Consider the following 72,089-nt stretch of genomic DNA (forward strand, 5'->3'; position numbering starts at 1 on the left):
GGGTACCAGGTACTCCGGGGATCACTTACGACATCATATTCGTTTTCAGCGACCCCAAAAACCCCCGAGTAACAAAATTCAACTCATTTCCGCCGATAATTGACGTGTTCTGAATTTTTTTATTGTCTGTTTGAGATGCACTTTAAGAATGCATTTTTTGTATGCAGTTTTTCAATAATATATCATGCCTCCGGTTCACAAAGTTTCCTGACGCATTCACGAATCGAATGCAAAAAGAATAATTATTAAGATCCGTCTTGTCGTTTTTTTTTTCGGAGGTAAGGCCGATTTTGGTGATTTATTGCTTCGTCTATATATTTTAGATTCTAAATGTATGTGTGGATTATGTATAAATAGTATAAAATGTTTGATCAAAAGTTCGTTATTTTAATATTTTAGTCTGGGGTCCGCGGAGACCCCATTAAAAAATTTACGTAACTTTATTTTACCGTATTTTTTAAGGGTTAAATAACGTTTTAAAATAGATTTTTAGCATTTAAACGTCAAATAAAATCTCTGTTGTTGATCATTTATACTTTTACTAATTACATGAATTTTTACAGGTTTTCCAACCCGCCACTGGATTCGGTGAGTATCACGTAGGTTCCTAATAAATTACAAATTATTAATCACATGTTACATTAGTTACGGTCTGAAAATGTTACGTATTTGACCACACCAGGTTCAAAAACACCGGTACACCTCCCACACTTACCGATCTTAAATCTAAATTATGGCTCCTAATTAGATCCGTATTAATATTGACAATTGCCAGTTTCCGCGACCCGACGTGTAGCTGGTACAAAAAAAAACTGATCCTGGCTATTAGTTTTGTTTTGTCGGTCAGGATAAAAAATATCTTCTTGTGGTTCCGTCTTGTGTGATTCACAAATAATGTTTGGCTACATTTCGGTAAATCGGTTAATCTTTAATCCATTATTTAGAAATTCGTAGTTTGTACACTAACTTCGTATTCGACATCTTCTTCCAATCCTCCCCCTTCAGTTACCTTTCTCCAACCATTGAACTTCTCCTCCAACATTTCTTTATTCTCCTCTACTAACACGGTATCATCAGCAAAGAGCAATGGCCAAGGAACCTCCTTCCTTACATTGTCTATCATCATTGTACCCGTACACGTCCACTGCTGGACATATTTCTCCCTCAGCTTTTCCATCTGCCTCTGTTTTTTGTATGGCTTGCATCCAGTTACCGATAACATGCTCCAGATCATCGGCCCATCTGGTTGGTGGGCGTCCTTTGCTCCGTAGTGATGCTTCATTTGGCCTCCAGTCGACAATACGTTTTGTCCATCGGTTGTCTGACAATCTGGTGACGTGTCCTGTCCAATTCCACTGTCGCGACGCGATTTTTTGACAGTATTTTTTTTTTATTCTACGACGCGACGTATTTCTCAATTTTTTTGGACTGTTTTTTTCAAAAAAAAATGTGCCATTATCCCTATGCGGGTTCGGGTTCCTTAACTGCATTTCTCCATAAGTTTCTATCTTAGGTCATATCAACATCCCAGGCAACCAAATAACGTTTACAAAACGTTGAAAAGACGTCATAATTATCACCAAACCACGTCAGTTTTTCACGATTTTTCGACGTCGAAAGTCACGTGAATATGTCACTATAACTGACGTGATTTTATCACGTTTTAGATACGTGATATCAAAAACGTAGTTTTTATGTCGTTTTTTTTTAGATAATTTTTCATTTTATGGTTTTAAAAATACACAATAATAATAATTATTCGTATGGGCATTGTTGGTATTGCAATTTTTTATTTAACTGTTTTAAATTTAGCTTATAGGCTAAAAGTAAAACCAAATGGAAGACGTTATAAAAAAATGCATAGAAATACAATCAAATTACAATATAGGTACCTTCAATGCAACATTATAGAATTTTCACTTTTTTATAGGTATACTTACGCTCGGTTTTATAATCAGTTAAAGTGGACTTTAAATTTTAAGTTGGTACCTTTATCAATGCAATTCATATGGGTAAATGTCAACTTTAAAGTGAATTTTAGTTAATGTTCACTTTAAGTTGATTATGAAACCGGGCGTTACTGTGTCAAAGCTGAAACAACATATAAACTAATAAATAATCTATTAACAAATTATCCAGCATAGTATCTTAATTTAACGTAACGGTGTTCATTAAATCAAAAAGAATCGTGAACAACACATAATAATTAGTTCATTAACAGAAAATAAACACCAAAACACCAAGTATTATTTTACCACAAAAAGCACGTAAACAATAAATGAAGGAGTCAATGTCATGTCAATATACAACATCAACATTATAAACATTAACTCCTCCCATTTTTGTGACGTCAGACTTGGGCTGTCTGAAATGAAAACGTATTTTTAAACGTATTTTAACGTCATTAATCTTGCGTATTTAAAATCACCTACAAAAGACGTTTATACGACGTAATGTTCAGAGACGTGTATATATTCAACCAAAAACTGACATTTCCTCGACATTATTGACGTCACTTGGTTGCCTGGGATCAATCCCCTTTACCGACATGTCCTGTCTAAGCGTCTGCCCACAGGTCTTCTTTGCTCTTCCTCTTCCGCTTCTTCCAGATACTCACACTTTAGCAATTCTTCGTATTGGGTGATTCACGTCTCGACGTTGACCATGTCCAAACCATCTTAACCTATGCTTCCCCATTTTGGCATCAAAAGATATGTCATTTCCCCATCCAAAGATATCATTTTATTTGTAGTAACTCCATCTTTAAATGAACATTCCAAATACTCTATTTTTGTCCTATTAAGTTTTAAACCTTCTTCCTCAAGAGCTTGTGTCCATTGTTGTAGTTTGAGTTATAATTCGCCTTCACTATTTCCCACCAACACCACAGCATCAGCAGAAATTAAGCACCAGAGGATGTTACCCTGTAGTTTCGCAGTAATCTGATCTAAAAATAATGAGAATAAATAAAAACTAAGCCCCGAACCTTGGTGCAATCCTACTTTCACACGAAATTTATCAGTCTCTCCCACACCTGTCCTTTCACTAGTTGCTAATCCCTCATACATATCCCTCACAATCTTTACATATTCACCAGGGACTCCTTTCTTATTGAGCGCCCATCACAGAATCTCTCTAGGAACTCTATCATACGTTTTCTCAAGATCAGTTTCAGCAGATACAGGAATAAAGAAACAACTTTTGAGTAACTTACATCATTCAATGTATTAGAAACAAGATAAAATCAAAATTAAACTATGCAACAAACTACAATAAAACTTACAAACGCTTAACATTTTATTATTTATAACTAAGCAGTTATCTTTTGTTACAAATCCGTTCTCTCATTTGTCAGTTTCACATTTAGTCAAAGATTCGCTCAGGTAGTTGTCCTGTCACTTTTAGATCACTCATTGTCAGCATTTGTGCCATGGGCGTCTCGATATGTATCAACAAACTCTTAATAGTGTTTTTTCTACGGTTATCTAAAAATATAAGCAGTGTCTAGCTTTTATAATGATCGCTTAAACGTGGCGCCTCAGGCTCAAGTTTCGTATAACGCGTTAATTGTGACAAGTGTGTTGTTTTCTTTTAAACGATATTTAAAATTATTATTCACTCAATTTGGACATTATACAGGGTGGTTCATCTTATTCGCCTCGGTCTCTGTACGGAAAACCACTTGATATTTAAAAAAAATTTCTTCATAGAAATATACAGGGCCTTTAATACTACAACCTAAAAATAATGTAAATTATACAGGGTGTTCCAAAAAAGAGTGGTATATCAAAGTTATATTTTTTCTTATGGAATCCTATATCTGATGACATTATTGAATTGACCTTAAAAAATAAGCTATACTTTCATAAGGGTTCCCTATACCTAAATACAGGGTGTTTTGATTTATTTCGATTTTTATAAAAATGTAAGGTTTTAGAAAAAAATAAATATCTACGAATCTAAGAAGCAGTAACAAATTCTTTCTTGGATCTTAATAATAGACTATTTAGCATACTTAAACAGATGCTTATTGCAACAGAATTTCTTACAGGGTGGTCAAAATATGAGATTGTTCTATTAACAAGCTCAAGCTGTAATAACTTACTTATTTTAAATGGAACATCCTGTATCTTACTAGTCTATCGCGTAGAAAATTTACTTAGCTTTCAATTTGTATTAGGGTTTCCTATACCTATCTTTTTACAGGGTGGTCAAAATATTAGATTGTTCTATTAACAAATTCAAGCTGTAATAACTTACTTATTTTAAATGGAACACCCTGTATCTTACTAGTCTATCGAGTAGAAAATTTACTTAGCTTTCAATTCTTTTTAGGGTTTCCTATACCTATCTAGCTTCATTTTTTAAATATTTAAAGATATCCTAATTTGTAAGCTTTAAAAATTAGAATTAAGTACCTATGTCGTGGTTATGTACAACACATCACCAACACCGGCAATATACTTAAATGTCTTAGTCAAGATAGTTTCATTAATAAAATTCACATTTTTATCATTTAATCACACAGAGTGTTCTTATTTTAAATGACATACTCGATATTCTATTCTTTATAATGGAAGATATTTAAAATCTCTTCAATTCCATGTTAACATTCTCAATACACATGTTATTCTGTAAATATAAATTCCCATGTTATTCTGTAAATACCCATTTTTACATATTTTTGTACAATAGGCTCGTTTTCGTCAAAGTAGCCATTGCATTTAATTGTTTGTAATTGCGATTTAAAGATTCAAACCAAAAGTGACGTTCTCAAATTTACTTAATAACCGTTGGGTTAAGATATGGAAAATACTTATACGGAATGAAATATAATTTAAATATCTTCCAGAATACGGCATCTATAATAGGGTATGCAGTTTAAAATAAACATTTTATTCAATTTCACATGTAGGCCAAAATCAACTAAAATAATACCACACTCTGTGTGATTACATGATAACAATGAAAATTTTATTATTAATGACAGTATCTCGTCTAAGTATATTGCCGGTGTTGGTGATGTGTTGTACATAAACACGACATAGGTACTTATGTAATTCTAATTTTTAAAGCTTACAAATTAGGAAATCTTTAAATATTTAAAAAATGAAGGGAGATAGGTATAGGAAACTCTAATAAGAATTGAAAGCTAAGTAAATTTTCTACTCGATAGACTAATAAGCTACATGGTGTTCCATTTAAAATAAGTAAGTTATTACAGCTTGAATTTGTTAATAGAACAATCTAATATTTTGACCACCCTGTAAAAAGATAGGTATAGGAAACCCTAATACAAATTGAAAGCTAAGCAAATTTTCTACGCGATAGACTAGTAAGATACAGGATGTTCCATTTAAAATAAGTAAGTTATTACAGCTTGAATTTGTTAATAGAACAATCTCATATTTTGACCACCCTGTAAGAAATTTTGTTGCAATAAGCATCTGTTTAAGTATGCTAAATAGTCTATTATTAAGATCCAAGAAAGAATTTGTTACTGCTTCTTAGATTCGTAGATATTTATTTTTTTCTAAAACCTTACATTTTTATAAAAATCGAAATAAATCAAAACACCCTGTATTTAGGTATAGAGAACCCTTATGAAAGTATAGCTTATTTTTTAAGGTCAATTCAATAATGTCATCAGATATAGGGCATTCCATAAGAAAAAATATAGCTTTGATATACCACTCTTTTTTGGAACAACCTGTATAATTCACATTATTTTTAGGTTGTAGTATTAAAGGCCGTGTATATTTCTGTGAAGAAATTTTTTTAAAATATCAAGTGGTTTTCCGTACAGAGACCGAGGCGAATAAGATGAACCACCCTGTATAAATACAAATATATTCTAATATTGTTCTGAACCTATTTCCTTGTGACATAATTATATACTGTTTTCTTTGGGGAATAAAGCCACAATTCTAGTTTAAAATTATGTAATTTATTAACTTCAAAAGTCGAAAGTCGGAAGTCGGGTGTCGAAACGTCAATAAATTAATTTCAAGTTAGAATGGTGGCTTTATTTCCCAAAGAAAAGAGTAAATATAGTCCAAGATATGATAATAAGGTCGATCTGCAGCTGCACTGTTATATTTAATGGATAAAAACTATTGGTATATTGGATATGTACTTTATTATGTTGACGATTATAAAAACAAGGGGTGCCAGATCTAATTTTTTTCTGACTATAATAATTAATTAATAATAATTTAAAAATTACTTTTTATATATTTAAAAAAAATCAAACCAGTTAGATATTATTTCAGATTTTTTGGATCATTCTACACAAAAAAGATCTTTTGTAATTTTTCCCTTAAGTTAATCATTTTCGAGTTTTAAATAATTTAAAACTGAAAAAAGAACGAAAGATGACGATTTTCAAGTGTCAAAAACACAAGTAAAAATATTATTTTTGTAATTATCAAGTACATAGATTCAAGTTCAAACCTTTTTCTACCAGGTGTCGATAAGAATTTTTGCCATGTTTTATTCTAAATATATTTGTATAATTGTTATAGGCCTGGATACCGCGTACGAAAAAAAATGATTAATAGCAAGCTGAAAATTTGTTAATAGCTTAACGGTGTCTAGTCGGACAAACTTTGATGTACGGGAACACTGGGACAGGGGAAGTTTTAATTGTGGAACAGGTTAAAAATTTGGAACGTCATACTACGAAAACGTCCCATGTATTTTGTCGGACAGAACTTCCAATTGATTTGTTACCGTTTCATTAAACTCTCATGCAAAAATCAGACTGGTATTTATCACCAACTGACATTTTAATAAGTCCGACACGTGATGAGGCGGTCTGATTTTTGCATGAGAGTTTAAGAAAAGGGTAACAAATCAATTGGAAGTTCTGTCCGACAAAATACATGGGACGTTTTCGTAGTCTGACGCTCCAAATTTTTAACCTGTTCCAAAATTAAAACCTCCCCTGTTTCAGTGTTCCCGTACATCAAAGTTTGTCCGACTAGAAACCGTTAAGCTATTAACAAATTGTCAGCTTGTTATTAATTAACTTTTTTTAGTACACGGGATCCGGACCTATTAATGAGAAACGTTCCTTATGGGAAGACGGGCGATCGGGATGCCTTAACAACCAAAAAACAATGTTTTAGAATGAAATATAAGTCCAAAATACTTATCAATAGCTGATAAAATGAGGTTTCAACTTGAATTTAGGTATGTACCTACTTTGTAATTGCAAAAATGATAGGTATTGTTTACTTATGTTTTTGAACCTTGAGAATCGTCATCTTTCGTTCTTTTTTCAGTTTTAAATTGTTTATAACTAGAAAACGGTCAACTTAAGAGAAAAATTACACAAGACTTTTTTGTTTAGAATGATTTAAAAAATCTAAAAAAAGAATGTGTGTGTACTTTGTACGCACGTAAGAAGTTATACTCCTAATTTATGATTTCAACAAAATAAATATACTTTAAACAGTTTATTTTAATTTTATTTAAATATTAAACTACTTTTAATACTTACCACTTTCCAAAAATAAAAAAAGGATAGGAATGGTCCGGATTTGAACCCAAGACCTCTCGATCTGTCCTAATGCTATACCAATAACACTACGAGGTCTCTGTTTTTGTAGTCTCGGACATAATGACAATTCACATAATAACAAACAGACGAAGTGAAGTATAATAAATCATCATCATCATATATCATACATCTCCAAGTGGAGCAAAGGGCACCTTGCGGTGTTTCAAGTAGCATGAGGAATGATGGTGAGGTTGCTAGTCCCACGCATCATCTGTTGAGTTCCGTCCAATTTTGTTTACTAGTTTTCTCCATTCTCTTCTGTTTTTTGCTATCTTTTTTGCATCGTTCCATGTTAAATTATTTTCTTTGAGTTCTTTCTCTATTTTTCTTTTCCACGTATAAGATGGTCTACCCATTCTTCTTTTGCCTTGAGCATTGTAATGTAGAGCTTGTCCAGCAATATTTGTTGCTGGTTTTCTTAAGGTGTGTCCTATCCACTTCCATTTCCGTTTTTTTATTGTATGTTCTATCCTTTCTTCATTTGTTATTCTCCACAATTCGTCATTAGCAATTTTGTTTGGCCAAAATATTCTCAGTATAATACGTAGGCACCTGTTAATGAAGGATTGTATTTTCTGAAAGAATTTTTTATGGTGTTTCCATGTTTCTGCTCCATATAACAGGACAGACTTTACATTAGTTTCAAATAATCGTAACTTTGTTCTTCTGCTGATGTTTGTCGAGGCCCATATCGTGCGCAAAGAGTTGAAAGCGTTTTGTGCGAAGCTTATTCTTTGTGTTATGTCCTTTTCTGTGGCTCCTGTTGTGTTTAGCAGACTGCCCAAATAACAGAAATCTTTTACTTCTTCTATTTGTTTCCCTTCCAAATAGATATTGTTTCCGTTCGTTTCCCCATTTGATAGTATTTTCGTTTTTTTCGGATTTATTTTTAAGCCGGTTGTTTTTGCTATGTTGTTCAATCTGGTGATTTTGTTTTGCATGTGTTGTCTGTTTGATGTTATGAGACATATGTCGTCAGCGAACTCTAGATCCTCTAGTTTTGTAAATGGTGACCATTGTATACCTGTTTTTTTATCTTCAGTTTGTTTCATTATCCAATCTATGACTATTATAAACAATGTCGGTGACAAGACACAGCCCTGTCTTACTCCTTTTTTGATGCTTATTTGTTGGGATAGTTCCCCTTCATGTTCAACTCTGGCAAAACATTCGTCGTAGAAAAGCCTTATTACTCTTATATATTTGTCTGGTATTCCATAGAGTTTTAATATCCTCCACATCATATTACGATTTATTGAATCAAACGCTTTTTCGAAGTCTACAAAGTTGATATAAACTTCCTGATTCATTTCTGCTGATTGTTCCAGGATGATTCTTAGGGTATTTATATGGTCAATACAGGAACTGTTCGGTCTGAATCCTATTTGGTTAATTCTTAATTTTTCATTTATGGGATCTTTAATTCTCTCCAATATTATTCTGGCCATTATTTTGGTAGCTACAGTGAGAAGAGTGATTGGTCTCCAGTTTTCGCATAGTGTGAGATTTCCTTTCTTTGGTAGCTTTATTATAACTCCTTCACCCCAATCTTTTGGTATCTTTTCCTCGATCCAAATTTTTTTAAATAGTAAGTACATATCCACTGAGAAGTTTAAGTGTGATTTTATCAGTTCTGCGGGAATTCCATCAACACCAGCCGCTTTGTCGTTTTTTAAAAGGTTTATAGCATACCTTATTTCATCCTTCGTAAATTCGTCGTTTCTTATGATTAATGTTTCGTTTCTCTCAGTTTCTTCCATCTCTATTTGTGATTCAATTCCTTCTTCATAGAGTTCTGCGAAGAATTGTGTCCATCTTTGGGCAATTTCTTTTTGACTTGTGAGTGTTTCTCCTTCTTTCCCCATTAGTTTCGTTCTTTGCTGGCTCTTGCCCCCTTTAATTTCTTTGGTTATTGCGTAAAGTGTCCTTGTGTCATGCATTATCGCTGCTTCCTCTGCTTTTTCTGTCATTTGTTCCATATACAGCCTTTTATCTGTTCTTGCTTGTTTTTTAACTTCTTTATTTTTTTCTGTGTATTTTTCCTGCATTTCTTTTTGTTTTATCGGGTTTGTTGTTTTGATCAATTCAATTTTGATTGCTCTTCTTTCCTTGATTTTTGTTTTAGTGTCCAGCGTTATCCATGGTCGATCAGCTTTCTCCTTGCACCCTAATATCTCTTTCCCTGCTTCCATGTACGCGTTTTTATATATTTCCCATATACCTTCTATGCTAGATTTTCCTACTTGTTCCAAGTTCCCCACATGCCTCTCCAACGTTTGTTGGTATTTGTTTGTTATGCTAGAGTCTCTTAATTTATTTGTATTGAATTTTCTATGTTTTTTGTTTGATTTATAATTTGCCTTGAGGCTAATTTTTATTTTTGCTCTCACTAATTCGTGGTCTGATGCACAGTCGGCTCCTCTCATTGCTCTCACATCTTGTAAGGAATTTTTCCACTTCTTTTCAATGAGAATGTGGTCAATTTGGTTTTTAAATTTTCCTCCTGGTGACGTCCATGTTGTTTTATGGATATCTTTATGTTGGAATAATGTTCCCCCAATCATCATATTGTTTGTCGAGCAAAGTTCTATTAATCTCGTGCCATTGTCATTCCTTTCTCCCATGCCATGAATCCCCATTACATGTTCCTTTCCATTATTATTAGATCCTACTTTGGCGTTCCAATCCCCCAAAACGATTTTTATAGTATAGAAGTAGTATAGAAGTATAATAAATATAAATGTTTTAATATTACTTATCTTACTCCCGCAGAAGACTAATCCAAAGACTCAAAAATTATAATAAATATATTTACTAAAAACACTAATATATTCTTTTCACACCTTTCTTGCACTGATATAATTATACATAACTTGATTTAGCAACTAACGCCATACTGTCTGTGTGCGCATGCGCGCAGAACAATGAAAATTCACTCCCAATCGCGCCTAAAGAAGTATAACTTCAAAAATACATGTCGGGTCGAAAAATGTGTTTTTAATTAAAAAAAAAGTTATTTTTCAATTATTAATTAATTATAGTCAGAACAAAATTAGATAGGACACCCCTTGTTTTTTGTAATTGTTAGCATACTAAGTTACATATCCAATAATTTTTATCCATTAAAACAGATCGGTGCAGTTCGACCTTACCTATATCGGATCCTCTACTAATAACATCACAGCGTCATAGAGGAGTAGATTTAAGAGTGAAAAGAAAATACAAAATACAGTATTTTATTGTAAAAATACAGTATTGTAATAATATACAAAGTATAAACGAGTGGACACATGTAACAGTGCTCTTCAGATAAAAGTATCCACCTTAAATAACTTTAAAACCACTAATTTTTAGGAAATCCGCAAAAACACGTCGAATAATAATTAAAAGGGAAGATATTTTGCCATATTTAAGCTTGCCGGGAAATGCACCCTCTCATCCCCCGTACCCTCCCTTCAATTTTTTGAAATTACTACCACCTTTTTTATTGGATATTTGGATTCTCCTCGTTGTACTGATTTCAAAAATGTATAACACATGATGCGCTTATAGTGATTACTTTATGAGAAAAGTAAATAAAAAAGCAAGAAAAATGGATTGAAAAAATTATTTTTTTAACAATTTTATTACAAACATTTTAGAAGGAACATTTCACTACCAAAAATGTTTACAATAAAATTGTACAAAATGATTGCCATTCACTTCCATACAATAGTATATAGCTAATAAATGGCAGATATTGTGAACAATAAATTATTATTGTATACATTTTTGAGAATTTTTTCAAATCTATTTCCTATGGGAAAAACGGCTTCTCAAGCACACTAAATCCTATAATACCTTCAGTTATCATATTTGGCCTTAAATGAATCTGCCACTATTTGTCAATACATTTCAAACTCATGTTTAGTGATCAAAATCGGTCAAGCTGTTTAGAAGTTATCGAGCTCCAAAAGTATAATCCATTTAACTATTATCGCCAAAATGGTCTATTTGTAGTAGTTATGACGCCAAATTTGATTGGGCAATCCGAGTTTATTTGTCAGCCATCACAATATTTGTTTTCAAACTAATCCGAATAGAAAAAAAATATAATAGTGTACATTCTATGGATACAAACAATTATATTAAAAAATAGTGTTGGGATGGCTGGGATATTAACTCGCATTTCGCTATATGTATGTATGCTATGTATGTCGTAACCAGTAGATCATTTGGGAGATAAAGCGACAAAGGCGACCATTTAAAACGCTTAACGTGTAATCGAGAAACATTACATTCTAGTTCATCCATTTAATTTATAAAAAAAACTTTGAAAAACTCCAGATACAAGAATAAAAAACCACTAAACGCCTTAAAAATGAGTGGCGCTCATAATATTGCAGCTACAAAAGAGCTGATATAAATATTACGTTGCGCAAAAATGTATTTTCAGTTTAATGGAAAATAAAATTCTAGTTTTATTTTGAAAGATTTTTTCATAATATTTGTTAAATATGAAGTTAAACGCACCACAAAAGAGCTTTAAAATGTAAACTATATCAAAGTTACTCTTTTGTGGCGCGTTTTACATCAAATTTAGAAAATATTATGGAAAAATATGTCAAAATAAAACAACAATTTTATTTTCCATCAAAATGAAAATACATTTTTGCTCCACGTAATATTCATATCAACTCTTTTGTAGCTGGAATATTTGACCCACTCATTTTTTTAAACGCTTTTATTTAGTTCAATAGTTTGCGTCAAATCTTTAGACGTTAATTTGACTGCCTTTTCTTTAATGCAAATGAATGAAAATTTGTAGACATATGCATTCGCGGGAACAATACACGAATAATCAATAAAAAAAAAATTTCATTTTTATTAATTGTTTAAATAAAAAACGATATTAATGGAAAACGCTTAAATTTTCTTGTTTTTTACAATGTAAAAACTTAAAACTTTTACAAAATTATAGTTAATGATATGAACTATACATAATTTGACTTTTTACGTTAATTGTTTACGTTATGCTTCATAAATAAACAATAAAGTTTCAAATTTTTTGCCGATTCCGACTACTTTTCGTGTTAGTACATCATGTTTTATACATATTTTAATAAACATGACGATATACAGGGTGGTTCACCTTATTCGCCTCGGTCTCTGTACGGAAAACCACTTGATATTAAAAAAAATTTCTTCACAGAAATATACCGGGCCTTTAATACTATAACCTAAAAATAATGTGAATTATACAGGGTGCTCCAAAAAAGAGTGGTATATCAAAGTTATATTTTTTCTTATGGAATGCACTATATCTGATGACATTACTGAATTGACCTTAAAAAATAAGCTATACTTTTATAAGGGTTCCCTATACCTAAATACAGGGTGTTTTGATTTATTTCGATTTTTATGAAAATGTAAGGTTCTAGAAAAAAATAAATATCTACGAATCTAAGAATCAGTAACAAATTCCTTTTTGGATCTTAATAATAAACTATTTAGCATACTTAAAAAGATGCTTGCTGCAACAAAATTTCTTACAGGGTGGTCAAAATATGAGATTGTTCTATTAACAAATTCAAGCTGTAATAACTTACTTATTTTAAATAGAACACCCTGTATCTTACTAGTCTATCGCGTAGAAAATTTACTTAGCTTTCAATTTATATTAGGGTTTCCTATACCTATCTTTTACAGGGTGGTCAAAATATTAGATTGTTATATTAACAAATTCAAGCTGTAATAACTTACTTATTTTAAATGGAACACCCTGTATCTTACTAATCTATCGCGTATAAAATTTACTTTGCTTTCAATTCTTATTGGGGTTACCTATGCGTATCTCCCTTCATTTTTGAAATATTTAAAGATGTTCTAATTTGTAAGCTTTAAAAATTAGAATTAAGTACCTATGTCGTGGTTATGTACAACACATCACCAACACCGGCAATATACTTAAATATCTTAGTCAAGATACTTTCGTTAATAAAATTCATATTTTTATCATTTAATCACACAGAGTGTTCTTATTTTAAATGACATACTCGATATTCTATTCTTTATAATGGAAGATATTTAAAATCTCTTCAATTCCATGTAAACATTCTCAATACACATGTTATTCTGTAAATGTTAATTCCCATGTTATTCTGTAAATACCCATTTTTACATATTTTTGTACAATAGGCTCGTTTTCGTCATAGTAGCCATTGCATTTAATTGTCTGTAATTACGATTCAAAGATTCAAACAAAAAGTGGTGTTCTTAAATTTATTTAATAACCATTGGTTTAAGATATGAAAAATACTTATACGGAACGAAATATAATTTAAGTATCTTCCAGAATACGGCATCTAATATAGGGTATGCAGTTTAATATAAACATAATATTCAATGTCACATGTACGCCAAAATCAACTAAAATAATACAACACTCTGTGTGATTACATGATAACAATGAAAATTTTATTATTGACAGTATCATGTCTAAGTATATTGCCGGTGTTGGTGATGTGTTGTACATAATATGTAACCACGACATATTTACTTAATTCTAATTTTTAAAGCTTGCAAATTAGGAAATCTTTAAATATTTAACAAATGAAGGGAGATAGGTATAGGAAACCCTAATAAGAATTGAAAGCTAAATAAATTGTCTACGCGATAGGCTAGTAAGATACAGGGTGTTCTATTTAAAATAAGTAAGTTATTGCAGCTTGAATTTGTTAATAGAACCATCTAATATTTTGGCCACCCTGTAAAAAGATAGGTGTAGGAAACCCTAATACAAATTGAAAGATAAGTATATTTTCTACGCGATAGACTAGTAAGATACAGGGTGTTCCATTTAAATTAAGTAAGTTATTACAGCTTGAATTTGTTAATAGAACAATCTCATATTTTGAACACCCTGTGAGAAATTTTGTTGCAGTAAACATCTGTTTAAGTATGCCAAATAGTCTATTATTAAGATCCAACAAGGAATTTGTTACTGATTCTTAGATTCGTAGATATTTATTTTTTTCTAAAACCTTACATTTTCATAAAAATCGAAATAAATCAAAACACCCTGTATTTAGGTATAGGGAACCCTTATAAAAGTGTAGCTTATTTTTTAAGGTCAATTCAGTAATGCCATCAGATATAGGGCATTCCATAAGAAAAAATATAACTTTGATATACCACTCTTTTTTGGAGCACCCTGTATAATTCACATTATTTTTAGATTGTAGTATTCATGGCCCTGTATATTACTGTGAAGAAATTTTTTTAAAATATCAAGTGGTTTTCCGTACAGACACCGAGGCGAATAAGATGAACCACCCTGTATTTTAATGATTGAAAAGTGTAAGATTAAAAAGTAAAAAATAAAAAACTATGAAAAAAAAATTAAGAAACGCTTTTCTTTAGTTACGAATATATTAAAAATATTATAAAAAAAATTAACTAAAAAGTAAAAAATAATAAATAACACATTCGTTAAAGAAAAGCGTGGGGCGAAAAGCGTTTATTCGATGAACACGCACCACGCTTTTCTTTGAAGGATGTGTTAGATTTTTTAAATTTTTTTTATTTTTTGCTTTTTAGTTGATTTTTTATAATCTTTTTAATTTTAGTCACTCATAACTAAACAAAAGCGTTTCTTAAATAGTACATTGTTTACCGGGTAGGAAAAGCTTAACATTCCTGGACGACTGTGAAGATTGCTAAGTCGAGGCGCAAGCCGAGACTTAGCAACACAGAGTCCAGGAATGTGGCTTTTCCTACGAGGTAAACATACTATTTTTCCGCAAATCGTTTAAAATTCGACAGATATTGATTGATTTAAAAAAAACGCGATAATTTTATTCCCAAATAAATGGTGCTTTGAAATTCCTAATAAAATTACTTGGGTTACTATGGAAACGTATTGAGGTTGAATTGTCAAACTTGACGCTTATAAATTTAATTGCTGGTGTTCTCGAAAGTAAAATGATAAGTGATGATGAAATTTCCATTCCTGGGACTCCTCCAGAGCTGGTTGAGGCAGTGAATACTGCTTCATTAGAATTATTGCCAAAGAAATCAAGAGAAAAGTACGAAAATGCATACAGACGTTTTATGGATTATTAATAATTTTCTATCATTTATGTAGAACACTAACAACTGTACGGAAATATCATTTCCTTACAGTAAGGAAATGACATTTCCTTACAGTAAGGAAGTCCTGGGCCCAGAGCACGCCAAATAGAATTCTATTTTGCTGACGTCACAAAGTAGAATTTCATAATGGGAGAATCGACGGTTGCTAGGCAACGTGACGTCACTAAAATAGAATTCTATTTGGCGTGCTCCCGCACCTGACTTTTTCTTCAAGAAATTTTGACAGGAATGTCAAAATTTCCTGGCGATTTGCGGAAAAAAATTTTTTTCATAGTTTTTTATTAATTTATCATATTACGGCGTTTGGTGGAGTTTTATTCTTGTACTTTTTAATATTCGCCGAATATAAAAAATTCAAATTACGAATTACTAATAATAGTTAATTCTCCTTTACAGTCGTTGTTTCGGCGCTAGTGGAAGATGACGGGCAAAAGAAAAGAAAACCGGATACATCTTCTGATTTCACATCACAAAATTGTGGCGAGGCGTATGAACTTGTTCGGTATTTATCGTCGTTTCAATCTATGAATGGCAATAGCACTGGCTACCTTTTTTATAAATATATTTATGAGTATATCGATCGTCTCGAGCGACAATTTAAATATAAAAGGATAATTTAACGATGATAGAATGAAAAATTACGGTTAAAATATGTCTAGATTTTAGATATGCTAATGTGGAAGATATCTCTTTCTCTTCCAAATCTGTCGCTAAAGGCCACAGCGTGACATAGTTTTTTCGGGATTTTTTCCGTCTGGTCCTCTAGTTTAGAAGTATGTAGACATACTGCCAAAAAAGATTACACATTTTTTTATGTAAAAATACTATTTTATGAATAAATACTAACAGTGGCGTGCTGGGACTTTTCAAGCGGCCCGGTGATTTTGTAGAAAAGCGGCCTCCCATCCTCATTTTACCTTCTATTATCAGGATGTTTTATTCGTTATTTAAAAAAACAAAAAACAAAAACAAAAATATAAATTATTTTTGAATCAAACATAAAACTTCGAATTCAATGATTTTTTTAATTTGCCATATTTTTTCATTTAAGAAAATAATCTTACAAATAATAAATGACATGTATGGCAATATTGTATGCAGTAACGCAGAAACCATAATTTCCTGAATAAATATAATATGAATTTGATGTAATTAAGATAAAAGTAAAATAAAATTTTGAAAATTTTTCAATTATGTATTAAGCTCAATTTTAGTAAATTAATTATACAAGAGAGTACAAATGCAAGTAGAGTGCAAATACTTTAATTTAAAAATATTTTCCTACAAACGTGTTAAAAATGCAATTTTTAGCACTCCATACGAGCGTTAAAAATGCTACTTTAAGGCACTAGTGCTTTAAAAAAATTTTAAGGCACTGCAGTTCAAAAAGAGCAATGTCAGGTTTTGAAACGTCAAAATATTTATATTTCATTTATTAACATTAATATTAATAGTAAAACTTGCCCAATTTGAAAAAGGTGGTTTAAAAGGTTTTTTAAAATTTAATTTAAACTGTAATATTGCATTTTTAACACGTTTGTAGAAAAGAACTATTAAAATTTGTTAGAATATACAACAATAAAAGTAAGATGTTATTCTATAGTTGTTATGATTTACGTATTGACAGTATAGGCGGTTTTGATGTAATGTCAAGGAAAATATGAAAATGGAATGTCAGTCAAGTTCAAGTAAAAGTTTTTGTAGATATTGCCCTGTAATGAATAAATTATAATTGTTGATATATAAGACGTTTGTACAAAAAATATTGTATGATATACGTGTTAAAAAGTACATTTTTAAGGCACTCATGTGAATTGCAGAATTGGCTTCGCTCATTCTGCAAACTTTCACATGCGCAGTGGCGGATCTAGCAGGATCCAGCATCGTCAAGAGAGGGGGCCGATTGGCTAAATTTCTATGAAAAATAAATGAATAATTGAATGTTTTTATAATCTTTATATATAACTTGGTTTGAGAGGGGGGGCCGATTACCCTATCGCCCTCCCCTAGATCCGCCACTACATATGCGTGCCTTAAACGTGTACTTGTAACACTTATATCATAAATAACTATTAAAATATTAATACAACGCAATAATCTAAATATTATTTTGCGATTATTTTATAAAATAATTACTTAACTCTTGATCAATAATTTCCGCATTAAAGTAGATTGTTGAGCAAATACGTCGATTATTCCATCATTTTTAAGCTCAGACAAAGCTTCTTTTTCTATAGCCATTAGCATAAAAGTGATCTTGTGTTAATGTAAGTACTTCTTAACCGATTTTTTATGCATTTCAATGTTGATGCATTTTTGCAAGATACTGGTGTCACTGAAAGAGTTAATAAATGCCTTATATTATACTATTTAAATTTTGATAAGCACACAGCACACTAATATAAGTTGTACTTATACAAAACAGCGTAACAGCAAGCTATACAATCTTTACAATTTTTAGTACCACACGGAGGTGAAGTTTTCACGATATCAACATTGTCATTTGTTACTTCATGTTCATTATCACTTAGATTAATAATATCATATTATCATCCTTCATATCTTCTGTAGACTGAACATATTCATCATTAACTCGATCTTCTACATATAATCTCAGTATGTATTTTGCAAAATCCTATTTTTAATACAATACATTTATCAGAAAAATCCACGAGTTCTTCTCTAATGGCAGTCGCAGATATGGTAGGATAAAAACTTCTTAAATTTCAGTATACCATTTTTTATTGTATCAAAATTTCTAGGATGTAGAGTGCTTAGATCATCATAAAACGGTTTGATTTGTCACAATATAATAATTTGGTCAAAAGTGAGCAAGACGTTTTTCCATTTTTTATTCTGCAGAGTACATACATGTTTGAAGGAAATTGGAAATTCATAAATATACTTGTATGTATGAAAATAAATAATATTATCTGTAGCAATCTATTTATGCATATAGACTATAGAGTCTTATTCATTTACTTAAGCTGTATTTCACAATTAAAAAAAATTAAATTTTTTTTAAATGTTTTATTAATATTATTAGCAAAATTAACATCCGATTAGAAATTAAAAAAAAATATTTTTTTTGTTATATCTAAAAAATTTTGTGAAAATATTTGACCGGCCTCAAGAGGCCGCGGCCTCTCGGTGATTGCACCGATTCATTTATATGGCCAGCACGCCACTGAATACTAATATGAAAAAAAAGTAAAAGGACTGATACTGAGAAGTAATTTATGATTCAGAATTAAGAAAACTAAAAATTAAGAGAACTAAATTATACAATGAGCACGTAAAGGTTAGAATAAATTCATCTTCTCGAGAATGGACGATTTTGGAAAAAAATCCTGAAACAGGTCAATTTTTATTTTTAAATTACGACTTTTTGGCATATATATTATACTAGTGACGTCACCCACTTGGACGTGATGACGTCATCTATGATTTTTTTTAAATGAAAATAGGGACCGTGTGACGGCTCATTTGAAAGTTAATTCAATTCTCTATTGAGTAATATAAACATTAAAGGAGCGTTGAAGTATTACGTAACGCGATTTTTGAATATTTTTAACCCCCCCCCCTTCGTAACGCACTCTTATGGGAGTTTTACTATTGCGTAACGCAATTTTTGAAGATTTTTGACCCCCCCCAACCTGCGTTACGTAATACTTGAACGGTCCCTAACATAATTTAATTATTTATACAGGGTGTCCAAAAGAAATTTTTTTGAATTAAATTTATTGACATAAAAAGAAGAATGTGTGTAATTTATTTAATTCAAAATACATTTTACTGCTATCGGAAAACAGGAAAAAATGTTTATTTGGCAAATAAATATTGTTTTTTGCTTAAATTCAATTTTAAAGCAGCCACCCACCAGCCTCGTGGCCGTTTGAACATTTAATTTAAGAAAAAAAGCCATGATTATTTTTCAAATAAACATTTTTTTCTGTTTTCTGAGAGCAGTAAAATGTATTTTGAATTAAATAAATTACATACATTCTTCTTTTTATGTCAATAAATTTAATCCAATAAAACTTTTTTTGGACACTCTGTATAAATAATTATGTTAATGTTTATATTACTAAATAGAGAATTGAGATACCCTTTAAATGAGCTATCACACGACCCCTATTCTTATTTAAAAAAATCGTCGATGACGTCATCATGCTCAGATGGGTGACGTCACTAGTATGGTATATATGCCAAAAAGTCGTAATTTAAAAATAAAAATGGAGTTGTTTCGGGATTTTTTTCCAAAATCGTCTATTCTCGAGAAAATTAATTTATTCCAACCTTTACGTGCTCACTGTATAATAAAGTTGGTGGACACAAAAAAATAATGTATGTTATTAATTTAATTCAAAATACATTTTACTGCTGTCAGAAAACAGAAAAAATTGTTTATTTCACAAATAAACATTGCTTTTCGCTTAAATTCAATATTCAAACTACCAAGAGGCAGGTGGGTGGCAGCCTAAACATTGAATTTGGGCGAAAAGCAATGTTTATTCTTCAAATAAACATATTTTTATGTTTTCTGACAGCAGTAAAATGTATTATGAATTAAATAAATTGCGTACATTCTTCGCCTATGTCAATTAATTTAATTTAAAAATAATTTGTAATTAAATAAATAAATTATGTTTTTATTTGTATACGTTTAGTGTGATTTATAAATTCTTGTAAATAATAAATAAAACAAATTAAGTGTTTTTATTTAAAATAAAGTGTTAAAATCAAGGGCGCCCCCAGGGAGGGGCCAGGTGGGGCCATCGCCCCCCCTGAGAATTTGGCGAAAGCGTGTAAAAAATATTTAGCTCTCTCTTACTTTATATTATAAAATAAATTCAAGGTAGCAAGGTAGGTATTTTAATCTACAAATTTTAATTAACTTAGATGAATTTTTTACTTCTCTAAAAGGTTTTAAAAATATTTTTCAATGCAACTAAATTATCCATTTGGTCTTATTCTGTCCATTTATCGGCCTACTCCCCGGTTAAATGCGTTAATTTATTTGACACCTAACACTTAGCTGATTGAATGCATCAATTTAATTAGCCTACTGTATTTGTAGAAAAATGGACATAAGGAAGTTTTTTAACAAGCCAAACAAGCGGCTGAAAATTGATGATGGATCTGACATACCGAACAGTACCGAAAACAGTAGTATAGTATGCAGTCAAAATGATTTAGCTGTAGCAGGGCCATCTAGCTTGGAGTCAGCTGTATCCGCCTCTCAAAGAGAAACTAACGTTGTAACGGCCACCGCATCGGATAATTTTGCGATTGTTGAAGACAGTTTAAATTTGGATGTTGGGAACTACCTTGATACTAATAAAATTTGTAGCTTGAACGATCGCTTGAAATTTACTTTGTTAACAAACCCATGGAAGCCAGATAAATGTTACAATTTCAAGTATGATATTGACGATGGCAAACGACCATTTATCCATGAATGGTTAAATACGTACCCCTGGTTAGCTTATTCAAAAGAAGTTAAAGGTGGGCTATGCAAGTTTTGTGTACTGTTTAGGCCCCGCGTAACCCATGGTAGTTATCAAAGCGGCTTTATAAATCGCCCATTCACCAATTTCAGAAAGTTTCATGAAAATGCGAAATCGCATATGAACTCTGAATGGCACAGACAAGCATCTGAAAACTCAAGTAACTTTATATCTGTCATGAAAAATGAAAAGAAAAATGTTGAATGTCTTGCAAATTATGGTTTGGCCAAGCAAATTGAATCGAACAGAGCGAAACTAAAATCCATTGTTTCTTCAATTTTGTTTAGTGCACTACATGACTTACCATTAAGAGGTCATACCAATGAGGATGCTGTGTTTAATAACCTTTTACATTTTAGGAAAGAAGCTGGTGATTCTGTTTTAGAAGACCATCTGAAAAATGCGCCGAAAAATGCAATGTACATTTCCCATAGGACACAAAATGAGATCATTGATTTATGTGCAACGGTTTTAAGAGACGAGTTAGTTACAAAAATCAATGATAATGAAATATTTTCCATTTTAGCAGACGAAACAATGGACATTACTGGTACAGAGCAACTCTCTCTGGGCGTGAGATATTTTGATAAAAGTGAAAATTGCATCAGAGAAGACTTCCTTGGTTTCACCCCATTAAAAAGTTTAGATGCTGAACATATTATATAGTCTATTCGCTAAACTCAGACGCAACTTTCTAGATATTTTAGTCGGTAATTTTGCTAATTTTAGTAAAATTGGCAAAAAATAATTACTAAATAGTTAATAATCACTAAATAGTTAGTAATTTTACCAATTTTTGCAAAATTGTTAAAAAACAAAAAAATTATCGACTAAAATATCTAGCCAGTTGCGTCTGAGTTTAGCGAACCGACTATAGCAAATGCTATTACTTTAACATTAACAAATTGGGGCTTGAACTTGGAAAATGCAGTTGGCCAAGGATATGATGGTTGTAGTACAATGGCTGGGGAAATAACTGGAGTACATAAAAGAATAACTGAGAAATACCCAAAAGCTCTATATTTTCATTGCGCCAGTCATCGGCTAAATTTAGTAGTCAATGATTTAAATGACATACCACAAATCAGGAATACAACTGGCACAGTTAAAGAAGTTATAACATTTTTTCGGCAGAATGGCCAAAGAAGGGCAATAGTGGGAACTCTTCAAAAACTATGTGAAACCAGATGGACCGAAAAATATAAAGCAATTCGAAAGTTTAGTGAGCAGTTTGTTAGCATCGCTGAAGCACTTCAGACTCTATCGACTGAAGGTAACCGTGACACAAGGCAGAAAGCTTTCCAGCTTCATTGCGCAGTTACAAATACAGCATTTGTGATATGTCTACATGTGATTGCCAAATACTCTGCCAAGTTAGAAATCGTTACGCAAATGTTACAAGGTGTCAGTGTAGATATTTTGAAGATATCAAAACACATTCAGAAGGTTACTCAGCTATTCAGTTCAGACCGACAAAATGGAGAAAAAGAGTTTGATAACATTATGGCAAATGTTGAAACAACAGCAAACAAGCTTGGAATCGAGCTCACATGTCCTCGTGTTGCTGCGAGACAGGTTTACAGACCAAATCACTCTACCCAGACTATCAACGACTACTATAGAAAGTCCATTTTCTTGCCTTATTTGGATTCTTTGGTTCAATCGTTGAAAGATAGGTTTTCAGATAGAAACGAACCATCATTTGAAATTTTCAATCTGCACCCTAAAATCATGAAAGATCTTTCTAAGGAAGATTTTGAAAAGTCTATTAACAATATAAACAGCACGTATTGTGAATTGTTAGACAACTTTAAGGAGCAATCAATTCTGTGGTTCGACCTTTGGAAAAACACGGAGATAGATGCCAAAGCCTTGGAAAAACTGAACTTAATAGAGGTTCTTGAGCATGAGCATGCCTGCTTTTTGCCGTCAGTAGCAAAAGCCATCCAAGTAGCTCTTTGTCTGCCACCAACAACTTGCACCATCGAGCGATCATTCAGGTAACTAACTATAATTTTATTACGTTATATTCTTATCCATGTGTTTCAGTTCTTCTAAAACTTACATTACAATATAACAACCTCGATACTTTTTTACAGCACTCTCAAACGTGTGAAGACCTGGATAAGGAATACGATGTCGAACAATCGTCTAAGTGGGCTATGTCTGTTATCTGTACACAGAAGAAAAATAAAAGAAAATATAGAAAACTTCATGCAGAAAGTAATTGATTTATTTGCGATGGACACCAGAAGAATTCAATTATTATTTAAGTAACATTTTACTGACACTAACCGTGTTGCGTTTTAAACAGCAAAACAATTTTTCTTGTATTTTTTGTTTCAATACCCTTTGCCCCCCCTGAGGAAATATCCTGTGGGCGCCCTTGGTTAAAATATAAATAAAACAAGAAAGACGAAAACAATAAATTACCCCTTAACTCATTCCCGTACTCACCGGCGATATTGTACCATATCGCTCAAAAGTTACTTGTGTAATATTTTATACAAAAATTTATACAAAGTGGTATGTTATGTTATACAGCGTGTCTACTTAAGTTGGAAACATATGGGAGGCTTTGTTATTATTAATTTTACGAAAAAAAGTTATTCTTTATAAAAAGTTCTGCATGCCCCAAAACCTAAGATTCAATCATCAGATATCAAATTTTCTCAATATTATACGAGGTATGTCAAAAAATATGAATTTCAGTCAAGGGTAAATTACCTCTATTTCTCTCAATATCGAAAATTTTTATGATAAAAAGTTGTTTGGAATTAAAAACTAAGATTAAATATGCAATTACATGCTTCTAATAGAAAAATAAAAAAATTTCTCAAATTTATGGACACCCAACATCGTTTTTAATTATTACAAATATGATAACTCGTTTATTATTCATTATACGAAAAAAAGTTATTCTTCATAAAAAGCTTTGCATGGTCTAAAATCTAAGACACAACCATGAGATATCAACTTTTATTAATTTTATACGAGGTGTGTCAAAAAATATGAAATTCGCTCAAGATTATAGTACCTTTATATTTCACAATATTTCAATTAGAAAGATGTAATTGCATATTGAAACATAGTTTTTAATTCTAAACAACTTTTTTAATAACCGTTTTCAATATTATGAAAAATAAAGGTACTTTACTCTTGAGTGAAATTCATATTTTTTGACATACCTCGTATAAAATTAATAAAATGTGATATCTGATGGTTGCATCTTCGGTCTTAGGACATACAGAGCTTTTTATAAAGAATAGCTTTTTTTCTTAAAAGTAATAATAAAAGAGTTATCGTATGTGTAATAAATAAAAACGAAGTTCGTATCAATAAATTTGAGAAAAATTTGGAAAATATTTTTTTCCAATTAGAAGCATGTAATTTCATATTTGATCTTAGTTTTTATTTCCAAACAACTTTTCATAATAAGAATTTTCGATATTGAGAGAAATAAAGGTACTTTACTCTTGAACGAAGTTCATATTTTTTGACATACCTCGTATAATATTAACAAAATTTGATATCTGATGATTGAATCTTAGGTTTTAGAGCATGCAGAACTTTTTATAAAGAATAACTTTTTTCGTAAAATGAATAACAAAAAAGTTTCCCATATGTTTCCAACTTAAGTAGACACGCTGTATATTATATAGAAATACCGGGTGTCCACTTATATTTTCCCCCATTTTAACTGCTAAACGGCTCAAGATAAAAATATGCGGTTTTCACTGAAATGTTTTATTTTAGTAAAAGTTTTGTCTGAATGGATTTAATTTTTTATATCGCTTTCAAATACGAAATAAAATATGGCGGATTTTTGAAAAAAAAACGTTTTTGAATTTTTTTAATGGAACATCCAGTATATGCTTTTGCAAATTGAAAGAAAGGTCATTCACCTATCTAGCGATATAATTTTTTTCAAAATCTGTTGTCAAATCACTGAGTAATTAATTTTTAAAATGAGAGGTGCAACGTGGATATCACATAACAAGTTATGTGATTTCCAGATTGCATCTCTCATTTTAAACATTAATTGCTCAGTCATTTGACAACCGATTTTAAAAAATTTTATATCGCTGGATAGATAAATGACCGTTTTTTCAAGTTTTTAGGTAAGTGACCATTTTTTATATCGCTTTTAAATAAAAAATGGCGTATTTTTGAAAAAAAAAAAAACGTTGTTGACTTTTTTTATTAAAACACCCAGTATATTTTTTGTATCTTGAAGAAACAGTCATTTACCTATCCAGCGATATAATTTTTTTAAAATCGGTTGCCAAATGACTTAGCAATTAATTTTTAAAATGAGAGATGCAATGTAGAACTCACATAACATAATATCATTTGGCTCAGTTATACAGGGTGTCCAGAAACTCTACCGACAAACGAAGACAGGAGATTCCTCAGATAATTTTAGGACAATTTAACCCAATTCACCTAGTCCGAAAATGCTTCCTAAGGAAGCTACAGCTCTTTGAAGATGGCGTCATGTAATTAGTTTTTCTTAAATACCTCCAGAACACTTCTATTTAGAAAAACGAAAATTGGTTTACACATTTACTTTCCAGATATAAATCGATTCCATCCATTACGAATTTCAAGTACCGGTCATAGGCGTCCTTTTTGGGTAGGGCAACGGTTATTTTATCGCCTAACTTTTTTGTCTTTAATTTTTAAGCATTTTTGACTCTGAATTATTAAATTGTGAGGTATTTTAAGTCGATAGGAAAGTTGTCTTTCATTATTATGTTCAAACCCTTCCGAGAAGAGAATAGGCAGGGTGATTAGATTAGCTGACGAACGTGTTTATTCCGACAAAACCCATCTTTGCAAATTGAACTAAGGCGCATAAATAAAAAGAATTATTATAAGTTAATACTTTGTCATTTGTTGTGTATTTTTGTTGGGATTAAGCCGTAAAATTCAAATAATTCTTATTATTTTCGCCTTACATTCACTTTGTAAAGATTTTTTTGTTGGCACTGTAATATAATACAGCTTATACATTGCATCCCTCGGTAGACCGCAAGCTGTATAGTAGAAACATAATCATGTTTATAATCTTATATTATTATGTGTAATATAAGTTAAGTTGACCGTAGAATATTATGTTTACTTGTATTACAGCTTCAGTGATGTATACACCTGGTGTACTAATACATAATATATTATGACGATTAGAAGTCTTTCAACTCTTTGAATCGTTGTATCTCAAAAAGAGTGCCTCTTAGGAAAAAACTATTAATATATTTTTTATAGATAATTATCTAATCTACATTTTTTGTTAGAGCTAATTTTACGATAAAACTTACCGTTTCGCTGAAAATCGCTAAAAACCAGATTTGGTGACCTTTGACCCCGCGTAAATTTTTTTAGCAGGGGTCGGATTTATGAGGACTTTTTAGATTTCATTTATGATGGTATTCTGAACAATCCTGCCAATTTTCAGCTTGATGGCAATTATTGTAGCCTCACTCCTATTTTTGAGTCTAACTAGACCGGTCTATAAATTAGATCCGCCCCGTATACTCTTAAGAGGATTAAAGAAATAGCAGCATCTGACTGATAGAGACTGATGAACTTGTAGTTAAAGTAACGTCGTTTCTGCAGAAAACCCATCTCGGTGGGTAATAACAATATTTCTAAGGAAGTTATGTGCGACTTGTAGTGCTCATAGCACCAATACGCATGTATTAGGTCGGTGAGTTTTCGATGAATAATACATACGGCGTTACTGATTTTTTTTTATCTGAATGTTCCTCTAACAAGATCTCTACATGATCGAAAACACTTAAGGCTACTGATCAATCGATATATAGTTCTAGTTATTGCGCAGTTTGTATAAATGGGGATTAGGAAGTTTCAACTGGATTATCGCTAAATTATTAGTATTAAGATATTCATAGTCAAACGTAGGTATCACATAAAATATATCATACCAATTATCGATATATCGATACAACCAAATTATATTAATAATTGATCTAGTTGCCCATACCATGTAAAGAACTGACCATATTACAACGCCAATCAATGAGAACAAAAATGGGATATTACCTCCGAATTCTATCCTACGGCATGGATTTTATTGAAATTTTGGGAATACCTTTTACTTACCCCCAAATTTAAAGTCTACCCTATGACGATGCGTGCTTATTATTTTTTAGGGTGAAAACTACCCCTTATTGACAAAATTGAATAAAACTAGTTGTAACGAAAACTAAAGTACTTTTTAGGCTTTAAAACTTTTGTTTCAATCTTCAATTTTTAAAAGATCTATCTTTATAATATAAAAAAAATTAAAGAATACTTTTAAATATATCATTTATTTATCTCTTTACTTACATGACATTAATTATTTCATTCATAGGAGATTCTGACCAATAGAAAGTTACAGAAATCTAAATTAAACTGATAATTTTTGATAATTTCCCGTCGTCAAGTATATTACGTCAGATGCCCTTGGTTGCTACGAAGAAATACATTCAGTGACATTAATGACAATTAATGTTTTAAAAATTATAAAAGTGATGACTTTCAACCGTCCCAAATATTTATAACAACTGTGTGTTTAATTGTACTAATTTGTACTTACATAAATAAATTACAATAAAATTTTGGTTTTGAACAGTTTTATTCATGAAATAATCGCAACAAATAGCACTCGATTCTAAAATTAATATAGAATTTTAGAGCTCTTGTGCAATTACTACTGATAATTTTTGGTTATTTACAATAAAAATACGTTTTTATAAGTTTACATCCTTTATAGTCCTGTCGTCAGTGGGGGTACAACGGCCTCCTTAATTCAGATGGACTTACCCAAGTTTGCTTTTATGTATTTTGACCCCTAGAACACGAATTTTTTGGGTAACAGTGGATCCGGATGTCGATAAGATTGTTATAAACAAATAACTTGAGGAATCACAGCGATTTTTCGCAAAACAAAACTTTTTTTGCATTTTTTGGCAAAAAATTAAGCAAAAATTAAGCAAAAAATGTTTTAACAAGTTTTTTCGTAGGATGCATAGTTTTCGATATAAACGCGGTTGAACTTTCAAAAAATCGAAAAACTGCAATTTTTGAACCCGAAAAACTTTTGATTGAAAAATAAAATAGCAATTCTGCTTATCGCATTTGAAAGTTCAAGTCAAATTCTATCGGTTTTGATTACTATTTCATTGCTAAAAATTATTTTTTTTTATTATTAAACAAAGCTATAAACACATAGTGATTGAATGATGTTTTCAATGCATTTCCCATTTGATATCGAACTAGGCGCGCATACAGACAATTTCTACGTAGATTACGTACATTAGAACGCATGCTTGGGCACGGGAAACACTATGTGTTTATGGCTTTGTTTAACAAATAAAAACTTAATTTTTAGCAATGCAAATAATCAAAACCCATATACAATTTGACTTGAACTTTCAAATGTAGTAAGCAGAATTGCTATTTTATTTTTTAATCAAAAGTTATTCGGGTTCAAAAATTGCACTTTTTCGATTTTTTGAAAGTTCAACCGCGTTTATCTCGAAAATTATGCATCCTACGAAAAAACTTGTAAGACCATTTTTTGCTGAGAATCACCCAAAAAATACAAAAAAAATGTTTTTGTTTTGCAAAAAATCGCTGTTATGTAATTCCTCAAGTTCTTTGTTTATAACAATCTTATCGACATCCGGATTAACTGTTACCCAAAAAATTCGTGTTCTACGGGTCAAAATACATAAAAAAATTTTGGGTAATCCCATCTGAATTAAGGAGGCCGTTGTACCCTGCCTAGCGACAGGACTATTTAAAATTTCTCCACATGATGAAAAATATCATACAATATTGATAATAAATATCAACAATAATATTGTGAAAAGAAAGGTGAAAAAAGATTTTTTTGTGCATGCTCAAATCGGTGTATTTAATTTGAAATTACAGATAAATGGTCGATTTTAGGGGTATAACATATTATGTTATCCTCTTAAATCCCTAAACAAATTATGTTACCCCTAAAATCGACCATTTATCTGTAATTTCAAATTAAATACACCGATTTGAGCATGCACCAAAAAAAATCTCTTTTCACCTACTATATCGCCTATGCGATGAAATCAGTTATCGTATGGCATTTTTGCCGGGGAAATCCATTCGGATTGTTCTGGTGCCAATTGCATCTTTAACCGTTATTGAAGTAATTAGTGTCGATGTATCACTAGACCAAAGGGGCCGACGGCTTACCGTACCCTCCAAAGCACGGTGAACGGCTCATCAGCTGAACGGATCAGTTTTAGAAATGTGATTATAGTTATTAAGGTACCAAGGGTATTATAAGGATAATAACGCTTGAGGTCAATGGTGTATAGACCGAGGGCCTTCGGCCCGAGGTATATACGTTGACCGAAAGCGTTATTATTAAAATACCCGTGGTGCCTTCAACGTTTAACGTCAGACTTAATTATTCTTTATATGCAAAAAAAATTCGAATGAATTTTGAATTACATAATTAGTTTTCAAATAAGTACATTTACCAGAAATAGTCGTAACGTAATTGTGGTAACCATAGTTTTAAGAGTCTTATTTGTCAACTTGACAGTATTTAACACGTTATTTAAATTTAATAGGCTCTAGGGCGTTATTTTTCAATAACACGCCCTTGGGCGTTATACCGTGCTTAATAGACTTCGAAATAATGTCATTATTTGTCAAATAATAGACCAGTCGGACATTATAATTATTAAGGTACCAACGGTATTATGAGGATATAACGCTTGAGGTCAATGGTGTATAGACCGAGGGCCTTCGGCCCGAGGTATATACGTTAACCGAAAGCGTTACTAATATAATACCCGTGGTGCCTTCAACGTTTAATATCCGACTAAATTATTCTTTATATGCAAAAACTTTGAATGAATTTTGAATTAATTAGTTTTCAAATAAGTACATTTACCAGAAATAGTCGTAACGTAATTGTGGTAACCATAGTTTTACTTAGAGTTTTATTTGTCATCTTCACAGTATTTAACTCGTTATTTAAATTTAATAGGCCCTAGGGCGTTATTTTTCAATAACACGCGCTTGGGCGTTATACCGTACTTAATAGACTTCGAAATAATGTCATTATTTGTCAAATAATAAGGTATTTTATGAATATTATGGGAAGGAATGTTAGTAAAAGCACTTTATTGTTTATGATTATTATTTGATGGTTCGCAAACGTCTTATCTCAATGACAGTCAAAATGTTTTTAATGAAACTTGTCTTAACCATAAAGAAACTGATAAAACACCACATTTTAATACACTATAAAATAAATAGCTAAGTATTATTGGATGGTTTTCTATAAATGTTACTTTTTAGGAGTATCCACAAAAAAATCAGGGAGACACATCCGGTGACAGTGGAGTTAATCTTTATTTAACATACTTAAACATGTACGTAAGATATCTAATAATAAAACACTGAAAACGTTTGTTTTCTATATTTGCACAGAATTTATTATAACTAAGTGACTACAGCTGTTTCGGCAGAGTGCCTTTCTTAAGTGATATAGTTTACAATGTGTTTGCCTTTTTAAGTCTTCAACTGAAGAGGTTGAGGAGTGGGGAGCTGTTTGTCTCGAGTTGGTCATTCAGAATTATATCTGTATTTTTCAGTTTATTAATTTCCATAGATTCTAAAAAAGATAGCTTAAGGCCTTTATTTTGAATATGCAGAATTTGAAACTGTTCATTGAAAGAATGATTATGATCTAGAAGGTGAAGTGCGTATGTAGAAGTGTCTGTTTTTCTATTGTTGAATGCCCTTTTGTGTTCTGCTATCCGTTTGTCAAAAGTTCTGCCAGTTTGGCCGATGTACGTTTTCGGACAGTCACCACAAGTTAGTTTGTACACACCACTCTGTAGTTGCTTTCTCTTTCGGTTTTTATTGTTCTTAATATATTTGCTTAAGTTGTTGTTAGTTCTGAAAGCTAGTGTTATTCCTTTCTTTTTTATGTATCTGGCTATTTTTGTTGTTATCTTGCCAGTATATGTGAGAGAGCAGAAGGTACTGGCTTCTTTCTGTGGTGGTGGATACACTAATTTCAGGGCTTTCTTATGGAGTTTTTGGTTTAAAATTTTGTTAACTGTTTGTTCGTTATAGCCGTTGTTTACTGCTATTTGTTTAATGATGTTTAGTTCTATCTCGAAGTTATTTTTTGTCATAAGAATTTCTGTCAGTCTATGTATCATGCTATGGTAGGCTGCTAATTTGTGTTGTGTAGGATGGGATGATGAATTGTGTATACAGTAGGAAAAATGAAAGAATACCCATGAACGAACATATAAAACACGCTGTATTTTCCTGTCGCCGTGTCACACAAAAAATTTTCCAGCGCAAGTACATGTAAGAATTATTATTACATGTACTTGCGTTGGACAATTTTCTTTGTGACACGGTGACAGGAAAATACAGCGTGTTTTATATGTTCGTTCATGGGTATTCTTTCATTTTTCCGACTGTAGTTGTGTCAGTATGGGTAGGTTTATGATATACGGAGAACTCATGTTTGTTGTGTAGTCTGGAAATCGTTACATCTAAAAAGTTTATGGAGTTATTCTGTTCTGTTTCTATTGTAAACTCAATATTATTATGAAGTGAATTAATATATGATAGAAATTGGTCAAGTTGTCTGTTAGTTCCTGTAAAGCATACTAGTATATCATCCACGTATCTCCACCAATATAAGAACTGTTTAAATACGGGATGTTTAGAAATTGTTGTTTCAAGTTGGTTCATAAATATATCTGATAGCAATGGGCTTAGAGGATTACCCATAATAAGTCCTGCACTGTTGTTTGTGTATATTTGATTATTGAATTCAAAATAGTCTTGATTTATGCAAATTTCAAGAAGGTGTAAAATTTCAGATGCAATGATCGGATTTGTACTATTATGGTCTAAAAGATTCTTAACTAAAACAAAAGTTTCTGTAGGAGGAACATTAGGAAAAAGATTTTTTACGTCAAATGAAATTAGTCTGGAGTTGTTGGGCAATTGAAAATGTTGTATTTTATTAACTAGTTCTAGTGTATTCTTTACGGTGAATTTAGGTGAAAATTTAGTGTATTCTGTAATAATATCTGATAGATTTTTTGAAAGTTTATATGACGGAGCTATATAAAAAGAAACTACAGGTCTTATTGGGTGGTCAGGTTTGTGTAGTTTAATAAAAGAGTATAATTTAGGAGGTTGTGGGTTCATAATGTTGAGGTATTTCTGTTCTGTTGGATTTAGTATTGATTTTGAATTTTCAATGGCTAGTTTAATTTGTTTTCGGTATTTTTCTGTGGGGTCTTTGTTTAGTTTTGTACTGTTTTGGTTAGTTAAAAATTCTATTGTTTTGTTATTATAGTCTCGTTTGTCGATAGCAATAGTAGTGTTACCTTTGTCTGCTTTTGTAAATATTATGTCATGTTTTATTGATTTATTTTTAATTGAAACGGCTATTTGGTTTTCTTTGAAACTGCAATTAAGTAAGATAAATAAGCATAAATCTGCAGTTTTTAATTTTTAGTAAAGAAAGGGTCGTATATGTTTTCACCCCTAAAAAAAGATTACCTATTCCAGTCATATCACTTTTGAATAGAAAGGCAAGATAATAGACCTGGATCACGCTTACCAAAAAAAGTTGATTAATAGCAAGCTAAAATTTTATAAATAGCTTAACGGTGTCTAGTCGGACAAACTTTGATGTATGGGAACACTGGAACAGGGCAAGTTTGAATTGTGGAACAGGTTAAAAATTTGGAACGTCAGACTACGAAAAAGTTCCATGTATTTTGTCGGACAGAATTTCCAATTGATTTGTTACCATTTCATTAAACTCTCATGCAAAAATCAGATTGGTGTTTATCCCCAACTGGGCATTTTAATGAGTGGAACACGAGGAACATATCAAATGACAGGAATTATCTCTAATTAGCCTTCTTCGGTCCATCCTTGGACATAGGCCTCCCCAATCCTTTTCCATTCTTCTCTGTCGCAAGCACTCCCAAAATACTCTTGAAATTATGCATATTGTTCATCCGCTATAACTTTTCCCTTGCGTCACGATCCATTTTCATACAAATTAAGTCAAAACATAAAGTGAAACGTACGTCGATGTGTGTAGTATATAGTATACAGTATACGAAATGTATATACACATCGACGTTCGTTTCACTTTATGTTTTTACTTAATTTGTTTAAAAATTAATCGTGACGCATGGCAAAAGTTATATCGGACGAACAATAACAGAATCTGTTAGATAGATGTTAGATAAAAGATAGAGAAGGGGAGCACTTTATTCTTCTCTCTACTATTTACGACTCTTCCGCAGGACCTTAGAATAACGGCCACCTGTAAGACAGAAATCCAAACAATTAAGAGGCAAAATAGTTTACCTAAACAGTGAGCCCTCAATTAAAGGTCCACACCAGAAGAAAACACTTTCGGAAGAAACAATTATTACTTAAAGTGAAGTGTCAACGTTTTTAAGTATTTCAATATATTGAATTAAAACCGATCCCACTTCATATGTATTCATCGGGCCTTAAGACTTAACAGCGACAACAGCCTGCAGTTGTATCTCTAATTAAGTCATAGCCACCTACCTCTCGTTAATCGTAATGATTAAAGTACTGTTCAATGTTCGGAATGTTCGATGTGTAATGGTAATCGAATGTTCTTTCTCAAATCTTGACAGACGACACTTGAAAGTGGGTGGAACATATCGGCGATTTTCAGAAAAAATATTTCTTGATTTCTTGGGAAACCGACACGCTCAGGTGTGACGCAAGGAAATAAATTCTGCTGGTTTACTTTAATTAATTTCTTTTGTTTTATTGCTGTTGGCGTTGTGTTAATCAAAGGTTGGGTACGGGAAGATTGTGGAGGGGAAGCAACGAAAATAATGGTAATAAATAATCAACGGTACGAGCATTCTGATATTGTGTTTAATGGGTAACATACAGGTTAAAAACAAAGTAAATATATTTCGGATATTTATGTACAGTTCAAAATAAATAAAATAAAATATAATAATTATATCTTCTGCAAAGGAAAAATAACATTATACTTATTAAAATGATACAATACACAACACAATACGTACAATAGCAACCACTCTACACGGAATCAATCTGTCTACACATTCAGACTCGGAGCTATCGCATTTCAACCCAATGCGATAACATCAAACAGCGACACACAGTCGCCCACCCATCGTCACTATCGCTCACTGCGGTAATGGTTCCGGTGAAACGCCACGTCAATACGGAGGCGCCTACCTCGGCAAAGTCCCAACTCAACCCGTCGCATTTCTGTCATTCAGCTCTTCTTGATTCAGTACGTCAAGAAGAACTGATCTTATGATTCTCCTGCCTCGTCTTAAATACGCTCTCGGTGCTATTTCTCCTTCGGTTTCGCCTAGTGGTGGTATGTAGATGGGATGCGCCAACATGAGTACTCCTTCGATCCTCTACGGTTGACCTGCGGAACGCCAGCTTTGGGCATCATATCATTACAACAGGACAACAGATATTTTAATACTTCGACACAATTAATTAAATATGATGCAATCTTAATAGCCGAAAACGAAGATGACTGACAACGCCTACTACAAAAATTCAAAATAACCGCTGAAAAGTATAACCTGACACTATCCACAGAGAAAATCTTCTTCTTTTGGCATGATAACCCTGGATGAGTCTTTGCCTGTCTAACTATGTTCTTCCATTCACATCTCTCTTCTGGATTTCTCCTCCATTGCCTTATATTCATGGTTTTCAGGTCGTCTTCCACGTCATCCAACTATCTAGTTCTTTGCCTTCCTTTTTTGCTTTCCTATCGACTTACATTGTAATATTTTCTTTGCGATCATAATATGCTTATGGAAAGGGTAGAAAGGTGGTATACATCGAAATTATGTTGTAGTCTCATATTTTTTGAACATTTGTTTTTTTTTTATTTTCTCTGATATTTTTACTAACAATGAAACTAGACGGTTTTACTCTTTAATATGTGTTTTAACTGAAGACATGCGATACGTGAGAAGGTGATGCCTGATCATAACACTAAAATAAAATTATTTCCTATAAATATATACCGCGAAAGTAACAAAGTGTTCAAAGAAAGAAAATTTGTGCAATGTACCTCTCGCTATTGAAAGATCCTCCACTTAGACACCGATGCCGTACGTATCTAAACATTCCGTATATGTATTTGGCACCTAGGAGTTTTCTATTGGTTCCTTGCGGCACGCGGTCATATTTCAACCAATAGGCGGCGAGGTGCCAAACGCATATACGGAATGTTATTCGGTGCGAAATTCATATACGGAATGTTAAATATTCGTAGACGGAAAAAGATAACTTTTGTTTAGTCAGTTAAAAGGAGATTGATTTTAAAATATTTTGTTAATGTATTATTAAATAAAAATAAAACAAGTATAGCATATAAAAAAGACGACTATTTTCGTCTGGTAGCACGCAGCCCTAAACTTCAACAGAAATAACAGAATTGAATAGCTGAAACATAAATCTAAACATACTATACAACACGTGCAAGTCATTAAAAATTCTGCGAAAGTGAAATAGTCAAATAAAGAAATAATAAAGTCTCTCAAATCTATACCATACCATTTCATTTATAAATTTCGCATCAAATAACATTCCATATAGGTAATAATTGTTTTATTTTCTTTAATAATATATTAACAAAATATTTTAAAAATAATCTGCTTTTAACTTACTAATAAAAAGTTATCTTTTTCCGTCTACAAATATTTAACATTCCGTACATGAATTTCGTACCGAATAACATTCCGTATATGCGTTTGGCACCTCGCTGCGTATTGGTTGAAATAGGATCGCGTGCTTCAAAGAACCAATAGAAAACTCCTAGGTGCCAAATACATATACGGAATGTTTAGATGCAAATCGTACTTAATCTCAAGGAAATTCCACCCCAAAAATCACGAAGCCTCCATTAAACAATGTCGTCTCTATTATGTTGCGCTGTATATACCACTCCCTTGGTCGACAAATAACTATTAAGGTGTCGACCAGAATTGTTAATGTAATGTGCCTTTCTGTTTTTAGAGGTTTGTTATTTTTTATTATTAATTTAGCTTTGTTTCAGTTAAAACACGTCTTGTTAAAGAATAAAACCGTATATTTCCTTTGTTCTAAAGATGTCAGAGACATTCAAAAAATAAAATGTTCACAATACATAAGACTGCAATACGATTTCGACGTACCTTTTTCATCTACGGCACTACAGCACAAATTGAGCCTGGCTTCCATTATTTTTTGCCTCCACCCTTGCTTGTCTGTGGCTGCTCTTCTCCATATGCGGACTCCTAAAAGGGCCTGTGCTCGCTGTTTACTATGTCTTCCCAGTGCTTTCTTGGCTTTCCAACCGGTCTCTTTCCCTGCATTCTAGCATTCAGTGCTCTTTTTGGTAGCCTATCCTCTCCCATTCTTATCACATGTCCGGCCCATTGCAATCTTTGTATTCTAATGAAGTCTGACAGGGGTGTTTATTTATAAATTTGATAAATCCCGTTGTTGTATCAACTTCTGAAGATTCCGTTTTCCCTCACAGATTCTATTAATCTCCTCAGTACTTTCCTTTCGAGTGTGTCGAGTTTGTTTTTGGATGTTTCTTTCAGGACCCATGCTTCACTGCCACAGCATGCTATTGGTCGAATTAAGGTTTTATAGATTCTTATCTTTGTATTTCGGTGGACATTTTTAGACCGAAATATATGGGAGAGGTCAAACTAAGCTGTTTTTCCTGCGTTATTCTCTTCCGCATTTCTCCATCTTCTGATCCGTCGGTATATAGTTCTACTCCCAGGTATGTAAACTTTCCAACCGCTTCAATGCCATCTTCATGTATAATGTTTTGTGGTACTATATTTTCTCTCGTTTGTATCATTATTTTTGTTTTTTCTGTGTTAATTTCCAGACCTAGCATTTTTGTTTGCGTTTTTAACTCTGCGTATGTTTCCTGTGCTCCTGTTGATATTCTACTCATAATATTAATATCATCGTCATAAGCGGCCAGTTGAACCGTTCGGTTGGTCAGTAGGTTTCCTCGTCCAGTTTGAATTTGCCTAACCGCATACTCCTGTGCCAGGTTAAACAAAGTTGGGGTCATCTCATCTCCCTGCTTTAGTCCCTGCGAAATTTTGAAAAAGTCTGTCCGGTGGTTTTGTATTCGTACACATCCCTGAGTTTCATCCATATTGGCTTGAATGAGTCTAATTAGCTTGTGTCGTATTGCCAATTCAGCCAATATATTGTAGAGTTTGTTCCTTTTGATTGAGTAGTATGCCTGTTAGTCTAGCCTCACTTATATCTGATGTATACCCTCACTTATACCTTGTCCTCCCTACAGAGTGTCTTAAACTTAACATCAGAAAAACATATTTTTTTTTCACTATGTATATGTTCAAAAAATAAGTTTGAGTAAAATTTTGACCAACTATATAAATAGGTATTAAAGAAAAATCTAAAATAACAAAAAAAATACCGGAATTCGTTAAACTTTTCATGAAAAAATTAACTACGAAAATGAGCATAATTTTAGTTGATGCATAACTTTTGAAACTATTTGTATGTATATACAGTGACATAATAGATTTCACAACTAACTGGAAGTTTATGATCATCTAATTTTAGACAATTTTTAAAACTATAGCATCATTTAACGCCATATTGATCCTTATCAGATCGCGCTCAGAACCCGTTTATATAAATCTCAGCCAATAATTAATTTCCAAGCAAAGGTAAGCTACGACTAATTCTGAATTATTTGTTTTCTGCATCGACCATTACCAGCCAGAAACTGGCAATTATATAAACTAGGAAAACATTATTGGATTAGGTGTTTATGGCCAGAAATGGCAAATTCTAGTTTGTCAAGTCATAAAATTGGCTGTTAACGACAGTAGCTGAGGCTGAAAGGAATTCAAAGCTCGAACGCCTCGAAAAACGTTTATCTTGGGGCTTGATAGCTAGTAGTGTGGAAATATTTTCAAAGAGGAGTACTATACCAGTTTTACAGCTTATTGAAAGTTTTTCGTTTTTTCATCAGTTTAAGTATTTAAAAATATATCTATAATCTATTTATACAGAGTGAGTTTTATGTATGGAAAGCCTCAATTATCTCGGAAACGACTTGGACGATTTTTATAAATTTTGGTAGGTAGGCGCAGCACTTATGGTGAAACGAAACTGCAACGAAACCCTTTTGAAATCGTTAATTTGAAACTTGTTTCAATCGTTTACCACACACGCCGCAACCTCAAACCTCACAATCATTTCAGTTTTCTGTGAGAAAAGACGTCTGTAAAATGTCTTGTTCAAGTGCTGAAAGAGTATTATAATAGTGGTTATGTATTTATATCTTCGACAAAGAAAATGGCGCAAAAGAAGAACTGTGTGGATACATCTATACATTGTACATTAAGAATAATATCAGTTGTATGTCTGTGACTGCCAAACAATTACAAGAAACTGATAGAAAATTCATGGATTTTTATCGTATGAGCAAAACTACATATCTAAAACTTGTTGAAATAATGACAACTCAGCTGTAGAAACACAATATTAATGTGAGGGAATGTGTGATTTCTCAAGAACGGCTAATAATAACACTTAGTATTTTAGTCATACTAAGTATTTTAAAATATTTATTTAAGTACATCAATGATTAAAATAAGAATGATGAAATCAAATGTTTATCAAATCAATATAGGTGTCCCAAAAGTAGCGGAACAGTCGAATATTTCGCGAACTAAAAATCGGATCGAAAAACCGAAAAATACGTTTTCAATCATTTTCAAAAATCTATCCATTGACATCAAACACCAACCCCCACTACACCCCCTGGAGGTGGGGTAGGGGGTAACTTTAAAATCTCAAATAGAAACCCCTAGTTTTTCTTGCAGATTTGGATTTGCTACGTAAAAGTAAGCAACTTTTATTCAAGACATTTTTTCGAACTGTGGATAGATGGCGCTATAATTGAGAAAAACGATTTATCCTGATATAATAGGTAAATTATAGAAACGGTCTAATATCTCGAGAAATACACTTCCAAATGAAAAACCAAAAAAAAAAGGTTTTCAATAATTTTCGAAATCTTATCGAATAACACCAAACAAGAGCCTCCAACTTACCCCCTGGAGGTGGGGTGGTGGGTAACTTTAAAATCTTAAATAGCCACCCGCACTTTTTATTACAGATTCGGATTCATCATGAAAAATTAAGCAACATTTATTCAAAACATTTTTTAGAATTTTTGGTAGATGGCGCTTTAATTGGAAAAATACGATTTATTAGCGCCATCTATCGGCAATTTTAAAAAATGTTGCGAATAAATGTTGCTTAATTTTTCATGGCAAATTCGAATCTGCAATAAAAAGTGGAGGTTGCTATTTAAGATTTTAAAGTTACCCCCCACCCCACAACCAGGGGGTGGGTTGAAGGGAAATGTTTGGTGTTTATCGATAGGTTTTCGAAAAATATTAAAAACATGTTTTTTGGTTTCTCATTTTGAAGTATATTTCTCCTGATATTAGACCGTTTCCATAATTTACCTATGCTATCAGGATAAATCGTTTTTTCCAATTATAGCGCCATCTATCCACAGTTCGAAAAAATGTCTTGAATAAAAGTTGCTGACTTTTACGTAACGAATCCAAATCTGCAAGAAAAACTGGGGGTTTCTATTTGAGATTCTAAAGTTACCCCCCACCCCACCTCCAGGGCGTGTAGTGGGGGTTGGTGTTTGGTGTCATTGGATAGATTTTTGAAAATTATTGAATACGTATTTTTCAGTTTTTCGATCCGATGTTTATTTCGCGAAATATTCGACCGTTCCACTACTTTTGGGACACCCTATATAATTAAACAATAAATGAGCTAAGTCATTTTTAGGCATGCAACGCATTCATACTAAGTTTCCAAAATTCATGTATTGGTTCACAGAAGGGTATTCTGTAGAATTATATAGGATTCCTGTTGATATTCCATTTTGTTGTACCCACAAAGACGCGAAATCCGATGAAACGCAAACACGAGTTTCCTGCCCTGCAAGCCGGTTTCAATGCAACTGATCTGTATGCGTTTCAAACCGTCAGTTTGAAACGGTCAAAATAGTTTCATCATGCGTGGTCTCTCATAGGCGTCTACGGCATAATCCCAAATGAAACTTAAAGTAACTAAGGGTTGCAGTTTCGTTACATTTGCGTTTCACCGTAGGGTCTTTTAATCGGGCCGATATTAATAGTCGTAATTATATTGTTGTCAGATCTTCCGTTTTTCTATAAATCTAATGAACTTTCTTACCTATTTACAATGGAACACCCAGGAAATATGTAATATTCCCTATACAGAAATGGCTTAATTTCGGAGTTATTGCTACATTTATTTTTAAAAAAATTTATAAAAAAAATTATAAAAATTAGTTTTATCGACTCTATCTCATATTATGGTAGGGGAGCCCATGCGGAGATTTTTGCAGTTACTCGAGCGCATCAGATTATCATATGGGGAGAAACCTGGTACCCTGCAAATGTACCTCTACCATATATTGGCTCTTAACACAGGGAAGTTCGTTAAGGGGGGCCCGAAAAAAAATCTATCCTTAAAAATATTCAAAATTGTCAGATTAAGATAAGGTAAGTATATGCAAAGAGTGTATATTTCAAAAATTTGACGATTTTAGCGGGACGTAGGGAAATGGGTGAGTCAAAAAGTTTCACAAAAAAAAGCGAATATTTCGCGAAATGAACGTCAGTATCGAATGGTACTAAACATGACCCCCACGGAGAGGGGTGGGGGGTAAATTTAAAATTTTAAATACAAACCCCGCGATATTTCTCAAAATGAACATCCGATCGAAAAACTGCAAAATACACTTTCAAAATGTTTTTAAAAAATCTATCGAATGGTACCACACACGACCCCCCACGGAGGTGGGGTGGGGGGTTACTTTTAAAGTTTTAAATGGGACTCCAAAATTTTTATTGCAGATTTGGATTCTTTACGTAAAAATAAGCAACTTCTATTCGAGACATTTTTTCGAATTATGGATAGATGGCGCTATAATCGGAAAAAACCATTGTTGGAAATGGAAAATTAAATTAAAAAATGGAAAGCGCCCCCCTAAAATGGAAAATTTTACTTAACTTTTTTTGATTTTAAGACCTAATAATCACAACCTAATAGGTCCCCATAACGCTCGAGTGACTGCAAAAACATACTTTGCTCCCCTACCATAAGTTTTTAGTTTGTGAAAACTGGCATTATAGATAGCAGTGCGTGAAGGATTAAAAGTGTGCGTAAAGTAACAATGTATTTTAAATGGGATTTACCTTTTCGCACTGTTTTTAGGCACACTTTCATATAATTATATATACTTATGACATATGAGCAATAAATTACAACAAAACTTTTGATAGTTTTGTGGTTTGAAAGAAGTTAGAATTTTTAAATGTCAAAGTTCTAAAAATTGTAGAATAGAAATGAATTCCAGTGACGATAGTCCTGTCGCCAGGGGGGGTACAACGGCCTCCTTAATTCAGATGGACTTACCCAAGTTTTTTTTATATACTTTGACCCGTAGAATACGAATTTTTTGGGTAACAGTTGATCCGGATGTCGATAAGATTGTTATAGACAAAGAACTTGAGGAATTACATAACAGCGATTTCTCGCAAAACAAAACATCTTTTTGTATTTTTTTGGGTCATTTTAAGCAAAAAATATTCCTACAAGTTTTTTCGTAGAATGCATAGTTTTCGAGATAACCGCGGTTGAATTTTCAAAAAATCGAAAAATTGCAATTTTTGAACCCGAATAACTTTTGATTAAAAAATAAAGTAGCAATTCTGCTTACCGCATTTGAAAGTTTAAGCCAAATTATATCGGTTTTGATTATTTGCATTGCTAAAAATTAATTTTTTTATTGTTAAACTAATCTATAAACACATAGTGTTTCCCGTGCCTAATACATGCGTTTTAACGCATGCTACGTAGAAATTGCCTCGCTTGCACTCGTAGCTACTCTGCCTACTCGTTCGATTTTAAATGAGAAATCATTGAAAACATCACTCACATACTAGGTGTTTATAGCTTTGTTTAACAATAAAATAATAAATTTTTAGCAATGCAAATAATCAAAACCGATATAATTTGACTTAAACTTTCAAATGCGGTAAGCAGAATTGCTACTTTATTTTTTAATCAAAAGTTATTCGGGTTCAAAAATTACAATTTTTCGATTTTTTGAAAGTTCAACCGCGGTTATCTCGAAAACTATGCATTCTACGAAAAAACTTGTAGGAATATTTTTTGCTTAAAATGACCCAAAAAATATAAAAAGATGTTTTGTTTTGCGAGAAATCACTGTTATGTAATTCCTCAAGTTCTTTGTCTGTAACAATCTTATCGACATCCGGATCAACTGTTACCCAAAAAATTCGTATTCTGCGGGTCAAAATATATAAAAAAAACTTGGGTAAGTCCATCTGAATTAAGGAGGCCGTTGTACCCCCCTGGCGACAGGACTACGAAGGGTTACATTTTTTTTTTCATTTATCGTAGATAAAAGATTGTTTGAAACTGTGCGTGAAGTACTTTTTGCGAACGTACGCGATGTATAGCACTCGCTCCGCTGTCGCTCTTGCTCTAAACATAGCGTGTGTTCGCAAAATGTCTGGGCAGACATTATTTTAGGTTCTTTGGATCATTGAGAAAAAAAGAGGTTTTTTGTACTAAAGTTAATCGTTTCCGATTATAAACAATTTAAAACTGAAAAAAAAATCGAAAAATGTCGATTTTCAAGGTTCAAAAACACAAGTAAAAAATATTATTTCTGAAATCACGAAATGCCTAAATTCAAGTTCAAACCTTATTTTATCGGTTCCCGATAAGTAATTTATTTCATTTTAAAACATTGTTTTCTAGTTGTTAATGCAGCCAGATCGCCCGTCCTCTTACAAGTGCCTCATTAACAATTAAAATAACAGAATGTTTTAAAATAAAACATGCCAAAAATTCTCAAGCCTTCAAATTTGCTCAAGCCTATTCATTCTGATTTTTATGTCCTGGAAGTAACCATTTGTGGAGTTAATCATTGTTTCAAGATGTGCATATTTGTCCACTCGTTCGATATTGGTTCCGTATATTAAAACATTTTCGTTATTTCTTTGAATTTTCGATATTCTCATAAATTTTGTCTCCTAGCCCTTCATTGTTAGACCGTATTCTTTTCCATACTCCACTATTCTGGTCACGAGCCTCTGAAGATCTTCAATATTTTCAGCTAAGATAACAGTGTCATCCACATATTAAATGTTGTTGATGGGAACCCCATTTACCTTTATTTCAGCATTTAGGTAATACGCCTGAGCTATAAATTTCGTTCAAGAGTGGTCACTTTGTGATCTAAAAAGGCGTAAAATCCAGAAAATGTAACGCCTCTGTTCAAAGAATCTTTGTATATATTCCGTCGAAATAATTAGAGTGTCGTCATGAGCGCAGTCGGAGCATAATTGCCAACTGTCTACTGTCTCTGTAATGTTGGGAAAGAGAAGTAGTGGCAATTCGACGCAATTACCCGTTTTATTTTATTCCGAATTGTCACTCTGCTTCTTCTTCTTCTGCGCCACGAAGAGTGTTACGTTGAGATTCGAACAAGTCTCCACTCGGTAGCGAGAAGATAACAGCTAACTACTAACTACTATGAGATTAGTAACGGATTCCCGACATTCTTTTGGTACCTAATAAACTACGCCGGGTACTATTCCGGATCGGCTGGCTCGTTCGAGAAGAAATGCAACGATATATTTAACCAACTGGCTTACTTGTTACGTATATAACATATACAAGAAAATGCATAATTTAATAATAACAAGAATCATCGTAAACAAGGAATAGTTCGGAGAAATAATGAAAAAAATATCCTGTTGGTGACACAACCCCCTCCAGGCCGAAACCAAGTTTTTTGAGTAGTATGGACATCTATAATCATAACCTATATGTTTCTTGCAGTCGATTTTGATGATATACATAGATATAGACAAAAATGAAGATCAAGAAACGGTAAATTTTCTCTATTTTCGTCTATTACCAAAAAGTTAAGGGTTTTAAATAAATTTGAGAGTAAGAAACTCATAAATCGTATAAAAACTTCAATATGGCGTTCGTTGAATATGTCTATCCTTATTGGTTGCTTAGAAAATTGCAAAATAAATCATAAATTTTTAGTTTTTATAAATATTCATAATTTATGTAAAAATTAACTTAGAACCTTCTTATTAAACATAATGCTGAAAGTTCTGGTGCTTAAATCATACCCTAAATTTTAAAGCAATTGGTCAAATAGTTTAAAACTTATTTAATTTGTTTATCCCCAATTTATTTTTTTTTTGCAACACTGTAAGTCAGAAAATGATGAAGTTACAGTAATACTTTGGATAGTTTATGAGAGAAGAAGATTTACGCTATTAACCTTCGAATGGTAACGTACGGTCCCTGACACCGACGTAATGGATTTTTCGCGGTAAAACTCAAATGCGCATATTTTTTTGTCCGCGCGGCCAAGTAGCTTTCAAATTTTCATCACATTATATAGTCTTGAAAAATCTGTGGCCAAGTGTGGATAGTTCATATGTTATTTGACCTGACGGTGTGAGAGACCGAGGTTACCATTTATGTTATACTAAATGGTAAGTTTTTGTCGTTTTTGGTCCATTGTCAGTTTAAATAATAGATATTAATTTTAGGAGTTGTATGTGAATATTGATTATGAAAGAGAACAAATCAGGTTGCAACAACTTTTTGACGAAATTGTTGCTTATTCCGAACCAGAACCGTAGAGTGCGGTGCAGTGGCGTGTATAAAAAAATGAGGAAACAAAATCTGTTTGAAATTATACAATTAGGAGTAAATGTAACAATTGCTTGGATTAAGGGTCATTCGGGAATAAAAGGCAATGAAATAGTTGACAATTTTGCTAAATCAGCTTATGTGATCGGAGAAAAAGTAAACAAAAATTTAATTCCAGCTTCAGATATTGATACTTTTAGCAGACAAAAACTTAAAAATAATTGGCAAATGTATTACAGAGAATGTAATACTGGCTCAAATTTTGCTCATTGTAACCCTAGGATATTCTCAAAAAGATGGTTTTACACAGAATATAACAGACATTTTAGAAAGACCATTAATCGGTTGAGAGCCAATCATGCTCTTACGCCATCTTACATGCATAGAATCGGCTTGGCAGATACTCCCAATTGTACTTGTGGCAAAATCGGAGATCTAACACATGTCATATTAGAATGTCATTTAAACATAAATAACATAAACGACCTTTATAAGGAATTAAAAGAATTAAAATGTTTTTCCCAATAAACCTAAATACTTTAATATTTACAAATGATATGGAAATTCTTCATCTCATTTATAAACATGTTAAATTATGTAAATACAAGTTGTAAACGTAATATGTAATAAATAGGCATAATTTGTTAATGTGGTTTGAAAAAATTAAAAAAAAAATAATATTAAAAAAACACAAAATAAAGTAATAACAAAAAAAATAATAAACAAAAAAAAAGAAAAAAAGAGGAACAAAAATAAAAAAGAATAGAAAAAAAAGAAGTAAAAAAGTGTTTCGCTTATATTAAAAAAACACAGTAAAATAATTAAAAAAAAAAACAAAATAAAAAAGCTACACAATGTACCAATGTATCTATAAAAATAAAATTGTAGAATGTACCTATGTTATAAGAAATTTATGACTATGAATCTGCAATCAATCAGAAACAAGTCTGGCTAATTGGCTCTGCCAAAGCCATTTTTCAAAAAAAAAACAAAAAAAAAGAGGAAACAAACGGACAATAATTTCAGTTTGCGTTGGACATTTGTTGAATACTTTTACTTTTTTTTGTGACATTTCAACCCTTGTCGACATGTTTGTTGATATTTTGTATTCAAAAACTTAACATGTTTTTGTGAATTGTTTGTCAATTATGTTAGTATCTAAAAGAAGCCAATTTTTTTAATGTGCAGTTTTTTCCCGAATATAAATAAATATTGATCATTTCTTACTATATTCTTATTTAAATATAGTTATATTAAACATTTAGTCACATCAAAATATTAACAGAAAATCACAACCTAAGATATTCATTATTAAAAAAGTCGGTGTCGTAGACCGACGTTACCAACTATGTTACAAGAATTCACGTTACCGGCGGAAGGTTAATTTAATTAAAAAAATGACAAAAAAATCATTCTAAATATTGCAAAATTATTTTGCAAGGACATGTGAATTAAAAAAGGGGGTATCTAACTTCGTCCCTAATTGTCCTAGGACAATTGTTTTTCTTAATGTGTATAAAAATGCAGTCTTTCTAAATATGAAAAATTAATTTTTCTACGGGTAACGGTTAAAAAGTTATTCTAATTGATTTTAAGTAAGCAAAAAATCGACGTATCTGCAAAATAATTTTACACTGTTTAAAATTACTTGTTGTCATTTTTTTTAATTAAGTTATTAGTATTTATAAATGCTCTTCTTTCATAAACTGTCCGAAGTATTTCTGTAAACTCATAATTTTCTGACTTATAGTGTTGCAAAAAAAATGAAATTCTGAAAAAATTAATGAATTGCTTTGAAATTTAAAATATAATTTAAGCACAAGAAATCTCAGCCTTCCGTGTAATAAATAGGTTCTATGTTAATTTTTACATAAGTTATGAATATTTATAAAAACTCAAAATTTATGATTTATTCTGCAATTTTCTAAGCAACCAATAAGGATAGACATATTCAGCGAACGCCATATTGAAATTTTTTATACGATTTATCAGTTTCTTACTCTCAAATTTGTTTAAAATGCTTAACTTTTTGGTAATAGACGAAAAAAGCGACAATTTACGGTTTTTTGATCTTCGTTTTTTTATAACTATGTATGTCATCAAAATCGGCTGCAGGAAACATATAGGTTGTTAATATAGATGTCCATACTACTCAAAAAAATTTGGTTTCAGCCTAAAGGGGGATGTGTCACGAGAAAATTCTTATTTCTCTGGACTAGAAAGCCGTTTTTTAATAAACGATTTCTCTTACAAATTGTTGATTTCATCCGGCCCTGCTTATTTTCCCAATTTCAACCTTTTCACTGTTCCAGTAAGTTCCCTATATGTGGGAGCATTTTAGCCTCTTTAATGCCATATCCCTACTTCCACATTATTTCTGCTGTGATTGATTTTGTTTACTGATTTTAGGTCTTATTGTTGTTTTATTGTTAACATACTCTTTTTTCTTGCTTTTGTTGTTTGCTTCTATTGCTTTCATTTGCTCTTTAATCCATTCGGTCTTTTTCTTTTTATATCGTTTTGTCCCTTGCTGTTTTTTTCTTTTGTATACACGATAGATACACGAAGACGAAATAAAAAGACGCATAGCAATAGCAAACAGAACTGTTCACGGTCTACAGAAATATTTAAAAAATAAAAATATAAAACGTGCTGTAAAGCTCAATATATATAAGACCTTAATAGGACCAGTTTTGATATATGGGGCTGAAACGTAGACCTTATCTCAAAATGAAGAAAGACTTCTTGGTATTTTTGAGAGAAAATCCTTAGAAAGATTTTTGGTGCCGTAAATGAAAATGGGCTATGGCGGTGAAGATACAACTTTGAACTATATCAGTTATACATCGATCCAGATATTGTGAAATTCGTTAAAGCGCAGATACTTAGATGGGCTGGACACATTGCTAGGATGTCAGATCCCGAATACACGAAGAGATTAACATGTTCACAACCAGAGGACACAAGAAATAGAGGACGACCACGAAGAAGATGTGGAATGAGGTAGAGATGTGGAAGAGGTGGATGATGTGGAAGAAGACCTGAAGATTGTAAGGGTCAGAAGATGGAGGGAAGTTGCCAGGAATCGACAGGAGTGGCGACTTCCCAGCAGGAGCAGGAGAAGATCCACAACGTATTGCCGAGCAAATTGTGATAATGATACACGATCGGACACCGAATAGACACAGAGAAAAGTTTATTAAACGCTTTTCTTTAGTTCAATCGTTTGTGTCAAATCTTAAGACGTTAATTCGACTGCCTTTTTTTCAATGCAACTGAATGAAAATTTGCAGATATATGCATTCGCGGGAACAATACACGAATAGTCAATAATTTTTTTTTATGTTTATTAATTTTTAAATAAAAAAAAACGATTTTAATGAAAAATGCTTAAATTCTCTGTTTTTTTACAATGAAGAAACTTGAAACTTTTACGGATTGTAACTAACTATATGAACTAGACAAAATTTCACTTTTTACATTAATTGTTTACGTTATGCTTCATAAATTAACAATAAAGTTTAAAATGTTTTGCCTATTCCGACTACTTTTCATGTTTTTACATCATGTGTTTTATCCATATATTTTAACAAACGTCATAATATATTTTAATGTTTGAAAAGTGTAAGACTAAAAGTTGAAAAAATAAAAAATATATGAAAACAATTTTTAAGAAACGCTTTTTTAGTTACGAGTGCCTAAAATTAAAAATATTATAAAAAATCAACTAAAAAGCAAAAAATAAAAAAATTGAAAAAATCTAACACATTCGTCAAAGAAAAGCGTGGCGCGTCTTCATCCAATAAACGGTTTTCGCCCCACGCTTTTCTTTAACGAATGTGTTGGATTTTTCATTTTTTTCAATTTTTTAACAAATGTGTGTGACAGTTTATTTCGAATAATCCTTGGAGTTTTTTAATTTTTTGCTTTTTAGTTGATTTTTTTATAATATTTTTAATTTTAGTCACTCGTAACTAAAGAAAAGCGTTTCTTAAAAATTTTATTTCATATTTTTTCTAAATTGGTTTATTATACAGAGAGAGTCTGTAATTTGGAATAAATTCAATATTTCAAATAATAATTGTTTTTTTGAAAAATGCTCAGACCCGTCGATTAGTATTTTTAATTGTCATTTTTGACATACAATAATAATGTATACAGGGTGTCCCAATTTAGGGATATGACGTCATCGTTGATTTTCTTAAATGGCAACATTGTCATTTTGATAGCTATTTTGATAGAATCTGTAAAGTTATACACATCTGCAAAATATCAAATTTTTATACCATTTACAAGATAATAGAAAATAACAAAGTTTAGTACCCTATTTTGATAGGGTGTGCAAAGTTATACACAACTGCAAAATTTCTAATTTTTATTCCGTACCATTTACAAAATAATAAAAAATAACAAAGTTATGAAAAACAAGTAATCAAATAATAATTGAATTTAATTATTTCAAAAGACTAAATTGAAAATGGTTATTCATTTTTAATTATTTCAATTAAGCAAATGCTCGTAACGTTGCCCATTGACAATTTGACAATAATTGAGGGCAACATTATGAGTATTTGCTTAATTGAAATAATTAAATTCAATTATTATTTGATTATTTGTTTTTCATAACTTTGATATTTTTTATCTTGTAAATGGTAGAGAATAAAAATTTGAAATTTTGCAGTTGTGTATAACTTTACACACCCTATCAAAATAGCTATCAAAATGACAGTGTTGCTATTTAAGAAAATCAACGATGACGTCATATCTCTAAATTGGTACACCCTGTATACATTATCGTTGTATGTCAAAAATGACAATTTGAAATACTAATCGACGGGTCTTAGCATTTTTCAAATAAACAATTAGTATTTTAATTATTGAATTTATTCCAAATTACAGACATAACTTTGTTATTTTCTATTATCTTGTAAATGGTAGAGAATAAAAATTTGATATGTTGCAGTTGTGTATAACTTTACACACCCTATCAAAACAGTCATCAAAATGACAGTGTTGCCATTTAAGAAAATCAACGATGACGTCATATCTCTAAATTAGGACACCCTGTATACATTTTTATTGTATGTCAAAAAGGACAATTTGAAATACTAATCGAAGGGTCTGAACATTTTTCAAAAAAACAATGAGTATTTGAGATATTAAATTTATTCCAAATTACAGACTCTCTCTGTATATGTATTTTTGTGATTCCAGCATTTATTATTAAACTTTCGCAACGTATTTTTAAATGACGCATTCTACAGCTACATATATAATTTTATTAATTATAAGAAATAATTTGTAGTATGTTAATTATCAGATCTCGCATATGGATAAGATTCAATGCACACGTTTAACTTTAAATACGATTATCTACAAAAGCATTAAACATTACACATTCACGAGAAAAATGTATGAATAAATTTCGAATAAACTTTTTAGGCCTGGATCCCGCGTACCAAAAAAAGTTGATTAATAGCAAGCTGAACATTTGTTAATAGCTTAACGGTGTCTAGTCGGACAAACTTTGGTGTACGGAAACACTGGAACAGGGAAAGTTTTAATTGTGGAACAGGTTAAAAATTTGGAACGTCAGACTACGAAAACATCCCATGTATTTTGTCGGGCGAATTGATTTGTTACCCTTTCATTAAACTCTTATACAAAAATCAGACTGCTATTTATCACCTGTCATAATTCCTGTCATTTGACATGTTCTACGTGTCGGACTTATGGAAATGCCCAGTTGGTGATAAATACCAGTCGGATCTTTGGATGAGAGTTTAATGAAAGGCTAACGAATCAATTGGAAGTTCTGTCCTAGAAACTACATGAGACATTTTCGTAGTCTGACGTTCCAAATTTTTAACCTGTTCCACAATTGAAAATTCCCCTGTTCCAGTGTTCCCGTACATCAAAGTTTGTCTGACTAGACACCGTTAAGCTAATAACACATTTTCAGCTTGCTAATATTAATCAACTTTTTTTTGGTACGCGGGATCCAGGCCTATTTATTAGTCGGTTCCAAAGTCGGCTAATATGAAGTAACAGTAATTATTATAAACCATTATTATTCCATTGCTTATCACACGGTCTTAGCGGTTACTTTTGCAAAAAAGAAATAATTGAGTAATAAACTGTTTATAGTGGTGTAACATGCAATATTAAAACTATCTCTCGTCTTAACGTTACTCTAAAGCTTTTTCTTTTGAACATATCATATTTTCAATTATATTCCTATTACTTATACTTAATTTTATCCTTTTTTGTCACTCTACTCATCCATCTAAGCATTCTCATTTTCGCCACATGCATTCTTTGTTCCTCTTTCTTTTTCACTGCCCAACATTCAGTTCCGTGCATCATAGCCAGTCTTATGTCTGTTTCATTGAATTTTCTCTTTTCCACCTTTTTTTGATATCCTTTTCGTAAATTAGTATTGTATTATTTTCACCTCATATACATCTAATTTGATTGAAATCTTTTAGTTTCTTTGTTCTCTATTTGGCTATTTTATATATCTTTGTTTCGCCTTCTCTGTTGTCAAGTTCATCGTATAGATTTGTATACGCTTTTGCTTTCTCACAAGATAGGTAAATTTTCTTGCGCACAGTCAATGAACAACGTCCGTTAAACTTTAAACTTTAAATTTGAACCGGGCAAATGCCTTCTTAAGGTCAACGTATGTAAATATGCAAAGGGCCTAGCCGGGTAAGATGATGAAAAGTGCCCCCAACTCGATTCGAATTCCATATAGGTCACCGTTTAGCATATATAGTGAAACTAACTTTCTGAAACTTTTAGCCCCCTAGGTGGTCATGTGACCCACCTAGAGCCTAATTAGTCTTTTTATGTTTTTATTTTTTATCTCAGCCGCATCGAGAACTAGCGAAAAACTTTAAATAAAAAAGTTGTAAGCTTTAAAAAGTTCTATCCAAAAAAATTTATTTTTTTAATTTTTGGCGGGAAATTTAAATTTTAGGACAATTTTAAAATTTTAAATGATTATAAAAAAATAACTAAGACATTCGTTTTCACGAAAAAAATGTGTAACGTGTATTTTTGCATAATATTTCACCCATAATTTTTTCAAATTTTTAAAATTGGTGAAACGCACCTTTAAAAATAAAAAACCGCATATTTTCGTTTTTTTTCCGTTTTTTGATATAATTTTATACACATTTTTCAAAAAAGGTAATACCGTCACTAGAATAGGTAAAAAACTGAAAAATAATTGGGGTTTGTTTAATAAAAATTTTTTGTAATGCCATCCATTTTCAAGATACAGGCCGTTGAAGAACACAAAATTTTACACATTTTTTACGATTTTGCCGAAACTACTGGCAACATTGTAATAAAATTTGGCAAGTTTTAAGAGGTAGTTATTCTGCACTTTTTGACATACAATTAAGAATTTTATATTTATCATTGGCGCGCATACGGGTAATGGTCTGAACTTTTTAAAGAAAAAAGATAGTACGCCACTGACATATTTCAAAATTAACAATCATTTTTGAATAGTTTAAATAAAAAATTTGTAATATTTAAAAAGTTTCGTGCGAAAAAAATTTTTATTTTAATTTTTGGCGGGAAATTTAAATTTTAGAACGATTTTAAAATTTTAAATGATTATAAAAAATAACTAAGACATTCGTTTTCACGAAAAAAATATATAACGTGTATTTTTGCATAATATTTCACCCTGAATTTTTTCAAATTTTTAAAATTGGTGAAACGTACCTTTAAAAATAAAAAACCGCATTTTTTCGGTTTTTTTTCGTTTTTTGATACAATTTTAGACATATTTTTCAAAAAAGGTAACTCCGTCACTGAAGTAGGTAAAACCTTTGAAAATAATTCGGGTTTGCAATAAAAATTTTTTGTAACGCCATCCATTTTCAAGATACAGGGCGTTGAAGAAAACAAAATTCTACACATTTTTTACGATTTTGCCGAAACTACTGGCAACATTGTAATAAAACTTGGCGAGTTTTAAGAGGTAGTTATTGTGCATGTTTTGACATACAATTAAGGATTTGATATTCATCATTGGCGCGCTTAGGGGTAATGGTCTGAATTTTTCAAAGAAAAAAAAGATAGTACGCCACTGACATATTTCAAAATAACAATCATTTTTGAATTCCTCATTCAATTTGAGATAAAAAGCTATCTCATCATTTTTTCCTACGAGGCGCCGTTTTGCTGCAAAAAATAAAATATCTTAACGCTTCCAAAGTATTTGAATTAGTTTTTATAATAATGGATGTATGAGTTTATGTATGTAGTGTAGAAACTACTAATAGAAGTTCGAATACTTTGTAAGGGTTAAGATGTTTTATTTTTTGAATAAAGATGGCGCATCGTATGAAAAAAGCGGATGATAGATTTTTTGTCACAAATTGAACGAGGAATTCAAAAAGGATTGTTAATTTGAAATATGTCAGTGGCGTACTATCTTTTTTCTTTAAAAAGTTCAGACCATTACCCGTATACGCGCCAATGATAAATATAAAATTCTTAGTTGTATATCAAAAAGTGCAGAACAACTACCTCTTAAAACTTGCCAAATTTTATTACAATGTTGCCAGTAGTTTCGGAAAAATCGTAAAAAATGTGTAAAATTTTGTTTTCTTCAACGCCCTGTATCTTGAAAATGGATGGCATTACAAAAAATTTTTATTAAGAAAACCCCAATTATTTTTCAGTTTTTTACCTATTCTAGTGACGGTATTACCTTTTTTGAAAAACATGTATAAAAATTGTATCAAAAAACGAAAAAAAAAAACCGAAAAATGCGGTTTTTTATTTTTAAAGGTGCGTTTCACCATTTTTAAAAATTTGAAAAAATTCTGGGTGAAACATTATGCAAAAATACACGTTATATATTTTTTTCGTGAAAACGGATGTCTTAGTTATTTTTTTATAATCATTTAAAATTTTAAAATCGTCCTAAAATTTAAATTTCCCGCCAAAAATTAAAAAAATAAATTTTTTTGGATAGAACTTTTTAAAGCTTACAACTTTTTTATTTAAAGTTTTTCGCTAGTTCTCGATGCGGCTGAGATAAAAAATAAAAACATAAAAAGCCTAATTAGGCTCTAGGTGGGTCACATGACCACCTAGGGGGCTAAAAGTTTCAGAAAGTTAGTTTCACTATATATGCTAAACTTTGACCTATATGGAATTCGAATCGCGTTGGGGGCACTTTTCATCATCTTACCCGGCTAGGCCTTTTGTTGTATTCTAATGATTTGTGAACTTGCGTCATTATAAATATAGCATCGGTACCTGATCTTCCCGAACTAGAACCTTGTTGTTCTTCTGCTAGTGTTATAATTTGACTATGAATGAAAATTAATCTAAAAACACTAATCTTGCTTAATAGGTCTGGATCCCGCGTACCAAAAAAGTGTAATAACAGCAAGCTAAAAATTTGTTAATAGCTTAATGGTGTCTAGTAGGACAAGCTTTGATGTATGGGAACGCTGGAACAGGGGAAGTTTTAATTGGAACGTGATTCTAATTGTGAAACATGCCATCCTGACAAGTTTATGATTGTGAAAACTAGTCGGTTGTTTTTAAGTTGTTTTAAGCACAGGAAGCCTGTGAAATATAATCGCGTCATATGAAACAAGTAACAAAAGCTGTCATGGTATTTTTAAACATTGTTTATTCTAACAAACTGTCAAAAAAAATCGAAATGGTGCTTACAACGCAAGAAAAAGTATTTTCCACCTACCTCTACCTAAAGTATACTTTTCCGGACCTGATTGTAGGGAGCAAAGTTGTACTTTTCCTCCCTAGGGAGGAAAATATTTTTCCTCCCTAGGGAGGAAAAGTAAAAGTGACGTCATGGTATTTCATTCATGAAATGTAACTTATTGACGCCCTGTACAATATCTATTTTCTATTACGTAAGTTTCTATACATTTTAACGTTTATTTATAAAACACTCTGTATTTTGCAGAATGGTAAAAAACAGTAAATTGTTATTTTGATTTAACAATATTTACATTATTAATTTGACTTATATTTGACAGTTGACAGTTATATTGTACGTACTTGTTAGTTTTAGTTCTAATTTGTTGGTTAGTTATATAAATAAATTAAGTAAAAATGAAAAAATTACTTGTTATTTGAGGAAGGTGGAAAAACAATATGTATAACATGGGAGTAAAGTGCCTTTTCCTCCCTTGAATGATTACTGCCCTCCGCTACGCGTCGGGCAGTAAACTTCATTCTCGGAAGGAAAAGTAGCACTTTCCTCCCTTGTTATACAAATAGCTATTATTATTGAGTATTATTTCCGCTCATACGGGAATGAACGATCAAATGGACCTAGTTTGTTAATCGTTGCCAATCAATTTCGGGAAGAGTTTCAAAAGCCTGCACCGACTAATAAGGACTTCTTAAGAGTCGTTGCAAAATTAATTTCGACGAACAGGAAGCGTCCTAACTCAACGCAAAAGCTGTACTGGTCGTCCAGTTACCGTGACAAGAAATGCGAATCAAGGAAGGCTATTTCAACAGATGTTAAAATCGCCAAAAATAAGTCTCCGCAGAACATCTCTAAAAATGCTTTTGAGTGAAACGTCTACCCGAAGAATGTTTAAGAAGATTGGTGGTTTTCCCTATAAAATACAGATTGGGCAAAACTTGACAAGACAAGACAAGAAATCAAGAGTTGTTTATTGTGCTTCGTTCTTGGAAATGATTTATGAACAATACCTATTTTTTCTAACGTGTGGTTTACAGACGAATGTCGCATCTATCTGAATGGATTTACCAATCGACAGACACATCGTTTTCTTGGTTTTGAACGACCAGACATCATTGTAGAGACACTTCTTCATAGTGGCCGTGTAACGATTTGGTGCGCAGTGTCAGGTAATGGATTATTGGACCCTAACTTTGTGAAAGACGAGCGTAGAAGACCCGTTACACTAAATCAAGTGCGATATAGACAACATATTTTGACACCATTTTTTATTCATCTCAGACAATTCTGTCGTGCCAGAAACATACAGTTGCATACACAATGGTTCAAACAGGATGGGGCTACTTGTCATACCACGAGAGCATCCTTAGATCTAATTCGATAAAATTTTGAAAACCGCGTAATTTCCCGTAACACGAATTTTCCTTACCCTTCTCATTCACCTGATCTAACAACTCTTGATGCGCTGAAACAAGCTGTTTTTACAGAAAACCAACCGGCAACTATTGATGAACTCCATGAAAAAATTTTGACCTTTGTAAGAAGAATGCAGCAGCCTAATTTTAATAACATGCTAAGCAATCTTGTTAAGCGTAATGAGTACTGCTTGGAACGCAATGACGAGCACTTTGAACACATTTTGTATAGAAGCAAAACTTAAAATTCGCATTATTTGAAATGTTGTTATTTAATTTTTCATGTTTAATAAAGCTTTAGTTTTTCAGTGTCGTTTGTTGTGGCGCATACTGTATTAACAAATTTTCAGCTTGCTATTAATAAACTTTTTTTTGGTACGCGGGATCAAGGCCTAAAAGCGGAACCTAAGGTTTTGCGAAGATGGTAAAAAAGTGCAATTATTTTTACGTCCAATGCACTCTTTCTTTGTTGACGGTGCAATTTGACGTATCAATTTCGTTTAACGCACATTTTTACGATCAGCAAGGTAATTCTACGAATTTTCTATTACAGTTAATGGGTAATAGCGAACTTAATTTCCATCGGCTGACACCAGAAAATTGGCGCAAGGAATACTCGTATAAATTCCAATACAGGAAGATGTAAACTGAGCACTTAAAGGACACTAAAGTAAGTATTTAGTGGCATGACTGGTACATTTTCCTTGCAGGAAATCCTTATAAATACAGCAAACAGAATGAATAAGTGAATGAATGAGCAGATCTGTTGGAATGTTTCAGTCACGGGATATGTATAATGAATATATTACATGTTTTTCTTTGTTTTACCAGGGTCGGCTCAACCCGAGGGTGCAAGGGGTGAGAGGCACCCAGGTGTCAAGTCCAAGGGGCTCAAGACAAACACTTGCTAGACGCAAACTTGCGCTTCTTGTCCTTAAAAAAAACTACAAATAAGAAAAATATACAAGTGCACTTTTGGTATTGTTTACAAACGCATTAATGCTTACTACACCTACGATTTTAAAATGAAATGTGAAACCCATTTAGATTAGGAGCAAAGTTCCGATTCTACTGACCTCACTGACAGGTCACCTTGTTTTTTTTTTATTTGTTTTAAAATACAATCTGTAAAATTATTCTATAGAACACTGAAAAACCTAAGAAGCAACAAAGAAAGGAAACTGAAACAAATAATGAACAAGGAAGGAACAATAATAAATAACGATAAGACAATAATGGAAAGATGGAGGGAACATTTCCAGCTAATACTGAATGGAAATCAAGCGAATACAATGGAGAAGGAAATCCACATCAAGAAAGTATCCATGAGAAGCACGGAAAATCCAGAAACTATAGAAAAAAAAGAACGGGAAGAAGCTATAAGAAAGATAAAGATTGGAAAATCACCAGGAAAAGATGAAGTAGCACCAGAAATGATGAAATATATAGGATTAAAAGCAAAAGAAAAATTGTTATACATATATTTTAACCTAATATGGAAGAGAAAAGTAATACCCAGAGAATGGACAAATGCAGTAATTATACCTATATACAAGAAAGGAAACACAAGAGACTGTAAGAACTATAGAGGTATATCACTACTATGTGTAGCAGCAAAAGTATACGAAACCATAGTAGAAAGGAAAATCAGAAAAGAAATACATAGAACATAAATTAGAGAACGTACAAAGTGGATTCAGGAAAGGACACAACACACAAGACCATATATTCACCATGCAAAAAGTAATAGAAAAAGCATTAAAGAAAAATAGAGAAATATATCTGAGCTTTATAGACATGGAAAAAGCATTCGACTAAGTCAAAAAAAGATATATGGGAAAGCCTAAAGAAGAAGCAAGTAAGTGAAGAACTGATAGAAGCAACAAAGAATATATACATGAAAACAACAAATACAGTAAAAATGTTAAATATATAGTCAAAACCATTTGAAACAACTCAAGGAGTTAGACAAGGGGGAAGTCTCAGCCCAGTGCTATTCATAAATGTAATAGATGAGATAGCGAAAGAATGTAAGAAAACTTTCAAGAAATACTGCATCATGAATTAATTCCATGAATTAATTCCAGTGTGCCAAAAGGGTTTTTACAAAAACGCTGTGTATATCAGGTGATATATTAAATACTGTAACTAACAGTGATTCTACTGGATGATATTCTAAAGAAGACAATCGCGGAAAACGGTAACCAGTTAATAAAATTATCAGAAGATATTGGTTTGAATAAAAAGAAACTCCTACTTTACGCCCTAAAAGGCAAAAACAAATTTCATCCCAAAAAGCAACCACAGACTTACCAACTCCGGGCAACTTACCGAAGTTATAAAAAAGTACCCTTCCAATAAGCGAAGCAAAGGAAACAGACTTGATGAAGACGTGCTAAGAAAGCCTTTTTCCAGAAGAGGTGCATGCTTGGATAACAAATTTAAAAGCGGTAATAATATCCTAGATCGAATTCCAGACGTAATGATGGGAGAATAATCGAAAGAAGATATTTTACCTGTAAATTTTCTAAAAAGAATGTAGATTAATTTTTTTATATTGGAATAATATACAGTTAAATTTTATTTAATAATTAAAAAATAGAAAAATAAAAACCAATAAAATCAAATGTTATACGCATTCAACGAGGTAAAACCAGATAAATATCACGTTGTATTTTTTTTTGTAAATACGTTTTTATAAATTAAACTTAAAATACATTATTCTAACTAAATATTAAAATCTCTACAATTTGACTATAACAAAAATGTTTGATATAAGATACAATTTCCTATGTTCAAACTTCCTAAAATCTTTAATCGCGATTATCTCTAAACAATAGTTTTATTAGTTGTCGGGTTTTCGCTCGAACCCCTCGATATTCTAAATTTATTCGCTTCTATCGCTAAATTTTCCAGCTCTACTAGTTTTATCTCTTTTTATCGCACAACTTAATATACTTTTCATCTTTTGCGGTATTTTGCCGGTTATTAGCGTGCTTATCACTGTATTTATAAACAAACGACAGATTTCTTACAAAAATAGAAGTATTATCGGATTTTCTATTTACAAAACCTGATTTGTTCGCGTATGTCATCTGTCATCTCGCACGCAAATAGATCATTCTCTAATATCTAAAACAGCTTTGCATACGGATAAAAAACAAGCTCGATCTAGAGTGCCATAAATAAAATACAGCGATGTTGTCGGTCGAAGACTTATCTTCATTTTCATATTTATGGCCCGACTTAAGGAGGATTTGGGATCTAACTAATGAAGCTGAAGTTACGACTTTACGTTAATTAGGTAATTCAAGATAAATCAGTGTAATATCAATATAAATGAAAAGCAAATACATTTTCTGATATCGCATACCTAATTCATTTCTCTTATTTACGAAGATTTTACAGCAGAGTTAAACATCGTGTGTGATACCCAAGGATTTTGCGGATGACGCATCATTAATTTTAATTCTCGTATTTGCGGAGTTTTATTAATTTTTCATTTTTTTAATCCAATCCTGAATTTCATTTATTGATAAATTCGCTAATATAATTTCGTTTTTTTTTTAGATTTGGTCTCCAGTTAGTTGGGAGTCTTTGGACATCATGTATTGTATTTAAATTTTTTTGACGTTTTTCAATTTCTTTCATCTTCATCGTATTTCTGATCATTAGACTTAGGCAAATATGCAAATAAAAAAGTATGAAACGTGCGCATAAATATGCAGTATTTTATGCAAAAATATGCAGTATTTTATGCAAAATATGCATATTTATCTAGAAAATATTCATGTAATAAAAAATATTTACAATATTTTTTTATTTACAAAATTACTTACAATATTATAAATACATAACATATACAATTATTTTAACATATAAATATTATTTAGAATTGTGATATCAATAGATTATCAAATGATGTTCAAAATTTTCTAATAAAAACGTATGGCTTCTATCTGAATACATATATTTGTAAATAGAAAAACTTCTTTCGACATAAACTGATGTAACTGGGGCATTTTTCAAATTTACTATAATAGATGGTTCTAAATTAAGTGGTTCGGAAAATGTCCCAGCTAGTACTTGAACCACTTCAAAAAGAACCTGGTAACCACTATTTTTCCATGGTTACTTTAAATTTTTGAAAAATTTCCTTTCCAATAGTACCTTTAACGTTTTGATAAAATGACTCAAATTCTTTTATTAAAACTGTACTCTCTAACAATGATAATTTGGAGACGTGTGTGGACGTATAATGCTACATTACAATGCATACTTGTGTTCACATAGAAAGTATATGCTGTGGGAATACATCGGCAATGAATGCCCTTTTGGTAGAAGGACCAGTACTACATGGAAACAAGAATCGAAAGTGAGCAAAAAAATACAAGAAAAATCAGGAGAAAGAAAAGATCCTTAATCAAAATCCAAAACAGAAGCAAAACTTATTCAAACTCAGTTTCACATGGAAATCCATAGCTAGTGAAGCAGCAACCAATGAAAATGCACGTGATGAAATAGAAATAACTGAGGGAAACATAGCTTCCCTAACTGAAGAAGATGAAAAAGAAAAAACATGTAACGACAGTTCTATTCCAGTTCAACAAGTTAAAGAACCAGAAACCGAAACTAAGTTAAAAATTTAAGTTAAAGATAAATTGGGTCCTATGTAAATTCGGAAAACGGCATAGGATTACGGAATACAGTAACTAAAGAAGTAAAGACATTTTGGATTGAGAAAGGTCTTCAGAATGTAAAAACCTTGATGGAAGTGTTTCAGCGTCAAAAAGAAATTTTGAAGGCATTACAAGCTATTTATACCATCTATGGTTTTTCGCAAACAAATCAGTGGAATAATAATTAAAAGAGATTGGCTGGCGTATTTTTCCTCAAATAGAATATTGTATTTTGGGTTTGTTCAGTCTTTGTACAACTTTTTTTCATCCTCTCCCCACCGTTGGGAAGTTATGATCAAATGCTTAAATAAAACTCCACTAAGCGATCTCATTTGCTACGAGCTAGTCCTTATAAGAACAAGCAGCACATGCCATAAGACCTTTGCCTAAAAGTTAAAACGCTTTCAAATCTGCTCTTCATACTCTAGACACTAATCAGCAAGCTGAAACAGTTCATGAGGCTAAGTATTTGTTGAAAGAATTGTCAAAAAAGAAACATTCATAATGAATGAGTTTTGGGTAACAATTTTAGAACGCATCAACGCTGTCAGTAAATCATTGCAGAGAGAGGAGGTTAAACTTCAAACTGCAGTTCAGCTTCTGAATTCACTTTTGGAGTTCTTAAAATTCCAAAAAGATAATTTTGCTTATTACGAGCAGAGTGCCTGCGACCTACAATACTCTGAATATTCTCTACTATACTCAAATTACTGAGCTGAGTCGTCGGTTGACAGTGTACGGGTCAATGAACTCAGTATTTGGTCTTTTGTGTTTTTCCAAAATTGAGTGATACTTAAATAAAGGAGTGTGCTTCAAAACTACATGAAAACTATCCTGATGATATTGAATCTGAACTTGAAAATCAACTAAAACAGTTCAAATATTTTATAGCCCAGCTTCAAACTTGCAGGGAAAACAATTTATTCCTGCTTCACAGTCATTTTGGGTTATTTTGCAACAGGCGAACGGACATTTTCAAAAAAAAATAATTAAAAACGAAGAAACCTAGGTTTCTTAAGGGGTCTCATAGCTTGGGTTGCCTAGGGGCCTCATGATTCTTAATTCGGCACTGCGGAGAATGCCATTTTAATCAAAAATTGTTTCTTATAAAAAGTCGTTTCTCATAAAATTGTAATCGTCCTCAAATAAATGTCGGTTCAGTCCTGGCCATTTCAATATTAAGTTGTTTACCTTACACGGCAGATTATGTATGCATATAAGCATGGATGTATGCACACACATCGTCGATTTCTCTTTAATGTATGTACATGCAAAATTAGACTGTTTCGTTTTCTTTAAAAAAGAGGAAATGCTGCCTGAACCCAGTAAGGAATGTAGTCCCTGCAAAACTATTCACTGACAACCGCGACGGCTATTTATAGTTGCCTATATAAATATATGTAAATATTGGAATAAAAATGACCTAACATTGTCAATCAGTGTCAGATTTAATATATAGTTCGATAGTTTTAATGAGGATGCCGTTGGGAATTTCGAAATGGAGGTCGAGAATATGTCGTTCCGACCATATTTAGTCTTCGACATTAATTAAACACTTACTACTAATAATGAGAGGAAATATTTAATATTTATAGATATTGTTTTGTTTCCTGTTTTCTTTTTACTGACAACAAGTGACGACCATTACATTAATTCATCAAGATCAGGCATTAGGCTCTTTGAATTATAATCATAAAGTAGTAAGGTCGTTCGAAGGAAACTTCTTTAAAAAGTGTAATTTTAGTTCAAGTATTGAAGTTTAAAATAGGACAAAACCTCGCAATTTTTACAGAATGGATCGATTTGCATGAAAATTTGTGAATAAGTAGTGGATAGCTCATGAATCAAAATCTATATGATGCCGAAAGGCGCTTTTACCATGGGGTGGTTGCCACCCCATCTCGGTGTTGGAAATTTTTGATTATATATTGACCGCAAAAGTAGGTAAAACATTCATTCTAAGTAAAGAACGTTCCATACATTTTTTTGATAAAATTAACAATTTTCGATTTATTCGCTATCGAAAGTGTTAGTTTTACTTAATATATCGAAAAAATCAATGTTTTTAATAAGTTTTCTGCTAATAGCTCCAAAAGTTGTCGTTTTATCAAAACAACTTTACTTAACAAAAATGTACCTTTTGAAACGATAAACAAAACCGTTTTTTTTTTTAGTTTTCTTTAAGACCAATACTAATCGAGCTATACTTTATTATATGATAAATTCGCTAATATAATTTCGTTTTTTTTTTAGATTTGGTCTCCAGTTAGTTGGGAGTCTTTGGACATCATGTATTGTATTTAAATTTTTTTGACGTTTTTCAATTTCTTTCATCTTCATCGTATTTCTGATCATTAGACTTAGGCAAATATGCAAATAAAAAAGTATGAAACGTGCGCATAAATATGCAGTATTTTATGCAAAAATATGCAGTATTTTATGCAAAATATGCATATTTATCTAGAAAATATTCATGTAATAAAAAATATTTACAATATTTTTTTATTTACAAAATTACTTACAATATTATAAATACATAACATATACAATTATTTTAACATATAAATATTATTTAGAATTGTGATATCAATAGATTATCAAATGATGTTCAAAATTTTCTAATAAAAACGTATGGCTTCTATCTGAATACATATATTTGTAAATAGAAAAACTTCTTTCGACATAAACTGATGTAACTGGGGCATTTTTCAAATTTACTATAATAGATGGTTCTAAATTAAGTGGTTCGGAAAATGTCCCAGCTAGTACTTGAACCACTTCAAAAAGAACCTGGTAACCACTATTTTTCCATGGTTACTTTAAATTTTTGAAAAATTTCCTTTCCAATAGTACCTTTAACGTTTTGATAAAATGACTCAAATTCTTTTATTAAAACTGTACTCTCTAACAATGATAATTTGGAGACGTGTGTGGACGTATAATGCTACATTACAATGCATACTTGTGTTCACATAGAAAGTATATGCTGTGGGAATACATCGGCAATGAATGCCCTTTTGGTAGAAGGACCAGTACTACATGGAAACAAGAATCGAAAGTGAGCAAAAAAATACAAGAAAAATCAGGAGAAAGAAAAGATCCTTAATCAAAATCCAAAACAGAAGCAAAACTTATTCAAACTCAGTTTCACATGGAAATCCATAGCTAGTGAAGCAGCAACCAATGAAAATGCACGTGATGAAATAGAAATAACTGAGGGAAACATAGCTTCCCTAACTGAAGAAGATGAAAAAGAAAAAACATGTAACGACAGTTCTATTCCAGTTCAACAAGTTAAAGAACCAGAAACCGAAACTAAGTTAAAAATTTAAGTTAAAGATAAATTGGGTCCTATGTAAATTCGGAAAACGGCATAGGATTACGGAATACAGTAACTAAAGAAGTAAAGACATTTTGGATTGAGAAAGGTCTTCAGAATGTAAAAACCTTGATGGAAGTGTTTCAGCGTCAAAAAGAAATTTTGAAGGCATTACAAGCTATTTATACCATCTATGGTTTTTCGCAAACAAATCAGTGGAATAATAATTAAAAGAGATTGGCTGGCGTATTTTTCCTCAAATAGAATATTGTATTTTGGGTTTGTTCAGTCTTTGTACAACTTTTTTTCATCCTCTCCCCACCGTTGGGAAGTTATGATCAAATGCTTAAATAAAACTCCACTAAGCGATCTCATTTGCTACGAGCTAGTCCTTATAAGAACAAGCAGCACATGCCATAAGACCTTTGCCTAAAAGTTAAAACGCTTTCAAATCTGCTCTTCATACTCTAGACACTAATCAGCAAGCTGAAACAGTTCATGAAGCTAAGTATTTGTTGAAAGAATTGTCAAAAAAGAAACATTCATAATGAATGAGTTTTGGGTAACAATTTTAGAACGCATCAACGCTGTCAGTAAATCATTGCAGAGAGAGGAGGTTAAACTTCAAACTGCAGTTCAGCTTCTGAATTCACTTTTGGAGTTCTTAAAATTCCAAAAAGATAATTTTGCTTATTACGAGCAGAGTGCCTGCGACCTACAATACTCTGAATATTCTCTACTATACTCAAATTACTGAGCTGAGTCGTCGGTTGACAGTGTACGGGTCAATGAACTCAGTATTTGGTCTTTTGTGTTTTTCCAAAATTGAGTGATACTTAAATAAAGGAGTGTGCTTCAAAACTACATGAAAACTATCCTGATGATATTGAATCTGAACTTGAAAATCAACTAAAACAGTTCAAATATTTTATAGCCCAGCTTCAAACTTGCAGGGAAAACAATTTATTCCTGCTTCACAGTCATTTTGGGTTATTTTGCAACAGGCGAACGGACATTTTCAAAAAAAAAATAATTAAAAACGAAGAAACCTAGGTTTCTTAAGGGGTCTCATAGCTTGGGTTGCCTAGGGGCCTCATGATTCTTAATTCGGCACTGCGGAGAATGCCATTTTAATCAAAAATTGTTTCTTATAAAAAGTCGTTTCTCATAAAATTGTAATCGTCCTCAAATAAATGTCGGTTCAGTCCTGGCCATTTCAATATTAAGTTGTTTACCTTACACGGCAGATTATGTATGCATATAAGCATGGATGTATGCACACACATCGTCGATTTCTCTTTAATGTATGTACATGCAAAATTAGACTGTTTCGTTTTCTTTAAAAAAGAGGAAATGCTGCCTGAACCCAGTAAGGAATGTAGTCCCTGCAAAACTATTCACTGACAACCGCGACGGCTATTTATAGTTGCCTATATAAATATATGTAAATATTGGAATAAAAATGACCTAACATTGTCAATCAGTGTCAGATTTAATATATAGTTCGATAGTTTTAATGAGGATGCCGTTGGGAATTTCGAAATGGAGGTCGAGAATATGTCGTTCCGACCATATTTAGTCTTCGACATTAATTAAACACTTACTACTAATAATGAGAGGAAATATTTAGTATTTATAGATATTGTTTTGTTTCCTGTTTTCTTTTTACTGACAACAAGTGACGACCATTACATTAATTCATCAAGATCAGGCATTAGGCTCTTTGAATTATAATCATAAAGTAGTAAGGTCGTTCGAAGGAAACTTCTTTAAAAAGTGTAATTTTAGTTCAAGTATTGAAGTTTAAAATAGGACAAAACCTCGCAATTTTTACAGAATGGATCGATTTGCATGAAAATTTGTGAATAAGTAGTGGATAGCTCATGAATCAAAATCTATATGATGCCGAAAGGCGCTTTTACCATGGGGTGGTTGCCACCCCATCTCGGTGTTGGAAATTTTTGATTATATATTGACCGCAAAAGTAGGTAAAACATTCATTCTAAGTAAAGAACGTTCCATACATTTTTTTGATAAAATTAACAATTTTCGATTTATTCGCTATCGAAAGTGTTAGTTTTACTTAATATATCGAAAAAATCAATGTTTTTAATAAGTTTTCTGCTAATAGCTCCAAAAGTTGTCGTTTTATCAAAACAACTTTACTTAACAAAAATGTACCTTTTGAAACGATAAACAAAACCGTTTTTTTTTTTTAGTTTTCTTTAAGACCAATACTAATCGAGCTATACTTTATTATATGTTAGCTCTTCTTCTTCCAATGCTCAATATTGTAGTTTCAAAGTCAAAAGACGGGAAAACTATGCATTTTTCGAGGATAATTTGTCCAGACTAATTTAAAGTATTTAAAAATATCTATCTCCAGAAATAAAAAAAGTCTCTAGCCAAAAATTAAGTGACTTATAATGAAAAGAATGTCAGTCTCTATTTTTTTCAGCAAAAAAGTGATCGTAAACAACCCCCTAATCACTATCCTAATTAAAATTAGTCACTGACAATATTTGGTTTTCTTTATTTATGTATTATTGATAAGTTCTAGAAGTTTGACCGGCTTAGAATAATTAGTTTAAAAAAAATGGAGGTAAAATCGAATAAAGAATTATTGTAGTTTGGAAAAATGGCCTTTTCTTCAGAATGGGAAGATTAGCATTAGAGATACGAAAAAATGTTTAAATACAAAATTGTAGCTTATTTAATTCCCAAGAAAGTAGTTTGCAAAAATTTTTTCGACGGCAAAAATTGAGTGAGCTATTAACAATTAAAACTTGTAATAACATACAAAAACCACCTTTACCAACCCTTTCAAAGTCACCTCTTTTTGCGACTGAGGATTTTAAAAAGATTTAATATTAATAGGCTTATAGATCTTGTAAAAGCCTACAAAATCCTTTTTTAACAAACTTTCTGTGATAAAAAATAAAAAAGTTACGGTTAAAAAATCCATACATTTTTTTGAAAAAGGAGAAATCCAATTAGAAGTATAATAATGTAAGTTAGCGGTGTTTTTAGTCATTGGCCTTATTCATTCTTCTTTTTTATGTATTATTACTTAATAGATTCTAGAAGTTTGACTGCCTTAAAATGATTACTTTCAAAAAAACTGGAGTTAGAAGCGAATAACGAATTTTTGTAGTTTGATAAAAAATGCCATTTTCTTCGGAATAGAAAGATTAGCATCAGAGATACGAAAAATGTTTAATTATTGAATTGTAGGTTATTTAATTCCCAAGAACTTGGGTTGAAACATTTTTTTCTACGGCAAAAACTGAGTGAATCGTAAATAAGTATTATCCAAAAACATTGATTTTTTCGATATAAAACTAACATGTTGTTCTGAAGCTATTCCCTTGTGGCATTTTTATAATTAACTATTTAGATGGGAAATAAGCCACAATTAAATTGAAAAAAAATGTATTAACGTTTCGACGCCCAAATCGGATGTCGTTGTCAAAATAGAATAATATACTACTAAATTAAACAAAAATGTTGTTGCTTAGTAAAAAATTCTTCTAATAATTGGTTGCCTTTTTAAAGACAGATCACATGCTATGATTTTTTTGTGAGAGATATTCTTGAGTTGGGGTTGATTTCATGTAATCGAATGAACTATCTTTCAGTAAAGTCGTCCCAGGAACGCAACTCATAAATATTGGCAATTCAGACATATATTGTATAATATATATTTGAATTGCCAATATAAATGAGTCAGATTAAATAAATTATTAGAAGAATATTTTACTAAGCAACAACATTTTTGTTTAATTTAGTAGTATTTTGTATTTTGACAACGACGCCCGATTTGGGCGTCGAAACGTTAATAAAATTATTTTTTTTTTAATTTAATTGTGGCTTATTTCCTATCTAAATAGTTAATTATAAAACTAACACTTTCGATAGCGAATAAATCGAAAACTATTAATTTTATCAAAAAAAAATGTACTGAACTTTTTTTGCTTAGATTCAATGTTTTTATCAACTTTTGCGGTCAAAATATAATAAAAAATTTCCAACCCCGAGATGGGGTGGCAACCACCAACATTGTAAAAGCGCCTTTTGGCATGATATAGATTTTGATCCTTGGACTATCCACTACTTATTCTCAAATTTTCAAGCAAATCGATCCATTCTGTAAAAATTGCGAGGTGAAAAGCTTTGGTTCCTGGACTATTTATTTATTCAACAAATTCATTTACATCAATTTAAATAATGTTCATTCGACTCGAATTAAGGTGATACAGTAGCGATCAACAGGTAGCCAAAACGCGTTCCAAGATTGCGGCTGTAATTTTGAATATTTTTTCGAGATATTTGGCACACGTATTTGTAATATAATAAAGAATGGCGGTACAGAGCCCAATTTGAAAAATATATTAATATATGGAAATTATTAAAAATTATATTAAATTATATTATATATTAAAAAACGAGCATGTACCGCCATCAAGAAGAAAAAAAAACATTTTCTTCAAATAAACTTTTTTATCCGATGTCTGGATTTTGTGTCATTTTGGAACTACTAATGAAATAAAAAATTTTAGTAGTTCCAAAATGACACAAAATCTAGGCATCGGATAAAAAAGTTTATTTGAAGAAAGTGTATTTTTTTGTTCTTCTTAATGGCGGTACAGGCTAGTTTTTTTAAATTGTATTTAATTACAAATTAATTTCCACATATTAATATATTTTTCAAGTTGGGCTCTGTACCGCCATTCTTTATTATATTACGAATACGTGTGCGAAATATCTCGAAAAAATATTCAAAATTACAGCCGCAATCTTGGAACGCGTTTTCGCTACCTGTTGATCGCTACTGTTTCCTCTTAAGTTACAATTCTTTTAAGATTATAAATCTCCGACATATCCCAGAAAACGGCAGTTCTCGCCAGTGGCGCACAACACCCCTATATGCGACACTTTGTACACGAAATTTTCGATTTCCTAAATCTGACTGAATTGAAAATTGGGCCAAATCCAATCTTAAAAAGACTCGTTCATCCATATGCCAACCATCTATTTTGGTCCAAGGGTGTGGATTTTACGGCCCTTCATATGTAGAGTCTGTTCTTCGTTCTCGTTCCCCAAAACTCCCAAAAATTTCGAAAATTTAAATCCGACCTTTACGGGATTCTAATAGTACTGATCATTACCTTTCCAACGCTTATCTAATTTTAAAAATCGGTTACACCATTCAAAAGTTACCAAGCTCAAAAATATAACTCAATTTCTATTTAAAATGGGGAAAATATTTGTGAATATGTTATGTGGGTATGAGTGTGTATGTGTGTGGAAAAGTTACACCGATCTGAATTTTTTTCAGTGTTTCAAGAGGGGGACCGATTTAGAACCGGTGTAGTTTGTGACTTTTGACCACCCATAAGCCAACTATAGGACTGGGTAGGTACAAAACGGCATATTTTTGTGGGGTATATATCTTAGGTTCAAGGATAGACAGAAAACCGCAAATACACCAAATCAATAGCGTTGAGTTAAGTTTTCAAATGGTCAGGATCAGAAATACACACGGCTCAGTATACCCGAAAAACTGAAAACCTAAAGGAGAGGGGTAGAAAAATTGATCAGGAAGATAATAAACTGGAAACCAGTAAAAAATAGACCAAGAGGAAGTCCAAAAATAAGATGGAAAGATAAACTGCTAGACGATATATCAAAGATGGAAATTGCAAACTGGAAAGAAAAGATTCAGGACCGGAAAGAGTGGAAGAAGATAGTAGAGAAGGCATAAAAACATCACAATCTATGAACGACGACCTAAAGGAAACTGCGGAATAATCCGCAGAGACTAAGCTCATGGTATTTGAGCGACCTATACTCTAACAAGAGTGAAGTATATATACAGGGTGAGGCAGATAAAAGTCCTATTAGAAATATCTCGAGAACTAAAGGAACCAGAATCATGAAAATTGGAATGAAGGGGTTTTGAAGAGTGATCTCTTTAATGAAAATATTTTCATCGATTTGCTACTTCCGGTTATACTGGAAGTGGCTTATAACTTCGTTTTTTTTTTTAACGGAACATCCTGTATATTTTTACATTTTTGGATTCTCCTGGATGTCTTCTTTCTTAAAATATGAGGTTTTGTAATGTTATACAGGGTAGTTTAAAAGATAATTACGTTTTTTTTTTCTTAATTTCCTAGCAACATTCACACCCTGTAGAATTGTAGTAGTTTGACATCAAAAACTCTATTTGTTATGTTCAAATGATTTTTAATATAGTCTACTATTGTTAAAAATTGTTAGTATAGCTAAATGTTGGATTGGACTATACAGGGTTGGTCGAAACTCGGAAAGAGTATTTTCTGAGTTTTCTTAAATGGAACACCCTATATTTTATTATCGTAATGAAACGATATTTTATGTTACTTTTTTATTTCTTAAGCATTCCTCTATATCTAACTGCTTTAATTTGTGAGTTATTGGTGATTCAGGCCAAACATTAATTTCAACAAAAAATAGGTGAAATTTTATTAGGCTGGCCGTGAAAATATTCAATCACAAATAATTTTTCGGAAATAAATACATATTAATATTAACTGATCTTTAAAATTGCCAATAATGGTTGAGCTATCAAAATACCTACGTAGTTAACATTCTTGGCGCGATTAACAATTAAGCACAAATTAAAGCATTTAGGTATAGGGAATGCTTAAGAAATAAAATAGTACCATAAAATGTCTTTCCATTACAATACTAAAATACAGGGTGTTCCATTTAAGAATATTCATAAAATCGTCATTCCGAGTTTCGACCAACCCTGTATACTAAAATTTAACATTTAGCTATACTAATAATTTTTAATAATAGTAGACTATATTAAAAATCATTTTAACATAAATAGAGTTTTTGATATCCAACTAATACAATTCTGCAGGGTGTGAAAGTTGCTACGAAATTAATAAAAAAACGTAATTAGCTTTTAAACTACCCTGTATAACATTACAAAACCGCATATTTTAAAAAAGAAGACATCGAGTAGAATCTAAAAATGTAAAAATATACAGGGTGTCCCATTTATAAAAACGAAGTTTTAAGTTACTTCCAGTATAACCGGAAGTGGCAAATTGATGAAAATATTTTTATTAAATAGATCACCCTTCAAAACCCCTTCATTAAAATTTTCATGATTCTGTTGCCTTTAGTTCTCTAAATATTTCTAATAGGCCAGTTATCTGCCTCACCCTAATACACCCTCAATAGGGTTCAGCTCACAATGATAAGAAGGAAGGCGCAGAACAATAATTATGTTCTTATCGCGAGCCATTTCGTCGATAACATATTTTTACTTTTAAAATAAATTTGTTTTAAAGTGATTTACTCGATTACTCTTGATAAAAAATTATAGTAACTCCGAGGTGTAAAGGCCAACATAATCCATAAATATGCTGCATCTATGTGTTAAGCAATAACTATAATTTTTTATATATAAAAAAATCAGCGGCACCGGTTTCCTAGCGGCACTTCTATCCAGGTACTCGTAAAGAACTCTCTCTGTATAATATAAGCTAGAGGTCCTCCCTGACATGACTATGGAAAGCGTGGGCTGGGTCGTACTTTGTGCGAAATAATAGACTATAAGTATCTCAAAGAACAACGCTTGAAATATTGTCGGTGGTACAGATTTACGGAGTACTCGGTACTCGAGGAGTACTCAAGAGTAGGACGATAGAACGCCGCACGTCGACGTATTTCTTCAGAGTCAAGAGTACCACCGCCACACGGGGTTAATTTATATAAGATCCCACCAGAGGCGGAGGTGGATAATGAAGAATGATTGTATA

The 72,089-nt window shown here is 31.8% G+C and overlaps 1 protein-coding gene across 1 annotated transcript; it reads left to right on the forward strand.

Annotated features, from left to right (window-relative positions):
• Positions 1-22,085: 22,085 nt before the first annotated feature.
• On the forward strand, positions 22,086-23,540 carry LOC126889604 (52 kDa repressor of the inhibitor of the protein kinase-like). The gene is made up of 2 exons (XM_050658077.1): positions 22,086-23,207; positions 23,307-23,540. The coding sequence occupies exons 1-2, from the start codon at positions 22,168-22,170 to the stop codon at positions 23,482-23,484; spliced, it is 1,218 nt and encodes a 405-aa protein (XP_050514034.1). The 5' UTR covers positions 22,086-22,167; the 3' UTR covers positions 23,485-23,540.
• Positions 23,541-72,089: the final 48,549 nt, after the last annotated feature.

This window comes from Diabrotica virgifera, chromosome 8, assembly GCF_917563875.1.
Source record: "Diabrotica virgifera virgifera chromosome 8, PGI_DIABVI_V3a".
Classification (NCBI taxonomy): Eukaryota; Metazoa; Arthropoda; class Insecta; order Coleoptera; family Chrysomelidae; genus Diabrotica; species Diabrotica virgifera.

Excerpts from the sequence above, each read along its gene's own strand:
- LOC126889604 (XM_050658077.1), top strand. The coding sequence starts at position 22,168 with ATGGCTGGGGAAATAACTGGAGTACATAAAAGAATAACTGAGAAATAC. Across the intron at positions 23,208-23,306 it reads ACCATCGAGCGATCATTCAG|CACTCTCAAACGTGTGAAGA; the intron begins GTAACTAACTAT and ends ACTTTTTTACAG.